This window comes from Zingiber officinale, chromosome 6B (assembly GCF_018446385.1).
Source record: "Zingiber officinale cultivar Zhangliang chromosome 6B, Zo_v1.1, whole genome shotgun sequence".
NCBI lineage: Eukaryota > Viridiplantae > Streptophyta > Magnoliopsida > Zingiberales > Zingiberaceae > Zingiber > Zingiber officinale.
This window is the reverse complement of record NC_055996.1, coordinates 9,202,446-9,269,064: the sequence shown is the minus strand read 5'-3', so window position 1 is coordinate 9,269,064 and position 66,619 is coordinate 9,202,446. Positions and strand designations below refer to the sequence as shown.

At 39.2% G+C, this 66,619-nt stretch overlaps 4 protein-coding genes across 5 annotated transcripts; 2 read left to right on the top strand and 2 right to left on the bottom strand.

The window, feature by feature from the left end:
* Nucleotides 1-411: 411 nt before the first annotated feature.
* LOC121991898 (CDPK-related kinase 3-like) lies at nucleotides 412-6,800 on the bottom strand. The gene is made up of 7 exons (XM_042545976.1): nucleotides 6,101-6,800; nucleotides 3,890-4,020; nucleotides 3,561-3,602; nucleotides 3,374-3,482; nucleotides 3,121-3,199; nucleotides 805-1,101; nucleotides 412-566 (listed from the first exon to the last, which is right to left on the bottom strand). Exons 1-7 carry the CDS (start codon nucleotides 6,647-6,649, stop codon nucleotides 436-438), a joined length of 1,338 nt encoding a protein of 445 aa, XP_042401910.1. The 5' UTR covers nucleotides 6,650-6,800; the 3' UTR covers nucleotides 412-435.
* A 16,864-nt stretch (nucleotides 6,801-23,664) lies between these two features.
* LOC121991897 (protein SHORT INTERNODES-like) lies at nucleotides 23,665-26,296 on the top strand. Of its 2 annotated transcripts, XM_042545975.1 has the most exons (3): nucleotides 23,665-25,409; nucleotides 25,525-25,865; nucleotides 26,097-26,296. In XM_042545975.1, the coding sequence occupies exons 1-2, from the start codon at nucleotides 24,815-24,817 to the stop codon at nucleotides 25,863-25,865; spliced, it is 936 nt and encodes a 311-aa protein (XP_042401909.1). In that variant the 5' UTR covers nucleotides 23,665-24,814; the 3' UTR covers nucleotides 26,097-26,296. The 2 variants fall into 2 exon arrangements, with proteins under 2 accessions (XP_042401909.1, XP_042401908.1); XM_042545974.1 differs by lacking the exon at nucleotides 26,097-26,296 and having other exon boundaries at nucleotides 23,666-25,409; nucleotides 25,525-26,031.
* Nucleotides 26,297-29,248: 2,952 nt separating this feature from the next.
* Nucleotides 29,249-29,629, top strand: LOC121990736 (oxidoreductase-like domain-containing protein 1). The gene has a single exon (XM_042544814.1). It carries the CDS (start codon nucleotides 29,249-29,251, stop codon nucleotides 29,627-29,629), a length of 381 nt encoding a protein of 126 aa, XP_042400748.1.
* A 357-nt stretch (nucleotides 29,630-29,986) lies between these two features.
* LOC121991896 (cytochrome P450 71A1-like) lies at nucleotides 29,987-31,686 on the bottom strand. Its single transcript, XM_042545973.1, has 2 exons — nucleotides 30,795-31,686; nucleotides 29,987-30,730 (listed from the first exon to the last, which is right to left on the bottom strand). Exons 1-2 carry the CDS (start codon nucleotides 31,668-31,670, stop codon nucleotides 30,110-30,112), a joined length of 1,497 nt encoding a protein of 498 aa, XP_042401907.1. The 5' UTR covers nucleotides 31,671-31,686; the 3' UTR covers nucleotides 29,987-30,109.
* Between the last annotated feature and the right edge of the window lie 34,933 nt (nucleotides 31,687-66,619).

Genomic DNA, 66,619 nt, shown 5'->3' with positions numbered 1-66,619 from the left:
TACCTGCAACTTAACGCATTGTAAATTTGATTAGAACAGTACACCATTTGCTATAGGATGTATGCCCAAATTGAATAAGATGGGCACTTTATAGACCCAAGTACCACTTTTGTGTTTGTGGTACTATTGCCTTGAGATATGGTAGAAAAGAAACATTTTCATTTTTTTAACAATCAAGTTTTAAATTATATTCCTAATTGGGAGAGACTTATAAAAAATGAAAGTCAAATTGAATCATTACCGACATGTAATAGACTAAAATGTGTTATTTGCTAACATGACTTTGTTCTGTGTTCATTCATTTCTACCACATTACTCGCGAAAGCATAGTAGCTATTGAAAATAGAGAAAGATGATAGCATAAATTCTATATAGTTACTTCCTTCACTCTATATAAAGCAAATGAACAAGCAAAGGAGAACCTTATTGAGTCATTTAGTTCTTATCAAAACATACCTTCAATGCAGCACGTCTTAAAGGTGTGGCACGGAGATATGACTTCACTAGCTTGAATATTAGTATATCCAAAGGAATTTGACAGTGCTCATCTCGCAACCAAGTGTGTGCTATCACCAGAAAAGAAGAATCAAGTTTTCAGATAGCAACTGTAGTCATATAGCCCAATCATCATGATAAGCATAAATAAGTAAATAAAAAACAGTTTAAAAGCTATAAATATAAGTTAAATAAACGATTAATTTAATATCTAAGAAAATGATAGGTGTTAAATATGGGAAGTATAAAATAGTTATTCTAGAGCTCCATATCCGAAAAGGATAAGGATACCTAGTGGTGGAAACTTACTCAAAGATTGAGCAGCTGTCATTCTTTTTCTATAATCCTTGTTCAGAAGTCTTTTAACAAAATCCTTGGCTTCTGGAGATACATCAGGCCAAGGTAAATCCGTAAAGTTTGGATCAGCTTTCAACACAGCACGGAAAATTCCTGACTCCGTCCGTGCCCAAAAAGGTCTACTGCCACATAACAAGATATATGTTATAATACCAATACTCCAAATATCTGCCTCTGTGCTATATGATCTATGTAGAACTTCAGGGGCAACATAGTATGCACTTCCCACAATATCATTTAGTCTTTCATCTGCACATTATAAAGAACTTGTACATGAGCATCAAGAGTCACGTGATGAAAAAGAATAGGGTATGGCGAAACAAGAATGTCTACTAGAGGTACAAGATTGGCTGAGGGCAAACATACTAACTACTAAGAGAAAACAAGTAGGCCAATGGATTTATTCATCATCTGGCCTGAAGAATCTTGTTGAAGATAAACTTCATAACATGTGAACATATTTATTCTACAAGATATGTGAGAAGTTTATTTATATAAAACTGATGACTGAGTTAATATCATGGGTGAACTAGTAATTGAAACATCTGACAGCATAGCATAAAAACAACTAATCAAACAACCACTGAAAAACATTTGAGTGCCAAACAAAACCACCCTGCAAGAGTGGTTAAGTGCAATACACCTAAAAAGAGTGAGTTTTTTTTAAAAGCAGGCCTGCTTTACTTGAAGGCTGATAAAACTGCAATAACGAGAAGTTTTAGACATCGCCATTCTGGCTAAAGATTGACCTTTAGATTGCATGATGTAAATATCATATGGTGGTGAATGTGGATTATTGGGAAACCTGTCTCTGTATCCTTGGTTTCAATCATAAGCACCCATTCAAATGTAGGACAACTGGAGGGATGAAATGCAAAAGAGAGAGCTGACGCGCTCAGTCACTAAACCCATTCCTAAGGTCAGTAATCTCAGATCAAACACAAACCACTCTTGAAAATGAAATCACAATGAATATGACCAAATGACTGGATGTAGCCTCCAACCACTAACATTGTGTGGAGAAAACTGAACAACCTATTACATAATCGTGAGACTACAAAGTATGCAACCACAAAGTGTGTTTGTAATAAATAAAATAGCAGTCCTAATAAAGGATAGTATGTAAAATTTGACATGACAGTTTGAAGATGCTGAGTATTTTGTAGTCAAAGTCATAACTGCAATCTGAAATGTAAGAACACAATTATCAAGTTGGAAAAAGTCTCCAAATAGTTGGGAAAAATATGGCTTGATGATGGTAATGATTTATCAGGTTGATAGAGTACCAAGTCAATACAAAACAACAACAACCAAGCTTATCCCAATAGATGAGGTAGGTTATATGGATCCTCCTACGTCATTAGGCTCTATCCCCTACTATATCATCATTTATATTTAAATAAATTTTACAAGGTCAATGAGATTCAAAATTTAAGCATGCATTTACCGGGTCGACAAGGTACTAACTGTATGTGATCCATATCGAGTTCTCTGACTGAGTAATCTATTAAAAATTGATTTTTGAAAATTAAGTGTTGCTAGTAAGGAATCATGTGTTATAGATCTTAAATTTCATGATTCTTAGCTCTTACACTTAACTGCACTGTTCATTTAGTTGAAATTTTGCTTTCCTACTGCAGAATACTTCTTATCTTGGTGTTATGATTAAACTTGAGATTTTATACTTCCCCATTATGTATTAGTGTCTCTTGAATTAAGGTTATCAATGAATGTGTATTTCAAGAAATTATCTGATCCAATGAGTTTCTTAGAGCTGATGGGTACTAGAAATTGTTACAATACAATTTGAAGTATAATTGAAGAGTGATATGATCAAATAAAAAATGAATCTTGCGAAGTAGCAAAGTTAAAATAGTAGTGTCACACCTAGAAATATGATAAAACCACATTGGAAACTGTTTACTTGAATCCAAGTCCTCAAATCATTCGTTACTCTTGATCAATCAATTTTTGCCAAACTTTAATAGATTCTTGTTAATGCAACAATTCTTACATGATCTTTACATCACATAATAAAAGCGGAAAAGGGGAAATTCTATGCTCACCACAATAAAAAATTGTAAAATCCCTTAAATAATATTAAGAAAATAGTAGGTTGAAAGCTACTTTTAGAAATCTTCAGTGAAAAGGGTAAGAAAATCACCAGGAAAGCAACAACAAAATAGCAGAATATCTTCATGTTTAATGCCACTGAGTTAATAAGAAAGTATGCCGACTCGATGAGACATGTGAGTAGACAATGCTCACCTGGTTTAACAAAATCAGAAAGGCCAAAATCAATCAACTTCATCTGAGAATTTTCATCTTTGTTGGCGAAAAGAAAATTCTGTTATTAAATACAAAGAAGAAATATTAACAGGAGTTATGAATATGTTGGAAAAGAAATAAGTAACAGTGATCTCTACAATGCTCCTGTAAAATCAGAGATGTATAATATCAAGCAGAGACGTATAATAATATCAAGTCTATATATTCAATCTAAGGTCTCTATGATACAAACCTCTGGCTTTAAATCACGATGCACAACACCTTGAAGATGGCAAAAGGCAACTACTCTCAGTATCTGAATAACTATAGCTTTTGCATCCTCCTCTGTATACCTTCCACCTCTTGAGAGCAAAAGGAAAAAGAATAAATAAGTGATACTTTCCAAATTCAAAGAATCAAATATGACCAAACATTTTTACCTCGATAAAATTCTTTCTAATAATTCGCCACCCTCACATAATCTGCAAAAAGGAGAAACCTACTGTTGAGTTCCTAAATTACAAAAATTATTTTAAAAAAATGCACTGCCCCATAACCTACATATAGTGTTCTTTTCTATTGTATGGGGAATGTTTTATTATATTTTTTAATCAGGATACAAAGTGATATATAAAGAGGCATACAAGTAGGATAACTACAGGCAAAAAGATTTGAATAAAGTGATTCCATCTAGCAACATGAAACAAATATCAAAATGTAGAAGCACTTTTATTCATTGTTCAACTAACAAAAGTTAATTGAGACATACTCCATGACTACGTAGACGTTAAGTGCATCCTCACATGCATCATGAAACTTGACAAGATTTTTATGGCTGGACAAAGCTTTTAGAATTGTGACCTCCCTACGAACATCTTCGATTGATATTGGAGTTGTCATCTGTAATAATAAAAAAAAAGTTGTTGAAGTTTTCAAAACATCCATTCCAATGTTAAAATTCAGTGCCTATAATATTGTACTGATCTGAAAATTGTAATTCAATCACCCTAATTTCAAATGCACCTAAACCTTAGTTCATAGCCAACCCATCAAATATAGAAAGTCAATATAAGGTTTGAATGCCTATAGTTATTAATCAATGTGTGAGGAACTAATGTTCCAGAATTGAAGTTTCACTGAATGAAGTAGAAACCAAAAATAAGAAGCCCCTCAAAAGAAGTATACTAGTCAACATGACAAGAATAACACTTAAATGCAAGTTAAAATCTCAAGTCATGAGTCTTTAAATGGAACAATACTATTTCAGTATTGTACCAACATTCTGATATACAACGCCAGTAGTAAATTGAAGGCGGAAGGAGGAAAGAGATGAAATTATACAGTTAAACTTTAATATTTGCTTTCCATCTGAAATGCTATGTCTTTGACATTATCTTGTATGGAGATAAATTTTAAATAAAAAAATATCATTTTCTTAATTTTGCATGTCAAGGGGTGTAGAATGTTGGGATGAAATGAAACTCATTGATATGATTAATACAACAACATAGGAGGCATTGTCTTGGCACTGAATCAAGTTTCAGTAATTTATTGGAATTATACGTTTCATCATTTTGACTAGCACAGGAAGAGATTTCAAACCATGTTAAATGTGCTCAATTCAACAAACATGAAGTGTAGGCTCTCTTGTGTTAGTTTGGTTCTAAGAGACATGTAAAATCTGATAAAAATTTGGAAACATTGCTCATAGATTCCATTTTGAGCAACCAGATTTTCGGGTGCATGTGCCTGGCAAATTAATATGTTGGCTTATCTTAGCATTCATATCGGTGGGGAAAACACAGGAATACCAGATGAAGCAGTGGTGGAGTAAAATGCACACCATGACAAGACATTAACTTCTCTGTGTTTTGTCAAGGCACAGTGCTTTACAAGTCTCATACGGTATAAGAATCTTCAGTTAAGTAATTTACAAAGAAGTGAAAATTGCAGCCAAATCCAAACCATCAGTTTCTTAAATTAGAGATTGGAACTACAACTTGAAGAGCAAGAGGCAAAGATGTCAACTGTTCCTATGTGAAAGCTAGTAATTGAGACTCAGTTCATGTAAATGTGGGTAAAAAGGCATACAATACCTTTCTATTCTTACTTGGTAACACCCTGTTTGGAAACAACTTGAGTGAAGGAATTGAATTGAATTCCATTAGGAATTGAATTCGGGCAGGAATTGAATTCAATTCCTATGTTTGGAATGGATTAGTGAATAATAGAATTGAATTGAATTCCTTAATTTGAAATCTATTTAAATTGAATTCCATTCTTATACATTTACCATTTTATCCTCATAACTAATCATTTAATAATCAAGTTAAGTATTAAAGAATAGGAAGAAGGAATTGCACAATTAAGACAGCAGTATGAAGAAGGTGGCGCACGGGAGAAACGGTGCAAGGAAAAGTTTTCGACGAGAAACGGCGCACGGGAGAAAGGCAGGAGAAAACAAGAGAGTCGGCAGATGGAAAAAAGAATTTTAAGTTAAAAGGACAATTAAGTAATTTTAGTTGTTCATGATAAATCCCTATCCAAATCTGACCATTTGAGGTCTGATTTACTATTCACGTTTTGGATGGAATTGGAATTGAATTCCATATCAAATCCATCTCAAAAATTCATTCCAAACTATGAAATTGAATTCCAATTACCATAGGAATTCAATTCCATAAGGATTCCAAACAGGGTGTAAAGGAACCCAAATGAAAGATTTATTGATAAAAATAAGAGCTTCTATGTGCCCCAAGAGCAAGCTCCTCATTCACTCTTGTCATGGAGTGCATAGTTTTAATGTCACGCAGTAAAGAAAATTTATTTACACCTTGTGTTCCACAACACATCGCCGAAGAAATTGATGTTAAAAATTAAGGTAAAACCATACCAAAAAAAAAAAAAATCAAAATGTTGAAATTTACTATTCGTGAAACGATCAACTCGTCAAAAAAACACCTTTTACATACAAACGCACCTTAGCTTTGGATATAATCTTGACGGCGACAATCTGACCCTTGATCTCCCCTCTCTTGGCCGTAGCCGAGCACGTGTGCCCAAAGTGTCCCCTTCCGACCTCCTTCCCAAGCTCATACTTCGCCCCGAAGTTCTTCCCATACCCGAAATTCTTATCCAGAGGCGCTTCCTCTTGTCCCGTCTCATCCTCTGGGATCGGCCCCTCCTTCGGCCTCCGCGGGCCCAGCCGCTTCACGAGGGCGGCCCTTATGTGCTTCGCTGGCGACGGCGGCGGGAAAGGCCGCAGGAACCTCCGCGGGGTGGACCTAGTGGGGGAAGGCGAAACACCTGCGGGAAGCGGACTGGCGGGGCCGTGCGGGTAAGGGCTGGGCCAGGCGGAAGGCGCAGTACTGGTCAAGGAGTGAGAAGGGGTGGTGGCGCCCGTCCGACTCTTTCGAGCCGGGGTCGAGTGCGCAGGACTACCAGCTACTTGTCCGCCCTTTCCATGGCTCCGGTTGCCGGCGTCGCCATCTTCGAGGACAGAGACGTTCTTGCCGTAGCATACCCCCATAGAGCTCCTCCCTCCTTGCTTCCTCTTCTTCCAACCTCCTCTTCTCGCTCGATTAAGCCTTCGACCGATCGAGGATGAAGGAGAAGAGAAAGAGAGTCAGGTCAAAGCGGCGGCACCGCGGCAGCTGAACAAGAAGAGAAAGGTCGTGGCATTAATTAAATGACCTCGCGGCGGGGACCCAAACGGTAATAGTACATCTTAAAGGTACCCAATGGTAAGAAAACGAAAAAGTTTGCGCCAAGGCGGCGAAGAAAAAGTTTCGCACCTTTTCCAAATTATTTTTACATCTGCTATCGACCGAGGATCAGGCAACAGCCTTTGAATAACACTCGAACGGTCAGAGTAACACGTGTTGAGCTACGAAGGCAACCAAATTGTCTTCGGTGAAACGAACGGAACACTGTCCACACGTGCCCGTGCCTTCGTAACGTGGGGAGAGTGAACCCCATAAAAATAATATAATTTATATTTAGGAATAGAAATGAAATTTAGAAAAAGTCAAACTAAATTTTATATTATTCAATTTATTAAAAACTAAACCAACTGGAAACTAAAATTAATTAAATTGCTAAAATAGTTATTTAAACTTACTTTTTTTTTTTTTTACTTGAGCTTATTAAAGCTTAACTTGAATTTAGTTGATTAGATATTAGTAAATAAATCGCATGTTTCAATATGGCTTCTATGACTCTGTAAACCCCCTCTACCATGAGCATGGAACATCAAGAAATGCCTTGAGCTCCAAGTGGCCATGGCCCTGATCAAACGACTCTCGGAGCAGAGGGGGTAGGAGAGGCGGAAGCAAAAGGTGGAAAGAGATAGAACAGTGGCGGTCGAGGTTGGAAAAGGTACGGAAGAGGGAGGCACAAGAGGAGGCGGCCCAACTGGGCAGCGCAGGAGAGCTTGAGAATGAGGGAATTGAGGGAGGAGGGTCGGAGGGGGGGTGTTGGTGCAGAACTTTAGAGCGCAGAACTTCTACGAATGAGACTCAAATCGATCTGAGTTAAATCGACAAGTTCATGTCTATATTATATCCACACGAGCACAGTCGTCATCATTAGCTACTGTTTAAGATGAGATTAAAAATTCTAACTTTTTGGGTTAACATGATTTTATAAGATAACATCATATTCATAATTTACTTAACCTCCCAGATTTATCTAAAATGATATGTTATCCTGTCGAGAATCTGAGTAGATAGAACTGTCTAGATGACGTGGTTGGAATGATGACCGCATCAACATGACCTAGAGTGAAGAGAAGTGATGAGCTATCTTCCATGTTGATCAAGTCATCAAAAGGTCTCTGGTCAACGCTACCTTAGCCAACGACCAGGTTGCCCAGTCCCCTGGTACCCCGATACTCGAGGCATATCCCAAGAATATATAAGCAACATGCTAAATAGCAGAATAATGGAATGGATGAAGAGGGAGTAGGTAACGTACCCTGACCCCCGGGGGGGGCATAAGTTCGACTGACTTGATAGTGTCACAAAGGATGAATCACACACGAAAACAGAGTCAAATCGTTGAACCCATCGAATAATGCCACGCGAGCGATCGCTATAATAGTGGTGTCGAGCGAGAAATGGTGGTGATACTGAGTGAAAGATGAAAAATAGTACTAAGTCAGTAACCGGGTGAATGTCGAGCGAGCTACTGCACGAATGTCAAATGAGCCACGAAAACAATGCCCAAGCAGCAAGTGGGATGCCGAGCTGATCGAGCAGGCGAGCGATGCTGGGCCCGTGACTGCGAAGATGTCGATCGGGCGATCAGAAGGACACCAATCAGGTGAAGAGACATTAGGCGAGCAGTGCAGAGCGTGCGACCGCGAAGATGCCTACCGATGGATCAAGAGAATGCCAACTGAGCCACCGAAAAATGATGACGGGATGACCGTAAAATGCTGACCAAGTGACCACAAGAATGTCGGACGATATAAGCGAGCGGCTAAGCTGACGGTCATGCAATAAGGATCAGGAGGCTATGAAAGTGACGACCGAGCGACCAAGAGAATAGCGGCTAGTCGATCGTAAAATGAAATGCCGACCAGACCATCTAGAGCATGTCAAGCGTTTGACCGAGTAGCTCAAGCGAGCGGTCGAGCAGACAGCTGAGCGATACTGGTCGGATGACTTCGAAAGTGTTGAACGAACAACCCAGAGAATGTCGAACGGGTGATCATAAAATGCTAACCCAACAATCGAATGGTACCGAGCGGGATAATGCCGCCCGGGAGAGGATTGCAAGAGATCGAAAAGCACGACGTCGGTGTCCCGAATGGGTGCGAGGCTCGTGTGATCGAAAGGCATGGTCCCCGCGGGATACCCTAGTTGGAAACTAGTGAAGATACTCTGGCCAAGACTGGTGGCGATACCCTGGTCCGAGACTAGTGGAGATACTGTGGTCTGAGACCATTGGAGATAGCTCGACCCCGAATGGGGGAGATGGATGCTCCAATATGTTGGTCCGAGACCAGTGAAAATCACTCAACCCCGAACGGAGGAGATAATGTTGGAGCAATCCCAATAGTTCGTGTAACCATGTGTTTTGGTGTTTGGGCAAAGGGTTTAAGTTAGATTTACCCTTGTTATTTGATATGTGTATGTGAGTGTGCAGGTTTGCAAGATACACATATGACTCAGCTTCATAGCTTCGGGTCCGGTGAAGGATGGAGCATCCAAGGGACGGTGGATTGTTGGTTAGTCCTAGGAAGATTGTATCGGTTCCACTGTACAAAAATTTTGTACAAGTGTCGAACCTTTCCTAAATAGCCTATTGTGTTCTTTAGAAGTTAAATTAGGAATCGCAAACGAAACTTAACATTATTGATTCCAAATTTAACTTATCTGTTCTTAATGGTTTAGACTAGGATCGCAAGCGAAACTTAACACTATTGATCTAAATCCACCTATGTTATAAATTCAATTAAATATTAATTTCCAAAATTGACTTCCAGGAATGCATGGCGAGGCACATGGCCTTCTTGGGTATGGGAGCATCCACCACCGCCTAGACAAAGCCTTTTAAGGAAAGCTAATATTTAATTTCCTTATATAACTCTAAGTTTAACAAAAAAGAACAATCGAATCACAAATTCGAAAAATAAAGAAAAACACAAACACGAATTACTAATTCGAAAAACTAGATCTAATGTCTCTTGTATTTAGAATTCATACAAAGAAAAATAACTAGCATGATGCGGAAGAAAATTACTAGTTGTACATTTTCTTTGCAAGCTAATGACCTCAAGATCTTCTGCCGTATTCCTCGCCTCGCCTTGGACGTCGTGTGGGCGACGATCCTCCAAGATGAACACCACCCAAAGACTTCTTCCTCCTCCTCTAGAATTCGACCACCAAGGAGCAAAAGAGAGCAAAGGGAAAAGAGAGGGAGAGAGGGGTCGACCACCAAGAGGAACTCCACTAAGAGAATAAGAATTGTATTCTCATAAGGCCTCCTCACCCCTTCTTTTATATTACTTGCCCAAGGCAAATAAAGGAAGAATTTTTACAAAAATTAAAATCTTCCTCTAGTTTTTTCTTTTCCCTTTTTATTTTTCATTTTCTTTCCTCTTGATTGAATCAATTACCAAATCATGGATTGATTGGATGATGATTTGGCCGGCCCCTTGCTTGGGCACCAAGCAAGGGTGGTCGGCCACTTATAGGAAGGAATAATAATTTTTTTATAAAATTTTACAAAAAGAAATCCTCTTATAAATATAATTTTACAAACTCTCTTTCCTAAAGTGGATGTTAAAAAGGAAAGTTTTAAAAAATTAAAACTATATTTTAAAATTTAAAACTTCTCTTCTAAAAATTTCTTTTTTTAACATGGTTACAAAAAATAGAAAATTTTAATTTTAAAACTTCTCTTCCTTTTTTCTAATACCATAAGGATAGTTAAAAAAGGAAAGTTTTAAAACTTTTAAAACTCTCTATTAAACCATGTGACCTAATTCAAATAAGGAAAGTTTTTTTAAAATTAAAATCTTTCTTTTAAAACTTATAGTTTTCTACAAATAAAAGATTTTAAAAATTCAAAACACCCCTCCTATTTGAATTTATTATGGCCGACCCCTACTTGCTTGGTCACCAAGCAAGAGGGCCGACCCTCTTAAGGAGATGGTGGCCGGCTATTGTTTGGTCACCAAGCAATGGGTCGGCCTCCTTTCTTGGACACCAAGAAGGGCTTTTATTTAGATGGATTATAAGACACTAATGAGGCTACGACAGGGACCTAGAGGAGAAATTGGTTTTGGCCTTCTGATGAGCTTGAGTATCCCGTGTTCGCCCCGAACACACAACTTAAGTTCATCAACAATAATTCATTCCACTAGAGAGTTATTGTTGCTGATCCGGTTGTGTAAGGGGCAGAAAAGGAGATAGGAGAAAGTAGAGGGGCATTTAGGTCTTTTAGGGGGAAGCTAGGGCTTTGAAAGGGAAAAAAAGGCTCGGGTTTGAAGGGGGAGAGGGCGGCGGCAGAGAGAGGGAGCACGAAAGGGAGAGAGGGGTTTTCTGTTCGTGATTTTGGCCGCCGCCCGCCACCAAGGAGACTCTCCCTCCTTCTCCAGCTCTCCGCCGGCGCCAATTTGATCATGTCTGGAAGCTGAGAAGACGAACCTGCCGGTATGACGTGTCTGGAAGGTTGACCGCATCCCCATGACCCGGTGGATGATCTGTCCGCTACGTTGACCGAGTCGTCTGGAGTCCTCCTCCGGTACTTACCGGCAATCCTGGTGTCGACTTTGCCTAGTGTTCCGGCCTACGCGCCGTTGTCACATTCCGGCCTGCGAGCCGATGTCGTACGCCGGTCGTGTCGCCGTTGTATTCCGATTGTGTGCCACCTTTCAGATTCATGCCACATTCGGCTCCACGCTGTCACCTCCGGACCCAGCTCCTCTTCGGTCGGTTCAGAGGCATCCACCCTTCCGGGTCACGACGACTCGGTCAGTTTCACGACCAGCTCACTCATCCATCCGAGGGCGCCCCCCTGGGCCAGGGTACGTCATTGCACTCGTTTCATACTTATTTTATTATCATGTTATTATGTGGTTACTTATATGTCTGTGGAATCCGCCTCGAGCACCGAGGTACCAGAGGCCGGGGTAACCCGGTCGATGGATACAGGTACAGTTGACCGGAGGAGGACTCCAGACGACTCGGTCAATGTAGCGGACAGATCATCCACCGGGTCATGGGGATGCGGTCAACCTTCTAGACACGTCATACCGGCAGGTTCGTCTTCTCAGCTTCCAGACAGGATCAAATTGGCGCCGTCTGTGGGAACGCGCCTGATCTAGAACGTGAAGATGGACGACGCTGGAGAGTTCTGCTATTCTCATGACCTAGGTCAGTTTTTCTGTTATTTGTTCTGTCAGTTATATGATCTGTACTAGACCCGAAAGCCCCCGAGCCGTTCGGCCGGGAGGTGTATATCCGAGCCATAGGCTCGATGACGAAGGCCCCCGTGCCGATCGGCCGGGAGGTTTATATCCGAGCCACAGGCTCGAAGACGAAGGCCCCCGTGCCGATCGGCCGGGAGGTTTATATCCGAGCCACAGGCTCGAAGACGAAGGCCCCCGTGCCGATCGGCCGGGAGGTTTATATCCGAGCCACGGGCTCGAAGACGAAGGCCCCGTGCCGATCGGCCGGGAGGTTTATATCCGAGCCACGGGCTTGAAAACGAAGGCCCGAGCCGTTCGGCCGGGTATATGGTATCCGAGCCCAGCGCTCGATGTGAAGGCCCGAGCCGTTCGGCCGGGTATATGGTATCCGAGCCCAGCGCTCGATGTGAAGGCCCGAGCCGTTCGGCCGGGTATGCCGGGTATATGGTATCCGAGCCCAGCGCTCGATGTGAAGGCCCGAGCCGTTCGGCCGGGTATGGGGTATCCGAGCCCGGCGCTCGATGTGAAGGCCCGAGCTGTTCGGCCGGGTATGGGGTATCCGAGCCCGGCGCTCGATGTGAAGGCCCGACCCGTTCGGCCGGGTATATGGTATCCGAGCCCGGCGCTCGATGTGAAGGCCCGAGCCGTTCGGCCGGGTATATGGTATCCGAGCCCAGCGCTCGATGCGAAGGCCCAAGCCGTTCGACAGCGCTCGATGTGAAGGCCCGAGCCGTTCGGCCGGGTATATGGTATCCGAGCCCAGCGCTCGATGTGAAGGCCCGAGCCGTTCGGCCGGGTATATGGTATTCGAGCCCAGCGCTCGATGTGAAGGCCCGAGCCGTTCGGCCGGGTATATGGTATCCAAGCCCAGCGCTCGATGTGAAGGCCCGAGCCGTTCGGCCGGGTATATAGTCTCACTTGAAGACTGACGAGCACCGTCGTTAAAAATCGAGAGTCGGACCGGCGACTATAAACCTCCCGGGCGACCGACCAAGAGTCGGGCCGCAGTCGGACCGGCGACTATAAACCTCCCGGGCGACCGACCAAGAGTCGGGCCGCAGTCGGACCGGTGTGAATCCCCCGGGCTGAAGACCTCTGCACGGACCAGCATATCATATATTCTATCTCCCCCGTTCGGGGTCGAGTTATCACCGAAGGCCCCCGAGCCGTTCGGCCGAAAGGTTATCATCCGAGCCAAGCGCTCGAAGCCGAAGGCCTCCGAGCCGCTCGGCCTGGAGGACCAGTATATCGAACCAGTATATCATACATCTATCTCCCCCGTTTGGGGTCGAGTAGCCGTCGCGAGCATCTATCTCCCCCGTTCGGGGTCAAGCAGTCCTCGCGGCCCAGCATCTATTTGACCGATCGACGTCACCACGGTCGCACGAGCGGCATCGTCCGCCCAGCATCTATCTTACCGATCGACGTCACCACGGTCGCACGCGCGGCATCGGCCGCCCGACATCTATTTGACCGATCGACGTCACCACTGTCGCACGAGCGGCATCGTCCGCCCAGCATCTATCTGACCGATCGACGTCACCACGGTCGCACGCGCGGCATCGGCCGCCCGACATCTATTTGACCGATCGGCGTCACCACGGTCGCACGCGCGGTATCGTCCGCCCGGCATTTATCCGATCGATCGACCTCATTCCAGTCGCACGCGCAGTATCGTCCGCCCAGCATTTATCCGACCGATCGCCATCATTCCGGTCGCACGCGCGGTATCGTCCGCTCGGCATCTATCCATCCGATCAACATCATTTCGATCGCTCGCACGACAGCGTTCGCATAGCATCTATCCATCCGATCGACAGCACTTCGATCGTCCGGTCGGTATTTTCGCGGCTGCGCACTTGGCATTGGTCCAGTTTCCGACTTAGTTTGCTCGGTATCGTGACCATCTCCTGCGACACCATTATTATCGCGACCGCTCGAGGGACATTATATTATTGGTTCAGCGTTTTGGCTTTGACATCGAGAGTGGTTCAATTCTTTGCAATAGACTGTCCAGTCAGTCGGACTCACGCCTCCTTCGACTAGACTTGAAGGGGAAGCTTGTGATCCGGTTGTGTAAGGGGCAGAAAAGGAGATAGGAGAAAGTAGAGGGGCATTTAGGTCTTTTAGGGGGAAGCTAGGGCTTTGAAAGGGAAAAAAAGGCTCGGGTTTGAAGGGGGAGAGAGCGGCGGCAGAGAGAGGGAGCACGAAAGGGAGAGAGGGGTTTTCTGTTCGTGATTTTGGCCGCCGCCCGCCACCAAGGAGACTCTCCCTCCTTCTCCAGCTCTCCGCCGGCGCCGACGAAGCCGTCGGCGCTCCCTTCTTCTCCTCCTCTCCTCCCTCGCCGGCAGCCTCCGCGCGCACAGCGCCCCCCTCGCCGGCAGCCTCCGCGCGCACAGCGCCCCCCCTCGCCGGCAGCCTCCGCGCGCACAGCGCCCCCCTCGCCGGCAGCCTCCGCGCGCACAGCAGCCCTCCTCCGGCACTTACCGGCAATCCTGGTGTCGACTTTGCCTAGTGTTCCGGCCTACGCGCCGTTGTCACATTCCGGCCTGCGAGCCGATGTCGTACGCCGGTCGTGTCGCCGTTGTATTCCGATTGTGTGTCACCTTTCAGATTCATGCCACATTCGGCTCCACGCTGTCACCTCCGGACCCAGCTCCTCTTCGGTCGGTTCAGAGGCATCCACCCTTCCGGGTCACGACGACTCGGTCAGTTTCACGACCAGCTCACTCATCCATCCGAGGGCGCCCCCCTGGGCCAGGGTACGTCATTGCACTCGTTTCATACTTATTTTATTATCATGTTATTATGTGGTTACTTATATGTCTGTGGAATCCGCCTCGAGCACCGAGGTACCAGAGGCCGGGGTAACCCGGTCGATGGATACAGGTACAGTTGACCGGAGGAGGACTCCAGACGACTCGGTCAACGTAGCGGACAGATCATCCACCGGGTCATGGGGATACGGTCAACCTTCCAGACACGTCATACCGGCAGGTTCGTCTTCTCAGCTTCCAGACAGGATCAGTTGCATTACCGCAAAAATCTCAAATTGCATTATGGGCTCCTTCTTACCATAAGTGTGTTAGTCTCCCTGTGTTTAAGATAACGAATGCCCACTAATTAAGTAAGTTACTAACAACTCACTTAATTAATATCTAGCTCCAAGAGTAGTACAACTCAACTTCATTGTCATGTCGGACTAAGTCCATCTGCAGGGTTTAACATGGCAATCCTTATGAGCTCCTATTGGAGGCATTCTCAACCTAGATAACTAGGACACAGTTTCCTTCTATAATCAACAACACACACTATAAATAATATTATTTCCCAACTTATCGGACCTATTGATTTATCAAGCTAAATCTCACCCTTTGATAAGTTAAAGAAATATATACTAAATATATATGCTTGTTATTATGTTAGGATTAAGAGTACACACTTCCATAATAACTAAGGTCTAGTTCTTTTATTAAGTCAGTATAAAAAGAACTTACCTAAAATGATCCTACTCAATGCACTTAGAGTGTACTAGTGTAATTTATTAGTCAAGATAAACTAATACCTAATTACATTATGACTATACCAATGGTTTGTTTCTTTCCATCTTAGTCGTGAGCAACTGTTTATAATTTATAAAGAGCAGATAACATGATCTTCTATGTGTGACACCACACATCATGTTATCTACTTTATAAATTAATTGAACAATTATATTTAACAAATAAATATAGACATTTGACCAATGTGGTTCTTTTATTTCAAAAATAAATGTTTACAAACCTAAGCTTTTAGTATACACTCTAACATGGACAAGGCAGCAAGGATAAGGGTCGAGGGAAGCGACTTCGAGCCATACGTGAAGGATGACATTAGGGGCGAGCCGCGGGCTTGGATACATTCGAGGGACGAGAGCTAAAGGAAGTAGGTTTGAAGGCAAGAGGTCAAGGCTGCAAAGAAGAGTCAAGTGAGTCGTGAAGGTACACGTGCATGAGAGATTGTACTCGGGGAAAAATCCCGATGGGTACTGTAGCAACCATAGCAGTCGACTGGTGTACTGTAGCAGTCGACTGGTGCAAGGATCAGTCGACTGGTAACGGTAAAACAGCAGAGTTGTTTTCTTCCAACCTCTATAAGAAGGAGCTTGGGATGGCCGACCAAGGTGATGCAATTAGACTTGGTTAAAGCCTAATTAGTAGTCACCAAAATGCTCAAGGTTCTCTTGTGTCCAAGTGTTCTTGGTTGGTGTTGTGATGAGGTTTCTCCACTCACAAGGAGTTGCTTGAGTAGACGGAGTTTGCCGGGGGCTAATCCACTGACGGATCGGGATCGTCCACCTTACGGACAGCAGTGGAGTAGGAGCAAGTTATATCCGAACCACGTTATATCGACGTGTATTGGTTTGCATTTCCTTTCTTTGTCTTTAGCTTTTGTATTCGTATTTTAGGTTTGTATTATTCCGCTGTGCAACTAACGAATACGTAGAAAGCGATCAATTTGGGGACGTCGTCCATTCAACCCCCCTTCTAGCCGGCCACCAATCCCCTACAGATAAGAGATATGATAAGATGGTCCATGACTAGTGGAGACTGTTCGACCCTGACCAAGGGAGATGGATGCTCTGATAAGCTGGTCCGTGACTAGTAAGACCGCTTAAACCCAAACGAGGGAGATAGGGGATCCGATAAGCTGGTTTGAGATTAGTGAAGACCACACAACTCCAAACGGGAGAGATAAGAGATCCGATATGCTGATCCGTGATTAGTGAAGATCGTTCAACCCCGAACGGGGGAGATAAGAGATCTAGTATGCTGGTCCGAGACTAGTGAAGACTGCTCAATCCCGAACGGGGGAGATAAGAGATCCGGTATGTTATTTCGAGACTAATGAAGACCGCTCCACCCCGAATGGGGGAGATAAAAGATTCAATATGCTGATTCGAGACCATTGAAGACCACTCGACCCCAAATGGGGGAGATAAGAGATCCGGTATGCTGGTCCGAAACTAGTGAAGACCGCTCGACTCCGAATGGGAGAGATAAGAGATCCGATATGCTAGTCCGAGACCAATAAAGACCGCTCGATTATTGGAGTAAACAAGGGTTTATAGTCACCGCTCGACCTCTAGCGTAGATAGGGGTTTATAGTTGCCGCTCGACTGTTGGCGTAGACAAGGGTTTAAAATTGTCGCTCGACTTCTAGAGCCCGTGGCTCTAATATAACTCAAACCCGGTTGATTGGCACGGGAGTCTCTGACTCAAGGGGTTATAGTCGCCGCTCGACTTCTAGAGCCCATGGCGCTAATATAACTCAAACCCGGTCGATCGTCATGGGAGTCTTTGACTTAAGGGTTTATAGTCATCGCTCGACTTCTACAGCCCGTGGTTCTAATATAACTCAAACTCGGTCGATCAACACGGGAGTCTTTGACTCAATGGTTTATAGTCACCGCTCGACTTCTAGAGCTCGTGACTATAATATAACTCAAACCCGACTGATCGACACGAGAGTCTCTGACTCAAGGGTTTATAGTCGTCGCTCGACTTCTAGAGTCACTGGCCATAATATAACTCAAACTCGGTCGATCGACACGGGGAGTCTTCTACTTTGAGCTCGTAGCTCTAATATAATTTAAACCAGACCGATTGGCACGGGAGTCTTCGACATTGAGCCGGTGACTCTAATATAACTGAAACCCGACAAATCGGCACATGAGTCTTCAATTGGGAAATTGTGACAGATCCTATGATTGAAAGAGAAAATATAACGGAAAAACTGACTTGCCGACCAACAGAGGATCTGACTTAGTTCCTCGATTCCCGAATACTCGTGGAGTGAGGAGAATATGATATTTTTGTCAAAACCCACCGAGGGGTCATGTGGATGGTAGAATTTTCCACTATCGTCCATCTTCACGTTCCAGATCAGGCGAAGTTCCCACAGACGATGCCAATATGATCCTGTCGGGAATCTGAGAAGACAAAACTATCAAAAAGGCATGGCTGGAATGATGACTGCATCTCCATAACCCAGAGTGAAGAGAAGTGATGAGATGTCTTCCATGTTGACCAAGTCGTCAAAAGGCCTCTGGTGACACTACCTGTAGTCAGCGGGCGGGTTGCCCCGGTCCCCTAGTACCCCGATGCTCGAGGCATGCCCCAAAAATATATAAGCAATAAGATAAATAGCAAAATAATGAAATGGATGAAGAGAGAGTATGGTAACGTACCCTGGGGGTGCCCTCTAGTTGACAGGTGAACTGGTCGTAACGCTCGGCCTTAGCCCGCAGTAGTGGGCAGAGATGATAAGCTATCTCAAGTTAGCCTCCTTTGATATAAAATATAATGACGAATAGAAATGTCATATGTAAAAAGGGGAGCGATAACCTCCTTGTACCTTGCCCCATGGGGACGAGACTTTCTATAGCCTGAAGGATCAAACTGAATAGAGAACTGGGTCAACGCAAAACTGGGGGTAATACAAGTCGGAGGTCCCATGGAGCCAAGGAGTGAGAACATATCAACGGCTTGAAGGCCAGAACCATATCAGCTTGTAGGCCGAACACCATATCGGCTCGAAGGTCGAAGCAGATAAATAGTATGGAGTCCAAAAACTCAAGCGGTGATTGCTCGGAGGCGAGGGTTGTGGATGAGGCAGCGACAACGGCCGCTGAAGGTGGCAGCAGTTGGAGACGACTATGACAACCGTTGGAGGCGACGGCGGCGACCGCTAGAGGTGACAGCTGCTGGAGACGACTGCGACAACCGTTGGAGGCAGCTGCGATAGCCGCTGGAGGCAGCGACGGTGGCAGCTGCTAAAGGCGGCTGCGATAGCCGCGGGAGGCGGCTGCGATATCCGCTGGCGGTGACAGCGGCCGTTGGAGATGGCAACCACTGGAGACGGCTGCGATAGCCGCTGGAGGCGGTTGCGATATCCGCTGGAGGCAGCAACGGTGATCGTTGGAGGTGGCAGCCGCGACCGTTGGCGGCTGCGGTGGCAGCCGCTGGAGACGGCTGTGGCAGCAGCCACTGGAGGTGGCAGAGGCGACGACAATGCTCCTCGGCGACATCAACGCCGGAGAAGGGAGGAGGCGACAGATGTCCCGTGCATCCTTGCCCAATGGCAGTAGTGGCTGGTGAAGGAGTAGGATGGGGCGTGCTTTGGCGACCTTGGCGACGTTGACGGCGCGAGTGCCCTCTTCTGCTGTGCGAGAGATGGCGGAGACCCAAAACATGAAGTAGTGAGAGAGAGGGAGAGGCGTATGAGATCTCCGGCCAAGTGACGTCCAGAGCCTCCGACGATGGCGCAACATCCGTGCGTCGTCCCTGTGGCAACGACATCTCTCTGGCATAGAGAAAAATGTAGACAAAAGCCCCCTCTTCTGTGTGAATAGTGTATCCTTAAAAACCCAAACCCTCAACATGTGCAAAGACCAAAATACCCTCCCACTTCTCCATAATTCTCTTTGGGTCCATAAATATATCCGTATCAATCTATTTTCTTTTCATTTTTATCCAAAATAATGCATGGGCATATAATATGAATTTAACTTAGTTTGGACCTGTTTAAAAAACCTAAATAAATATTAAATTAACTATTAATCTAATTAGCTTAAAATCTAATTAGATTAATTTAGTAATATAAGAAGTTTAAGATCTGAAATATCATACTTAAAACTTAAGTCACTTTATTTTAGTCATATTAAAATAAAACAAACTCCATAATTGGTGCGCTCTTTATATGACCTAGTAGGTTCTTGTAACATTGATAGTGACTCTAAAATCTCATTTTAAAGACACAACAATAAGTACATCTAGCAAGTCATCATGAATACCTAAGTGACAAGAATGTCGTAGATTCGATCTAATCTGTTTATGACTATTTTATTATATAACCTTGTTTGTGTCTACGACATCTAAATTGATTTATAAGACATAGATCATATCATTCTCTTATCAATATATATATTTATTGACCTTTAAGTAAACTTATTTAACCAAATAAGCTCAATATTTTAGATCATAGTCATGCATTTTAGTAGTGCTACTAAATCAAGGGACCCATAGACATTATTTCCGTTATACGAAAGGGACAAATTTTATCTACATCACTCACATCCCTCCACATAACTCATTGCATACATAATGAACGACTTTATAATCAATCTTATTATAGGTAGCATTTGTCGATACTAGAGTACACAACTTCTTATGTATGGAATCATAGTGATTTTAGGTCAAAGTCTTGTTTTTATATTAATAGTTACTATGAGAATACTTATGACATTAATATAACATTCTATGAAATATTCTCATGGTGGATAAATTTATTCTCTAATATATACTTATGTGTTAACTTGATATATCATATTCACAACTTGTGAAATTAAGATATCAATTAATTTACACACAAGTCTCAATTTATTAATATTGCTCTTATATATTAATACTTTATTAAGAATTATTAAGAATGATGTTCTATATATCTACAGTCTTTCACAATCATTTTAAAGAATTAATATGCTATATAATATAACCTACCACTTTAGGATACTATTATACTTATTTAAATTTGCACCAACATCTCCCAATTAACACTTGAGTTTGATTTAGTTATTTGATTCATAAATAAGGCAATGTAATTATTATATTGTCCCGGATAGAAAAAAGAAAATGTAGGACATATTTACTAGTGCGGAAGGCAATTTAGAAATAAGAAAAAGAGCAACAAGAATATAAAGGAGAGAAGAAGGTAATTATGTAAAAAAGTGAAATATGTCATTCTGGCAATCTTTCATGACTATCTTATATCGTTGAAAGAGAGTAAATCAAATACCGAGTAGGCCCCTCATATGAAAGGGTATTTTCATGATTTTATCATGATTTAATTTTTACTTAATTTTATAAATTTATCACATAGTTAACAACTCTATTTTAGTAGAGTTACTTGTAGGAAAGAAGACATCTAACTAATTTTCTTTGTTTAACCATATTAAACATGAAATTATTATTTATTCATATATATATATATATATATATATATAATATGACGATGGGAGTCTTTTCAAACTTTTTTTTCAATGTAGATAAATCCTAAAGTAAAATATAATTCTTCCAAAAATTTGAAAAAAGAAGAAGTTAATTTTCTATTCATGCAACAGGCAATGCCATCATCTCTTCATTACTTTTTGAAAAGGTACGTGACATTGACTCCATTGATTTGGGAGCCTAAGCTCAATGCAATTGACTCTAACCCTAATTCTAACCCTAACCCTAATTAGAATCTTTAGACGCAATAGATAGTGATGGGCAATGCACGGTCTCAAGTTTTTCCAACAAAATAGACACACACAAGGAGCCATGAATGGTAGGGTAGCATTAATTCATTAAATGAGTAATTTTGTCATTTTCAAAGGATGGGAACACTGAATAAATAAATAAAAGAAATAAATAATGGGGGTGTTTGTAAAATAAGGCAAAGTCGAGGGGTGAAATGAAATTTTTATCACTATGGTCTAATCTTGGTATATCGAGTGGAGACAAAAGCAAATCTACTGAAGATTTGAGAAGCATCCATGGATGAATAAATTACGAATGCATACCCCATCGCAATGGGTGGTGAAGGAGCCCATGCCATGTCATATCGAGCAATTATTGGTGTTGCTATGCATCATGTCAACCGTGCATGTATGTCTATGTGTTATATAATGTGATCAATGGTTCGAGTGTATCTAAATTTGTTTGATGGATCCGTTTCCATGAACGTTAGGGATGTGAATCCTTGGTAGGGCCCTAATCTGATTTTATATATCTAATACCTCTATTTGCTCATCTAATTAAGTCGGAATTCAAACATGATAAAGAATTATCAGTATATTATTTAGAAGAAAAATTAGTTAATTAATATGTTTTGATATGAAGGTTAATAGAAGCTTACATGTGGCGAGAAGGTCGAACAGAGGTAGATATCAAAGTAGACCCTTGACTTGGCCGACTCCTGAGGCTCAACTCCCTTGACTCCTATAATTTAATTCCCTGACTTCTTCAAATTGATCTGCCCAACTCTTGGGGCTTAGTTTTCATGACTTCTTCTGCGTAGCTCCCTCAAACCAACGACACTCGCTCATCTCCTATTGACTCGACCCCGTCGATTGAACGCTATTGCCACCGAACCCCGCGGCTCACTCCTTTCGGCCTCGCCAATTTGACTTAATGGGTCAGGCCCTTTGGGCCTAATTACTTCTGTATCCTGTGAACTAGCGTAGTACATGGGATAACACGTGGATCCATCTATAAATACAGCACGTGGGTGATGTGATCGTAGGATACGACGATGATATTACGACAATACGCTAATGAGATATTTTCTCTATTGTGATATGACATCCAATTAATGGAGAAAAAAAATTATTTTAACTGTGTTATAAAAGGTGTTTGTATTTGCGGACACAGGTACACTTACATCCTCACATACACATACTCATTAATCTTTTACTATTCATCTAATTTTCTCGACAAAATCGAGGAAAAAGCCCTCCCCGCACTAGCCAACTACAACTTTCTTATTTACCTTCTCACAGATGGTCATGGGATTGATCGTGTGAGTCTACTGGGGTGACGAGTTTTACTTTTTACTAGAATATTATTCATCTTCTCCACTTTTTCCGCCGGAGATCTTACTTAAAAGTCGGAGTGATTGAGCCGGAATAACCCTTGACCTAAAAGTCGGAGTGACTGAGCCGGAACAACCCTTGACCTTCATTCTAACCTTCTTCTTTCTTTCTTTCCTTCAGATGCTGTGGGCCCCGTTGGCGGCTGGTCTTCCTTTGGCGTACGAAGACTTCATAAACAAAAAAGATAGCTCACCAGTGAGTTACAATCTCAGATTAGAACATGTTTAATGAAACCCTAGAATTGCATGTTGTATCTCAACTCTCACCTTTCACACGGCTCCACACTTCAATTCTTCAACTAAAGTTGTGGTCATTAGGAACTTTAATGCTTTGGTTCGAGTGATTAAGGCTCACGCAATGAAAGTTTGACGCGGGCTCTATTAATAATGGGTGTCTATATTGGACCTAAAGTCATGAAAAGTCGCCCATCGCTATGATGATAGGCAATAGAGAGAAAAATCACTCTAAATCGCTAATTGTCTATCTATATATGTTATAACGAAGACTTTTAACGTTGTGGTTGCTAGTTAACCTAAATGTGTTTCACAAACGAATACAATCAAAGTCAATGTTTAAGGCCACATGTGGTTCAACCAATTGATATACCAATTCCTAACCCTACAGTGATTAACAATTCAAGATGTGAAAATCGACCAGTCGGATCCTTTGGACCACTTTTACAATTCAAAGAATGCTCCACCATGTATTGGTGGGGATGTATGATCTCCATTTATAAAATAGATGGGGACCATGTATTCCTATCAATGCATGAAAAGGGAGCATCCTTTGGATCGTAAAAAATGATCCAGAGAATCTCCTTTCGGAAGTCAGTTAGTTGTTATTAACATACTATCGTCACGAGCACTTTCTAATTTATCCGATAGATTAACTAAAAAAAATAATATACGAATTTATATTTATAATCACTTTGGTGAAGTAACCCTAATCCTGCAAAACCCTACTTCACATATCCTCGTATCTCTTTCTCTCTCATCGACAGAGTTCTTCCTCCTCTTCTTCTCCTTTTTCCTCCGCCGATCGAGGATCCAAAGAGAATCAGCAGCAGTTCGTTAGGTATAGGGATTGGCGCCCTCTCCTCTCCGATCCATTTCATTCCCTTCTCTTCTCTTCTGTTTACTGATCTCCCAGCGCACACCACATGTGACTCGGAGAAAGACGAGCCCCGGAAGCGGGAGGAAAAAAGCGAGTCAACTCGGAAGCAACAGCAGCAGCAGCAGCGCCAGCCGATGCATGCACACGGCTCGAGATCACGTCCTCATATGAACAACGCGACAGCACAATTATTATCCAGAATCCAACGCGCTAATAAGGAAGAAACGAATCCGAATTAATTAATTCACGTATTCAATTCTTCTTCTCCGACGTGAAGTGAAAGAGAAGGCGGAAAGTGGGGGTCGGTCACGCAAAAGCACCGGGTTTTCCGGTCAAAAGGACAGCCCAACCCACGGCCGGATCGACACCACGTAGACGCTAGCTGATGAGTTCGGAGGATCGGTGAGACTTTTTCTTCCCTTTCATTTTTTTTAAAAAAAAAACAAAAATTAATCTCAACTTTCAATTCCCCTGTTCATGCCATCGTTTTCTACATTGGGAGCAATGATGAGACAAGTGACGGACTTTACTCTCTTTCGCAATTCCATGGAGGAGTTGAGGGGAGCCGCTGGGGCTGGGCCGCAATAAATGGCGGAGTCGAGGCCGCTGCCATAGCCGTCTCCATGGCGGCGTTGCAGAAGACTCTGTTTTCGGAATTCAATACGAGCACGAGAAGTTAGAGAGAGAGAGAGAGAGAGAGAGAGAGAGAGGAGTTGCCCACTCGCCCTGCTGCTGCTTTCTTCTGCTGCTGTGCTTACTTCTGCTGCTTGCAGTTGCAGCGGCGGTGGCAGGAAGAAATCAGGAGGAGAAAAAAAAATACGGCGGAGGCAGTGGCGGAGATCATTAATTATTCCGAGGAGATGCGTTTTCAGTCGGTTTTATTTTGATCTGTTGAAGTCTCTAGAGGCGAAGATTAGCTTCGTAGGGAGCAGATTAGGAAGAGGGTTGGATGGATTGGGTGGTGTAATTAAGGCGGCGGAGTTGTAGATATGGCAGGATTTTTCCTCGGAAGCGGCAGCGACAGCGGCGGCGGCTGCCAGCCACCGCGCGGAGAGTTAGGTTCAGCCGGCGCCGCGGGGGTGCCAGCTTCTGAGGGCGGTTTCTTTCTTTATACTACCGGCCGCGGCGACCCGACCGCGTACGGCGCACGAGGATTCGAGCTGTGGCAGCAGCACCACCCCCACCCCCAGCTTTACTCTGGCGGCGCGTTCCCGCACGTCGGAGCGGCGCAGCCACAGCAGGCGGGCCGCGGAGGCGGCCTCGGCGGTGGGTTGAGCTGCCAGGACTGCGGCAACCAGGCGAAGAAGGACTGCGTGCACCTCCGGTGCCGCACCTGTTGCAAGAGCCGCGGCTTCCCCTGCCCCACCCACGTAAAGAGCACCTGGGTCCCCGCCGCCAGGCGCCGGGAGCGCCAGCAGCAGCTCGCCTCCGCCGCCGCCGCCGCCGCGGAACACCGATCGCGCCGCGGCGCCTCCGTTGCCGGCAGCGACAGCGCCACCGCCTCCGGCGAGACTTCCAAGCGGCCGCGAGAAATCGTCACCTGCCTCCGGCCCACCACCGCCACCGCCACCGCCACCACGTTTGGTTGGTACTACAATTTTTCTTCCAAACTGTTCTGGCAATCTGCAACACTATTTGCCGAATCCCACTCCCTCCATCACCTTGTCCTCTTCTCTAAATCGAACGTATATCGATGCAGCGGAAGCGGCGACCTTCCCGCCGGAAGTTTCCGCGCCGGCGGTGTTCCGCTGCGTGCGGGTGAGCCACGTTGACGACGGCGATGACGTGTTCGCCTACCAGACCGCCATCAGCATCGGCGGCCACGTCTTCAAAGGCCTCCTCTACGACCACGGTGCCTCGGCGGCGGAGCCGCAAGACTTCCCCCTCGCCTTCTCCACCTCCCCCACCGCAACCATCGCCGGCGCCGGACACCCACCCATCAACACCCCTACAACCGCGCCCTCCGATCGGCCTCTCGATCCCTACCCGACCGCCTTCATGGCCGGCGCTCAATTCTTCCCCCACCAAAACAGACCTTGAGTACGTCCCAAATCATCATCTTCTTCTTCTTGCTTCTCCAATTGTATCATCTTTAGAATTAATAATTTCATGATCTTTTCTGCAAATTATTCGATATGATCATTTTTGTTGTCAAGATTAGCTTTCGAATTCAACAGACGAGCAAATTGCAATACACTCACTTCAACTGAGCTCTCAAAATAATTTTCACTTAATTACATTTGCATGGAATCTAATTACCATCTTCTCTAGCTGCATCATCTTCTCCAATTCTAGCTAGCTCCATGGAATTAAGCTGAAGAAGAAAGAGAAGGGAGGAAGGTATATGTATCAGCACTTAATACCGAGATTAATCTTTAATTATAAATTATTATTATTTGTGTACTCAATTAATTATTTATAGACTAGCACTGTGAATGCATGCATTACAAACTGTTCAGTTTCTTTTCCAAGCAACTGCTACATTCTACCATCTTGTTGTTGTTTGTCATTCATCAATATAATATTCTTTTTCTAAAATATATTTTCATTGTTATTTATATACACATATAAGCAAGGCAGAGCTAAGTAATGGAGTTTTGATTTGATAAGTTAATTAAATCAGTTGCATTAAAACTCAAAAAATGCCTATAAATTATCTAAATGGCATGAAAATACCTTATATTGAATCTCAATAATCACCAAGAAACTATGTTTAATATTCAGATAAGGTTAATTATAATACATGCAAGAGAAATGCAATGTATTATTTGCATGTATTTTTAAGTTTATATAGTGTGTATAAGCTAAGCATGGTAAAAATACAGGAGTCTTTTTACACAAGAGAAATGAATTTCTGAAAATATTGATGTTTTTATTGTATTGAATTATTACTATTTTCTTCTTAATTTGAGTGAACTCACATTGTGATCGAGATTCAAATCCAAACTAAAGTTATTTTAATTTGTTGTTTAAGATTATATTTTGTGGATACAATCTTATAAATTAAATAATATTTTGTTTGAAGTATTAAATAATTCGAAAGAATTTTTAGTCCATCAAACTTATTTATAAAGAAACTTGATAATTAAGATTTTTCGTGTATAATTCAATATTAATATTAATATTGATTATATATCAATTGTAAAAATGCAGTAGATTCTTTTAATATTATACAATCTATTGGATTCCATAAATGAAATTTAGTTGATTGCCACTCTTTATAGAAAATATTATTAATATAAGCTTTATTTTTTATTAGTTTAGAAAAAAATCTAGAGACATACACTTTGATTTATATTTTTAATAAATCATGGAACATATTATCATTTTTATAGTAAATCTATCCTCAACGAAAATTCTTGACGAATAGTTGAGTAAAATCTCTTTTAGCTCCTTGTATTTTATATTTTTAATGATAATTTAGGTGTTTGAGCCTGGGTTCAATTAAATCTAGAGGAGGATTACCTTCCTTCCTAGTTTATCCATCGGATAAATTTAAAAATACAAATGAATCTCTCTTTCAATAAGCAACTTTTTAGATTTTTCATTCCCTATTTTATCTCTTTGTAAAAAAAACTAAATGAAGGTAACACTAAATTTGGGACGATTAGTTTGGCCATATGAAAATTTTCTGCCAATCATTAGAATAAATCGGGAAGTGCTCATATTTGATGGCTTAGAAGTTCAACATCATGTAGTTACGTACTTCATTTGGGAGAAAAAATACTATAAATATACTATAACTGAGATCGAATCATAGATATCTAAATAACAATTTGATATCCTTCCAATACTATATGGTAACTGCAGGGATCTCTTTTAAAACTTTGTAGCACCTTATCTTTGTGCTAGAAGTTCACCTCCTTATATTTGGCCTTATTGTATATGTAAATCAGTTATCGGATTAATTCATTATATATCTTCATTCATCCAATTAAAAAATAAACTTGAATAATTTAAAAACATTGCTCACAGACAAAGTTTATAAATTATATTCATTAACAAAAATTTCTGTCAAATTTATAAATAAAAAAATCTCAAATAATTAAAAAATAAATTAATCAAGTTTTTCAGGGTAAATTATTCTAAACTTTCTGCATATAAATGTTTGGTTATAATGGTAGCAAATAAAGTCTCATATTAAAAACATATGGAAAAAAAATCCTAGGCTTAATATCTTCATAGGTATAAAACCTTTAGTAGAGCCCAAAAATAAAACTATAAGAGTTTAAGCCTAAAATAGACAATATTATATCTTTGTAGAGATATCTTAATTTTTTTGGTCATAACAATTGATATTAAAGTCTGGATTGTCAGAAGGACTAATTGCCTATTGTGCACAAGAACCATGATCCAATCGAGCCATATAGGTGGCAACCAGACACTAAGTAGAAAAGTCCTGATTATGGTTGGGCGATTAATGAAGACCTAGTAAGTCGGTTGGACTAAGGAGCAAGGAAGTCCTAATAGGTCGGACAAACTGAGAGGTAAAAAAGTCCTCGTGGATCAAGGATCAAATGACATCAAGCGAATAAACTTGAGAACGAGGTCCTTCTTATGATGAAGAGATTCTTGAATTGCAAATAAAGTCATGGAAAGGATTATGAACTTATAAGGGAAAAATATTTTCATCGGTATGAGACTTTTTGAGTAGAGCCCAAAAATAAAATCACAAAAGCTTAGGTCTAAAATGGACAATATCGTACTATTGTAGATATATCTTAATTATTTTGGCCCTAATAGCAAATTCAACTTCCTCCTTAGTCCATGAGTTAGAAAAAATTCGTTCTCACTCTCTAGATGTAATTTTTTTTTCAACTCCCTAATACACACTAATTTACCTAATTATCCTTATTTTTTAAGGTAAAAATCTAAAATAAAGTATAATTTCTCTTAATTCATTACATTTAAATTAGAATTTACTATATATTTTTTTTATCAAATTGAGCATAACTCTATTTCCGCTTTTGACTAATCGATTGATATACTCGATTCTAGTTAAATGATAATGAATTTAGGAGAAATTATATTATTAATTTTTCATAAATTTAGTATTATTTAATTAAAATTGAGTATATCAATTAATTGAAATGGTGTTTAATTTTATAGAAAATATATTATATTTTAGTTTAAATATGTTTTACTCGGAAGGAATTATATTTTATTTTAAATTTTTTATATCTAAAAACAATTACGGATAATTTATTTAATTGATGGGTAGTAGGGAGGTGAAGTAAAAAAAAAACAAAAAGGGTTTACTAGCGATGTTAATTTACCGTTTAATCAAACACGTAACTCATCGACGGCCCTGCCTGCTATAAATATTTTACACGTGGCGTCAATCTATTGGGAGATTGCTATTTATGTATCTCCCATCCAAGGCTAGGCCGGCGATTGCTGACTCCTGTTCCGCGCATCGTCGCATGCTAACCGTCGTCTCTGCCTTCCCGACCGCCCCGCGGCTCGCCCTCTCCACCCTCCTCCGCCACCGCCGCAGTTATTCTCTCCGTCTTTGCCTCCCCTTCTGCCAACACCACGCCCCATCGCCCCACTCATCTTGCGCCATGGCATCCACCGAGGCCAATCGCGGAGCGAAGAAGGAGGCGGCGGCGGCGGAGGTAGAAAAGGGGGAGAAGACCCCGACGCCCACTGCAGATCCGTCGTCTCCTCCTCCACTTATGCCTCCGGAGAAGCCTCTTCCCGGCGATTGCTGCGGGAGCGGATGCGTCCGGTGCGTGTGGGACATCTACTACGAGGAGCTCGAGGCCTACAACGAAAGCCTCGCCGCCTCGACATCCAAGTAGCACCTATCCCTAATACATCGTAATCCTTGCATTCTCGATCGTGCAATTGTAGTTTATACCATTCGAATTCTTCATTTGGCTTTTGCCCTAATTTCGATTGATTCGACAGCCATATGCCGATCGATGTATCAGATCCATTGTATTTTTAGGGCATAGGGCGAACTGGTTCATTTGCGTAGATCAGAAGATCCACTGCGTTTTTGCTTAATACTTTTCGGTAAAAGTGATGTATTAAGGTCTATTTTCTTTATCTATCGTGTTTTTTCTACCGTGTTACAGGATCAAAATTTCAACATCTTTCTAGCTTCTATTTGATATCAACTGGTTCAAAAACTAGGTCTTTTCAGGCCTCGATTGTGATAAAGTTCTTTCTTTTGGTATATCTTACCTCGTTCTGTTACATGTAGTGCTGTGATCGAGCTGGAGATTTAAAACAACAGGTTGATGATTTTTATTTCTGTAATAAACTCTTTTAATTCTCTAGCGGCGACCAGATATCCATGGAGTGGCTACCAGGCAAAGCGGCACCTTCTTTGGAGTCGTGAGTCCGGGAGCTTCTTCCATGTCCAAATCCGCAGGGTTCATGCCGTCCGGCAACTCCCAGTCGAAGCGGTGCACGAGGTTGGCCAGAGCGATCTCGTTGGTGGCCATGGCAAAATTGATTCCAGGGCACATCCTGCGACCAGCTCCAAACGCCAGGAACTGGAAGTCATTGCCCCTGAAGTCCACGCCGCTGTCGAGAAATCTCTCCGGCCGGAACTCCTCCGGCGCTTCCCAGGTTTTTGGATCCCTCGCGATGGCCCAGGCGTTGATGAAGACCCTCGTCTTCGCAGGGATATGATAGCCTCGCAACGAGAAGCTGGTCGTGGTTTCCCGTGGGAGAAGCATCGGCGCTGGAATTCGCAATCGGAGGACCTCCTTCATCACCGCTTTTAGGTAGTGCATTTGGCTCAAGTCCTCCTCTGCCACATTCATCTTGCCGCCGGCGACTTGCCGCACTTCTTCCTGGAGCTTCCACATCACCGTTGGGTTGCGCATCAGCTCCGCCATCGCCCATTCCAGGGTCGTGAAGGATGTATCCGTCCCAGCGGCGATCAAATCCTGCAAAGCCAAAGACTCAAGTTTGAAAATTCTCTCTGGATTGAGGGGATGGCGAATTGCTTACGGAGGTGATGGCTTTGATATCGATTTCTTCGAGTCCGGATTCGTTGAGTGAGAGCAAAATGTCCACGAAGTGTTCTACGACGTCGGAACGATTGGCCCGTCGATCCCGGTGCTCTTCCAGAATTCCGGTAAAGAACTCGTCAAACCGCTTCCTCATCCGGTCGAGCTTGGCGTCCACGCCAGTGACGGCGCTGAACCACGCGAGCGCAGGGAACATGTCGTCCACCTGGAACCCGCTTATGAGCACCGACGCGTCCGCCACCATCTTCCGGTACGTTACCGCCGTCCTCCCCTGTTTCGTCTCTTTCCCAACCGCCGCGTGGCACACCACGCCGTTGGCGTAATCGAACAGGATTTCGCTCAGACGGACCTGGCAGCCGCCACCAGCGGCGCCGGCGGAGCAGATGCGATCGATCATGTTTTGTACTTCTTCGTCGCGGACGGCGCGGAAGGAGAGGACGCGCTTGGGACTGAGGAGGTGGACGACGGCGAGCTTTTTGGAGTGGCGCCAGTGGTCGCCGTAGGGGGCGAAGGAGATGTTGCGGGCGTCGAAGGTGAGCTTGAAGGCAGCCTTGGAGAAGGGACGGGTGGAGACGGCGAGGTCGTGGGACCGGAAGAGCTCCTGCGCGGCGTCGGCGGAGGAGACAACGAGGGTGGGGACTTGGCCCATGCGGATGAGCATGACAGGGCCGTACCGGAGTGCGAGGCGGTGGAGGGAGCGGTGGGGGAGGGAGCTCAGCTGGAGGAGGTTGCCGAGGAAGGGGAGGCCGGGAGGCGACGGCGGGAGGCTTGGCCCGTGGCTCTTCCCGGGAAGCAAGTGCTTCAAGGTGAACCAGAGGAGCAAAAGAAAGCAGGGGAAGAGGAAGACGACTGCCATGGTCGACCTTTAATTTTACTGCGAAGAAGACCATCTTTCTCCCTTCTTATCAATGTTTTGGAAGTTTTTGAAAATACCCCTCCCAGTTTCCACTCAGTTAACATCTTTTACCCTCAACGACAACGTATCAGAGTTGGCAAAACGCCATGGGGAACGAATTCTGATGTAAAATTATGGATAAATGCAAAAAAAGATAATTTGAGGGACTGCCATAAAATTGCCAATCCTTGTGGTTGTGGTGAGCTCCTCAATATTGTATTATATTATTACCGGATAAGTTTGAGATTTTTTTGAGAAGAAATTACATTTCAATACCAACAAAATAGATAGCAGATTCGTTTTTCTAATCAATTTCAACCGATGTATTATTATTATTATTATTATTATTATTATTATATGGAATTTGATATCACTTTAGAGATGCAGAAGTGAAGTGTTTAGGAGCTATAATCAAGCATATGAATCCTTTATCTCCAAAATGGTGTGTCCTTATATTTTTTCCGTCGATTGGATGGTCATGAAATATGATTTAAATTATCTAATCGGTGAGGGAACATGAGGACACACTATTTTAAGGACAGAGGATCTCAATTCATGAATCACTAAATGGGTCAAAATAATTCTATTATTACCTCTTTTCACTGGGTTTTCAAATAAAACTAGGAAATTTCTGGATTTGATCAGGTTGCATAAAGCTTACAGGATCATAATGTTCATCTGTGCGGAAAGATATCGGGGAGAGCCAGATGCAATCACAAGCAATAAACGGATCAATTCACGGTAAGAATCACCATAAGAGAAAAAAAACCCAGCAACTTACCAAAGGCTTTGAATTGATATTGATAAAAAATATGTACACTATTTTAATATTTATCAAAAGACGTACTCAATTATATATTTTCTATTTTTTTTCCATCTTTTCTCTCTTCTATACATGCAAACTCGCTTTTCTATCCTCTTTATTTTTGCATACATAAATATTCATATTAGGTTCATGTTAAAATTAATGTGAAGTTGATTTTTCAATAATATTTTAATATATCTGGATAAGTTGAAATTAGCAATGAAGGGTACCGTTAAAATCTTTGCAACTTTAAAAATCTATAAAATCTAAAATAAATTTAATCAGACCTTTATAAATCCATCAGTGACTTTTAATTTATATCATGCTTATATTGGAGTTTAAAGTCGATTCTTTCTTATTATATTTTAACACATCCGGATAAATCTAAATAAGTAAAAAAAAAAGGCACAATTGATTTCCTTGTAGTCTTAAAAAATTCATAAAACTTAAAATAAGTCCAATCAGATATGTTTAGGTTCATTAGTATATTTTGATCGAAATCCTCTGATAGAATTAAACAAGTTTGATTGGATCCATTTTAGATCTTATGGATTTTTGAAACTGCAAGGATTCTAACGGTGTCCTCTATTACTTATTTTGACGTTTTCGAAGGTGTTAAAATATTATTGGAAGAATCAGCTCTAAATTTTAATGTGAGTTTGTCTCAATGTGAATATAATATGAATATTTATGCATACATGCAAAAAGAGAGGAAAGAGAAAAGAGAAAGGAGAGAGAAGAGAGTTTGGATGTATAGAAAAGAGGAAAGAAAAAAAATAAAGAGAAAATGTTAAATTTGATAGGAGGGATAGAAAGAGAAGAGCACATATTTAGTGTGCCCTTTCGTAAATGTTAAAGTAGTGTGTCTTTTGGTTAATTCAGAAAACTATGTGCGCCCTTTGGTAAATTGCCAAAAAACCTATATTCTCCCTCTATAATCAATTGCTTCATTATATCTACCCTCTGTGATTGACTACTTGATGTGGGTTCGATAGAGTAATCTTTCGAAGGTTATAACTTTTGACTCGAGACTTGGAATCAGGCTCTATCATTACTCATATATACAAAAATCTACATTTGTTATGGGGGAATATGTAACCGCTAAGTTTCGGGACAAAAAACATCATTTAAGCTCTTTTCAACGCCTATGAATAATTTTTTTTTTATTATTTTTAGTAGTTTCTATTTTTTATGGTATTTAAGATATTTTTGATATTATTATCTTATAATTAGGGTATTAAGTCTATATAAGCGTCATGTTTGATGTTTTAAGATAATTTTTTATTAATGCTATTTTTAGTTGTCGTCTCCTTAGAACGACGAGTTTTCCTTTTTCCTGGTATTCTTGCATGAATCAACAAGGATTAGAAGGTTCTTCTGGTATTTGTACGCGAATCAATGGATTCGATAGTTATCCACTGCATTAGCTTAGTATTAGAGTCGAGTTGATCTTGTGGAGTCATGCTGCCTAGAAGACAACCACGTGTTGACGACATCAACATGTATGAAAGCAATATGTACCAGTAGGTTTGAGCTATTGGCGAACGAATGGAATTGGTTGTGGAAAGGATGACATCGATGTTTGGAAATCACAATAGAAGAAATCTTGTCCAACGTCATTATCGGGCAAACTCAGATCTGGAAATAAATGATGGAAAGGAGGATGCTTATGAAGAGGAGATTCCCCATAGGCGACGCAGAGCGATAGCTGAGGAGGATCACGACTCTGGGAGACGGGGATGAGAATTGAAATCCCTTAGTTTCATAGTAGTCTACAACTTGAGGAGTTTTTGGATTGGTTAGCCTTTGTGGAGAAAATCTTGGATTTTAAAGAGGTGTTTAAAGATAAGCATGTGCCGTTGGTTGCAACTAGATTGCATAGAAGAGCGACAACATGATGACAATAACTAAAATTGATCCAAAACATATAAGGCAAGGCTAAAATTACACTAAATGACGGATTTACCAATGGAAATATATTTTCGTCACTAATTAGCGATGACATTACAATTCTATCGCTATTATAGCGATGAAAGTATAATTTCATTGCTAAAACGATAGTTAATTAAAAAATACTAATTAATTTAGAGAGTTTAGTGTCAGAATTTAATGTCCATTGCTATTTAACGACTAAAATTAATTTCTGCTACTAAATTTAGCTACAGAAAAATAATCCCGTCTCTATAGTGATGATAATATAATTCCATCACTATTTAGCAACGATAATATAATTTCGTCGCTATTCAATGATGGTATTAAGTTTTCGTCGCTAAATAGCGACAGAAGCATAATTTTCGTCTCTAAATCTGAATCAAAATTAGGGTTTGTGATCTCTTATTCTTCCTCTCACTCTTCTCTCATGCTTTCTCCTCTTCCTCGTGCTAGCGATCTTCTCTTCAGCACCCAGGTAATCAAGCTCTTCCCTCTCCTCTCCCATTCCATATCCGGTCGCGACCCTAGAACCGAGCGATTGCTGTGCTCACGATGCCATCGCGACCAACCTTGTGATGTGCTTGAGAGGCCATCATAGCCATCCTCCCGTTGTGCTTGCGGCCTCAACATTGGTCGTGGCCAAGCTGCTCGCAGTCCTATGACCATGAGCTTGGTCTGCCGCAACCAAGCTGCTCGTGGCTCCTGGTAGTGAGCTTGGCCTGCCGGGACAAGATGCTCGTGACCCTCTGTTCGCAATCATAGCTTTCCATGGCCAAGCTGCTCGCGACCAACTTACCACAGCTAAGTAGCTCGCTACTCAATGAGGTCAGTCGTGGCCTCAGCGAGATCGGCCATGACCTTATTGAGGTCAGTCGTGACCTCAGCGAGGTTGACTGTGACCTCAACAAACTTGGCTGTAGGCTCAGTGAGCTCCTACTTGCGTCCTCAACTAGGCTTGCCCATTAGCTTGGTTGTCCGCAACTTTGGCCAACCATGAGCACAAACATGGTTGTGAGCTTGGTCGACCAAAAGCTCAGTATTTATCTGTTGGTGCAATATCTCTAGGTCAAGGTTGACCTGATTGACTAAGTTTGAGTTGGCTCAAACTTGAGTCTTGATGTTTGGGTTTTGATGTTTGACAATATATGGAGATTGCAGATGCAATCGTTTGTTTGGGGAAATTGTTGATACAATTCCCCTCTGGTCAAGGTTGACTAGTTAGATGTGAAGAAGAGTCAAGTAGGTCAAAGGGTTGACCGGATACTTGACTGGGAAAGTCCTAACTGGAGGTTAGGTAGTTGAAAGTCCTGGTGAGTGAAGCCAGACAGTTAGGAAATCCTGGTGAGTGAAGCCAGGTGAAAGACCTAGTGAGTGAAGCTAGACAGTTGAAAAATTATAGTGAGTGAAGCTAGGTGAAAGTCCTGGTAAGTGAAACTAGGTAGGTGAAAGTCCCAATGAGTGAAGCCGGGTAGTGAGAAAATCTTGGTGAGTGAAACCAGGTGAAAACCGTAGTGAGTGAAGCTAGGTGAAAGTCCTGGTGATTGAAGCCAGGCAGATGGGAAGTCCTAGTGAGTGAAGCTAGGCAGATGGAAAGACTTGGTGAGTGAAGCAGACACGCGAAAATCCAGGTGGGTCAAGGTTGATCGATCACCTGGTATTGAGAAATCCAAGTAGGTCAAAGGATTGATCAGATACTTGGCACAAGGAAATATAGATGGGTCAAGGGTAATCAGACATCTGGTGGAAGGAAGTCTAAGTGGGTCATGGAGGACCGGACACTTGGCACAAGACGGTAAATCTAAGTGGGTCAAGGAGGATCTCACTTGGTGATCAGAAGTCCAACGAGAAGTTGGCAAAGAGAAAGTCCAGATGGGTCAAAAGTTGACCGAACATTTAGCGGTCGTAAGTCCAATAGGGAGTTGGCATGGAACTAGGAAGTTTGGACATAGTAAACTTCTGAAGGCCATAACTTTTTACTCGGATATCGGAATGAGGTGATCTCGGATGCGAAACGAAGCTCATTTCAAGTTCTACACATTTTTTTGCTTGCCAATCGATTGGACAATCAATTTAGGGGGGTCAATCGATTGATTGACGTGATTTAGTGCAGAAACTATCTTGATCGATTGGGTAATCTATCAAAACTTCCCCAATCGATTGGTCAATCAATTGGAAGAGTTTCTGAGTGAACAGTGAGCTTCTGAATTGATTAATTAATCGATTGAAAGTTTCCAATAGATTAGACGATCGATTGGACTCAGTTTTCTCGTGCGATCGAGAGAAAGCCTGAATCGATCAATCGATCGATTCAAGCACTTTCTAGAGAGCACAAATGAGGGCTGAATCAATCAACTGATCGATTCAGCCTCCCTAATCGATCAGCCGATCAATTGGGAGATGACCGTTGCGCAGGTTTAAAGCTGTTGCGAGCAATTTCTTTGACATGACTTCGAGCGCTTCTTCCTCGATCTTCATGATCTATTCTCTACTGAGCTCACCGACACACCAGATCTTGGAGGCTTAGAGAGGAGTGTTGTTGTACTTCCAAGCAAGTCAAGAGGTGTATTCAAGCAAGAAGAAAAGCAAGCTAGGGTTTCTGCCGTGTAAATCTTGTAAGATTTGATATTGTATTAGATTGTATTTTGTTCTTCTTGTATATCTTTGTGTGTGAGCTTGTACAAGGCTTCTCTGCCTTCGGTAGTTACTGTAAAGGAGTATTTTTATAGTGGATGAGTGAGTGATGGCCGGATCCTTGGATTAGTCACCTCATCTTGAGGTGGATACCAAGTAAATCCTAGTATTAGCATTACTTGAGTATTTTTCGTTGTATATCATCATCAAAGAAGCAAGCGACGAGCGCGCGATGAGCTATTCACCCCCTCTAGCACGAAACAACCCTAACATTATCAAGCATGCATAAAAATGATTGTTGTTTGTAAGCACACTTTTATTTGATTGTTGTCTTCATAATGTTGTTTGTATAGACTTTGACATTTTTTTTGGAGAGACTCTAGCTTCTTTGTGCACCAGTTTTAGATATATCATGAATGGTTATTTATTAATGGTTATTTAATGATTTAATTAATATTAAATTTAAACTATATGCATACTTAATTTCTTAGTTTAACACATTTAATAACGTTAGAAATTTTTTCGATAATATCTTCAATACTGTGATGAATGTTCTTGAAAGAACTAAACATATTGCAAAATCATGTGAGGAATTAAAAGAATTAGTTAGTAAACCTAAGTTACAAATTAATTTTCAAAGACTTGTTATACATTGGACAAAGAAGGTAAGTAGGCTTTATGTAATTGGTTGAAAGAAATCAAATTTCCTAATGTGTATGCTTCGAATATAGCCCAATGTGTGTATATGAACAAGTTAAAAATGTTTGGAATGAAAAGTCATGACTGCCATATGTTCATGCAAAAACTTATTCTACTAGCTTTCCATGACCTAACTACTACCTAATAGTGTTTGGTAAGTACATATAGAATTGAGTATATTTTTCAGAGATTTGACAGTGAAGTGTATTATAATGATCGATATGCTTCTGCTAGAAATAGATATTCCTCTCATACTATGAAACCTTGAGCGCATATTTCCATATAGATTTTTTTTGATTCAATAGAACATCTACCAGTTCATTTACCTTGCGAGTTATGACTAGCTGGTCTTGTATAGTACAGACGAATGTATTTATTTGAATATTTTTTGAAGAAATTAAAGAATAACGTTCATACTAAAGTACGAGTTGAAGGGTAAATATGTAATACTTATTTGGTTGAAGAAGTAACTTCTTTCTACTCATATTATTTTACTGATAATGTGAAAATAAGACATTGCAAGTGCACTTGAAATTCTGTTGATACTCAGCCAATAGATCCAGAGATGATTTCTATTTTCAAGTTTTCTGGTAAGCCAATGAATGCATATGTTTCAAGATGATTAAATCACTAAGAATACCATGCTACTGTTGGACCCTGTGGTTATTTTGATGTGATCAACCAAGTTAGGTTGGGTCCTATTTTGTTTTGATCGTCGTGTCTAAGTGTGCAGGAGCTTAGGAGCACAGAAAGTCGAGCAGAAGACACAACTAGCGAGAAAGATGGCACGGGAAGGGATTTAATGGGCTCGGTGCATCCGAGGGACGAAGTGCTACGGAAGAGTACACCGGTGGACGAGAAGAACGTACACAACGTTCGAGGGACGAGAAGCCGGAGCAGAATCCTGCTCGAGGAGAAGACTGAAAATTAAGTTCGGGTGAGCCATATTTCGGTTGGCCGCAATCATCCAGGCGATCGGAGCAGCAAGAAAGCAAAAGGAGCTGAGCAAACCTGCTGGAGGCGCCCTCAACAAAGGTTGAAGGCGCCTCCGAGAAGCCCCATGCGCCCCCGCCATGTTCAGGCGGAGGGTGCCCTCCATAAGCAGGAAGGCGCCCTCCATGCCTATGGAGGGCGTCCTCGACCTGGCCAAAGTAGTCGTTTGTAGTGGATAAATCTTTATCCATTATGCCACGCTGGAGGCACCTTCCAAGCCCTTTGGAGGTGCCCTCAAGTTTTGGATGAGATTTCCCAGGGGCTATAAAAAAACCTCTGGATCTAGGAAATGCACAACCACTATTGTAATCATTTCCTAGAGATTTTCTGAGCTTTTCAAAGAGTGTAAGAGACTTCTCCGTCTACACGAAGGAGATATTTCTAGTAGAGCTTTGCAACCGCCTTGGATTAACAACCATCTAGATTGTAACCAAGTCAAATCTATTTCCTTCTTTTATTTCTAAATAGTTGTTCATTTCAGTTTATTATAATTATGATATTGCTACTGATCTGAGTTGGAAAAATAGAGAAAAGTTGTGTTTTTTTAACAGACATTGCACCCTCTTACCGGGCTCACTGCACCAACAAGTGGTATCAGAGTCCAACCGCCTCAGAAAGACTAACCACCGACTGAAGCATCAAGATCAAGATGATGGCCGGTACAAGCATTCACCCGCTGAAGTTCGAGGGAGACTTCACACAATGGAAATGCCGGATGGAGATATTCTTCAAAACAGATTTTGAAATTCTATTAATAATGAAATATGGTTTCACAGTTCTAAAAGACAAAGAAGAATATTAGTGGATGAAGAAGGACAAGCCAACTTCGTTGCGAACGGTAAAGCAGAATTCCATCTGCTCAACATTCTTCCGCCCTAGGAAGTCAATCGAATCGGCAGCTACGACTCCGCCAAAGATCTCTGGGAGAAGTTTCTAGAACTTCACGAAGGCATCTCGGAAGCAAAGTTAGCAAAGTGAGACATTCTCCGAACCCAGCTTATAAACCCGAGGATGAACGATGGAGAAAATGTAGCGTAACTCCAAGCATAAATCAAGGAATTGATTACTCAGTTAAACAATCTCGGAGAATCAGTAACAAACCGAGATTCAATCCGGTATGCGCTCAATGTCTTCCCGAGAACTTCAGAATGAGCGTCCTTAGTTGATGCATACTATATCTCTAAGGATCTTGAGGTAAGTATGCTAGAGAATTTGTTTTCCACTTTTGAACTTCACGAATATCGAATTGTAGATCCTAAAGAAATAGAAAAGATAAATCTCAATGTTGCCCTAAAAGCAAAGACGGAAGATCAAGACTCCGAAGCATCCATCGATGAAGTCGAAGTGACACTTATGGTAAGAAAGTTCAATAAATTTATTAAATCTAATAAATTTAAATTGCAGATGAGAAAGCATCTTCGAAATAGAAGGACTGTCCGATGCTACAATTACAACGAAGAAGGGCATATCAAAGATGACTGCCAGAAACTGAAGAACAAAGACAAGGAAAAGAATAAGAAGCCAGCTCGACCCAAACATAATCTCAAAGCCACGTGGGATGAGTCGTTATCCTATGAATATGAAATCGAAGCATACGCCGGACTAGCCCTAATGACAATCCATCAAGAAGAAGATGAGATCAGCTCAGAGATGAGCATAGATGAAGGGGAAGGATCATCGCAAGAAAGCAGCGTTGAAGGGGGAGCATCAGAAATTGAGGTAAGTGAGGTACGTGCTCTATCTCCCAAGCAGTTCTTTAATTTTATTAAAATTCTTAATAAAGATCTAGTGAAATTAGAAAAGAAAAATGTCACGTTAAAATTGAACTTAGCAAAAACATACCCTCTAGAATTGTATGATAATCTAAAATTAGAAAATAAAAAATTTAAAATAGAAATCAAAAAATTAAAAAATGACCATGCATGCTTGAAACCAAATAACTTTTAAAAATAAAAAATTAGAATTTATGGTAGACTAAATTGGTATATTAGACATCACTTGAGACAAATAAGAAGAGTTCCAAAAAATTATCTACTCCCCAAATTTTTAGTTAATCCAGTAGGAAGGAACCTATATTGGGTTACAAAATCATACTTAGATTAAAATATTTTTTTCTAAGGTTTTCAAAAAAGTTAAATATTTAAATTCTTTAAAAGGCTTTGTCTAGAAGTGGTTGATGATCTAATAATCAAGAAGGCCGAGTGCCTCGTCATAGCCTGGAAGTCGATTATTGAATTAAATATTTAATTGATAAACTGATAATCTTATGAAATTAATCAAGATAATGCTTTCAATGTTTGTCAATTTTTGAAAAACTCCATAACTTAGAAATTATTTTAAATTTCTTTTACTTGTTTTATTAAATCAAGTTTTTTCCTAAAACTTAAATTTTCATATTTTTACCCTATTTTTTTATATGATCAAAAGGGGAGAATAGGTACAAGTTTAGGGGGAGTAGGGGGAGTTAGGATTTTTTTTTTTTTCAATTTCTGAATTCGAATCAGTTTATTTTACACTACATTTGGTAGGGTGTAATCTACCTTGTAATGTAATCAAGATTACATTACAAGACTAATTATTTTGTTTGGTTTAACTTTAAACTTGTAATATCGATTATAAAAGGTAGTGAAGTTTTGTAATCTGGATTACAAAGTAAATACTATGTAATCCGATTACATTACGAGGTCACTACTTAACTAAAATTTGAATGCCAAATATACCCCTAGTCAGCCGCCACCCCCTGCCGTCGCCGGTCGCCGTTGGCCGCCCGCCGACCTGGCCAAAGCAGCTGTTTGTAGTGGATAAAGCTTTATCCACTATGCCACGCTGGAGGCGCCTTCCAAGCCCTTTGGAGGCGCCCTCAAGCTTCGGATGAGATTTTCCAGGGGCTATAAAAAGACCCCTGGAGCTAGGAAATACACAACAACTACTGTAATCATTTCTTAGAGATTTTATGAGCTTTTCAATGAGTGTAAGAGGCTTCTCCATCTACACGAAGGAGATATTTCTAGTAGAGCTTTGCAACCGCCTTGGATTAGCAACCACCTAGGTTGTAACCAAGTCAAATCTGTTTGTCTCTTTTATTTCTAAATAGTTGTTCATTTTAGTTTATTATAATTGTGATATTGCTACTGATCTGAGTTGGAAAAATAGAGAAAGGTTGTGTTTTTTTTACAGACGATCCGCTCTCTTACCGGCCCCGTTGCGCCAATAGCTACAAGAATATATATACTCCTGAATTGTGATGAGGTCAAATCCTACGTAAGGTGAGTTGGCTCATATAATCAAATACTTATCCCCTTATGTTTGTTTAGTATCCCAATTGTCTTAAACTTATCTTCCATGACAACTTCTATGAACAATAATTATAAATGTAAAATCCATTAATCGGTGTAAATAAAGAAGAGAAAAAAATTAGAACTAGAATTTGCATAATGATTTCAAATCTATGTAAGTTAGAAAATAAATTATTTTTTATACGTCTGTATCAAATTCCACATAATTTATATCATAACTACTTTTATAAGTGAAGGATTGTAGAATATCAAATGTGTAAGATGAAAGGATAATCAATCTTGTATATGTACCCCTCCGTAAGTTAAGAGTGCACTTTGGTTACTATGTTAATGTCTTCAAATTCTACATGGCACAATGTGTTGGTGCAATATCCCCTAGGTTAAGGTTGACCAGACTGAGTAATCTTGAGTTGACTCAAGCTTGAGTCTTGATGTTTGGGTTTCAATATTTGACAATATATGGAGATTGTTGGTGCAATCGTCCAATTAGAGAGATTGTTAGTGCAATTCCCCTCTGGTCAAAGTTTGACCAGTTTGATGTAAAAAAGAGTCAAGTAGATCAAGGTTGATTGGATACTTGACTGAGAAAGTCCTAACTGGAGGTTAGGCAAAGGTAGGTCCAACAGGAAGGTTGGCAAGAGAAAAATCCAAGTGGGTCAGTATTGACCGGACACTTGGTGGTGAAAGACCTGATGAGTGAAGCCAGACAAATTTAAAATCTTGGTGAGTGAAGCCAGGTACGTGAAAATCCAAGTGGGTCAAGGTTGACAGGACAACTGGTGTTGGGAAGTCCAAGTAGGTCAAAGGAATGACTGGATACTTGACACAAGAAAATCCAGATGAGTCAAGGGTGACCGAACATCTGGTGGAAGGAAGTCCAAGTGGGTCATGGAGGACTAGACACTTGGCACGAGACGATAAGTCCAAGTGGGTCAAGATTGACTGGACACTTGGCACGAGGAGAAAAGTTCAAGTGGGTCAAAAGATTGACCGACCACTTGGCGAAGAAGTCCAAGCAGGTCAAGGTTAACCAAATGTTAGGCATAAGGAGTTCCAATAGGTCACGGTTGACCGGATGTTAGATTTAGAGACCCTAGACTTGAGATAAAGCAACTCAAGGGTGGTCAATCAATCAACTGATCGATTGAACCGAAGCCTAATCGATCAGCCGATCGATTGGGCACCACCAATTGATCGGGTGATTGATTGGGGTTGGATTTCTCGCGTGGATGCGAGAAGGTTGAATCGATCGATCGATCGATCGATTCAGGCTTTTCCATTGAGAGCACAGAGGTACTCTGAATCGATTGACTGATTGATTCAATCCTCCGCAATCGATTGACCAATCAATTTGGATGTGACCGTTGCATAGGATGTAGGTTTTGGATGGTTGAGATCACTGGAATCTGACGTGACAATCGATTGGGAGAATGGCCAATCGATTGGGAGCCATAGAAGTGCAGATATAAAGGCGATGGTGAGTTCAAACGCTGTAACGCTTCTCCCGATTCTTCTCCACCAAGCTCACTACTTTTTTGCCAGTTCTTGGAAGCTCTTCGGGACAAGTGTTGTTGCACTTCCAAGTTTCAAGAGGTATCTACAAGCTACAAGGGTTCAAGCAAGAAGGTTTTTCACTTGTATTATCTTGTATTCACTTCTTGTTTTGAGTTGTATGCTTGTGTGAGTTTGTACGAGGTTTCTCCACCTTCAGTAGTTACCGAGAAGGAGTATTTTTCATAGTGAAAAATGTGTCATGTGTGGATTCCTGAATTAGTCATCTTTTCTTGAGGTGGATACCAAGTACATCTATGTGTTAGCGTTGTGAGTCTTGTTTTAAGTCTATTCTACTGTATCATCATACCGAAGCAAGCAAACGAAGCGTGATAAGCTATTCAGCTCCTTCTAGCTACAAATTGACCCTAATACAATAAGATTTTACTAGACTAACATTTAATTTTAGTATTTGTATAAAAGGATCTATCAACAACAATAATTATAAGTTTGATTATTATGGGAGATTTGAAGAAATTATAGAGCTTGAATATCCTACCTTACTCATAAAAAGGTGTGTTATTTAAATATTCTTAGTAAGATTTGACTCTAATAATAGGTACCAGAATACATTCAAATTATAATTTAGTTGAGATTAATGTAAACAAAAAGTTTAACAAGTATGAACCTTTCCTTTTTGCGGTATAAGCAGGTCAGATTTTCAATCTTGAATATTTGAAGAAGAGAAGATGAGCTAGTGAATGTTTGGCACTTTGTCAAACGAAGCATCACTCGACCATAAAAATACTGAACTCCATTACGGTCCAAAACCATGGTGTATTTCAAAATAAAAAAGCGGAGATACATTCAGTAGATTCTCAGATTCAATTCACATCTCACTTACTTATAAATGTTAATGTATCTTATGAGGAGATAGATGATGAAGAAATATCTAACAGTGAGGAGTTTGTTAAAGTAATAAAGTCTAGTGAGTAGGACCTATAAAATATTAATGTTAATTATTTAGATTGTAATGATGATTAAATATTAATATTAATGTTCACCAATTCAATACTTGTAATTGTTTATTTTTTACATATAGATCTCACTAGTTATATCATATTTGACATTATTGTTCTGATTTGATTATTATTTCTAATATGTGTGTGTTATAATGTTATTGTATAGATATAGACATATCTGATCAGACAACAACCCAATGGCCAGACTATGTTGCAGATTGTTGAGGGTTGGTAAGTATTGTAGTTATTAGTAATTTCTAATTCATCTATTTTTTTGTAATATATTCCTCATACATTCATTTTTTCATACAGTTTTACTCCAGATAGTCATCGGATAGTAGCATAGATCTCAATAAAATTTAAAGAAAGAGTGTGCTCTTCTTGTACTGCATGGGAGCATGTAGACCACGAGATGCGAGATTTTTTAGGATTTTTAGTAAGTAATTTGAATATAGTTAGTACTACATAGTAAAATCTTATTATTTATATAAATTTGTATCTTATTGTTGCAAAAAAAATACCTCTGTGTCAAGGCACAAGGTGGACTTTAAATCAACCTAGAACAATGCTTATGTCAAACTCTACAAGGATATGCTATACAAATGTAGAAGAAAGGGAACAAGGTTATCCTCTGGGTACTAAATGGGGGCATGCAGATAAAGCGATGCAAGATTTTTTACTATTAGGCTTTTTTAGTAAATAATTTGAATATGGTTGGTACTATATAACAAAATATTATTTTTTATATAAATGTGTAACTTATTGTTGTAGAAAAAATATACTTGAGTGCTAGGGCATGAGGTACGTTGGAGTGTATACTGAAAGCCTAAGCTTTTGTAAACATTTGTTTTGAATAAAGAATCACATTTGGTCAAATTATCTACATTTGTTTGTAGTTGTTCAATTAATTTATATTGTAGATAACATAGTATGTGGTGTCACATACAAAAGATGATGTTATCAGTACCTTACAAATTATAAACAGTAGCTCATGACCAGAATGGAAAGGAACAAACCATTAGAAGGTTGTAGTGTAATTAGGTATTAGTTTATCTTGACTATATAATTACACTAGTACACTCAGAGTGTATTGAGTAGGACCATTTGAGGTCGTTTCTTTTATACTGACTTTATAAAGGAACAAATACCTCAGTTATTATGGAAGTATGTGCTCTTAATCCTAATATAATAACAAGCACATATATTTGATATTTATTTCTTTAATTTATCAATGGGTGAGATTTAGTTCGATGAATCAATAAGCCCGATAAGTTGGGAAATGATATCACTTATAGTGTGTGTTGTTGATTATAGAAGGAAACTGTGTCCTAGAGATACTAGGTTGATAATGTCCCCAAGAGGAGCTCATAAGGATTGTCATGTTAAACCCTGCAGGTGGACTTAGTCCGACATGACGATAAGGTTGAGTGGTACTACTCTTGGACTAAGATATTAATTAAATGAGTTGTCAGTAACTCACTTAATTAGTGGACATTCGATATCTTAAACACAGGGAGACTAACACACTCATAATAAGAAGGAGCCCAAAAAATATAATTTGGGATTGGTGCGGTAGTTCAATAATAGTTCTCTAGTGGAATGAATTATTATTGATAAAATTAAGTTATGTTTTCGGGGCGAACACGGGATGCTTAATTTTATCGGGAGACCAAAACTAATTCCTCATCTCGGTCCCTATCGTAACCTCTTATTTATAGAGTACTATACCCACCTTCTATACCCACCTAAAGGGGGCCGGCCAAGCTAGCTTGGAATCAAGCTAGGGCCGGCCTAAGCATGGTTTAGGGTGGCCGGCCCTAGCTTGAACCCAAGCTAGAGGGGGCCGGCCATTATGAAATTAAAAGAATTTTAATTTTAATTTTTATTATGTGGAAGATATAATTTATTAAAGAGAATTAAAATTAAAATATCTCTTTTAAAAAGGATCTACAAAAGATTAAAGAAAGAGATTAGATCTCTTTTCTTATTTGTAGATTGGAGAGATATTTTATTTTCTCTTTGAAAATTATTCACATGTTGAAAAATTAAAATTATAGAAATTTCTTTTTATCAACCATGAAGGGATTTTTGAAGAGAAATTTTATTTTTAAAATTTCCGGAAACAAATTAGGAAGTTTTAATTTGTTGATTGAAACTTGTCTAATTTGCCTCTCTATGATGTGGCCGGCCATTAAGAGTTTAATTGAGAAATTTTATTTTATTTTTCTCAATTAAATCATGTCAAGGAAATTAAGGAAATTTTATTGTAATTAAATTTCCTAATTTACCAAGGCTAAGGAATATAAAAGAAGGGGTGGAAGTGCCTTCATGGTGACAACCTCTATTATTTTTCTCCCTCTCTTATTCTTTGGTGTGGCCGGCCAACCTCTCTTCCCCTCTTCTTCTTTGTGGTGGCTGAACCTTTCTCTTGGCTTGGAGCTCTTGTGGTGGCCGGATACTACTTGGAGAAGAAGAAGAAGAAGGAGAGAAAGTTTGCATCCCTTGGAGCTTGCTTGGTGTTTTTTTTCTTCTTCCTTGGTGAAGCTTTCTTGTTTTGGCCGAACCTAGCTAGGAGGAGAAGAAGGTGTTTGGTGGTTTCTCATCTTGGAAGATTGTTGCCCACACAACGTCCGAGGTTAGAAGAGGAATACGGTAGAAGATCAAGAGGTCTTTCTAAAAGGTATAACTAGTAATTTTTCTTTCCGCATCATACTAGTTATTTTTGGAAATAATCCAAATACAAGAGGCTTACGATTCTAGTATTTCGAATATGTTTTTTCGATGTTGTGTTCTTTTATCTTTTCTTTTCCTTGTGATTTGATTGTTCCTTTCGGTTAACCTAAAGTTATTTTAGGAAATTAAATATTAGCTTTCCATAAAAGGTTTTGTCTAGTCGGTGGTGGTTGCTCCCATATCCAAGAAGGCCATGTGCCTCGCCACGTCAGTACTGGGAACCAATTATGGAAATTAATATTTAATAGAATTAATAACTTAAGGTGATTTGGATCGAACGTGTTAAGTTCCGCAGGAGATCCAAGTCTAAACCTAAAAGAACAAATAAATTAAGTTTTGGATCAAACGTGTTAAGTTCTGCAGGCGATCCAAAATTTAATTTAAAAAGAACACATGGTAGCTAGGAAAAGGTTCAGACCTTTGTACAAAATTTTTGTACAGTGGAACCTCTAGGTTTTCCGAGTAACAACCAACAAGGTGGACTTTAAATCAACCTAGAACAATGTTTGTGCCAAACTCTACACAGATATGCTATACAAATATAGAAGAAAGGAAACAAGATCATCCTTTGTACGAGAGGATATTTGGGCTATATGACAAGCCATCTGGGTCGTAGAAAGATGATAGTCAAATTTAGAGACAGCTTGAGCCAATAGAAACACTAAGCTAGCTGACCCTAGCATCTACTTCACAAAGAATACAAATGGATCTCAATTGATCGTAGAGCATGCCATAGACTTGGTGAGTTTACAATTAATAAATTTATATAAAATTTTTAATTATCAATGTTTTTTTTGATATAATTGTTTTGTTAATATTCAGGAGGATGAACTATAGCGAGCTCCTACTTGTTGGGAGGTATTTAGCAAGACACATAAGAAAAATGATGACACATTTATCGATACTTGATTGAAGATAATAGACGTATGAATATAAACTTGAATATATTTAACCATTAACAATGAATAGATTTTCTAATTGTATTTCTGCTATGAATTTTTTATTTAAATATTATGAAATAATTTCTAGAGTTGCACGTGTGTCTCAGCCTACTATAGTGGGAGATGAGGTACAGACTCTATCCACCAACCAGTTAAATGAGATTTATTATGATGTGGTCATGGAAGGAAAAAGACCTCCCTCTATGGTCTTGGCTCCCAGGAGAGAATCGTTTATGATCGAGTGATGGCTCCTAGGGCCAGAGGTCATCCAACAGATCATTTACATCATCTATTAGAGTAGAAGACTTAGAGGAACAAACCCAAGATGTGAAGAATCAACTCTTGACATTAGAGTAACAATTTGAAGAGTCTCAGCAAACCCAAGTGAGATATGAGCAAATTGGATAGGAAATGAGAGAATTCATGGCTCGAATGAGTCAAACGCCGTATGATTTTGACTCTCCGGAGACTCAAGACCCTCATGATACTGATCAGTAATTGACTGAGAGATGTGTTGACCTTTAACTTTTTTTATCACTCATGAAATAAGCAAAATATATTTATTAATTTTCATATTAGCTTTTTAGGAACATTGTAGATAATGATATATCTATATATCACCATCAGCAGATATCCAAATTAGCATTCATGTGTGTAAAACTATTATCTAGCTAACAAATTTTTATTATAATGTTCCTCTTATTTAGTTTAAATTCGATTTGTTAGTCATAATTATAATGATGTATGATTAGTTTTGTCCTTATTTTATTAATAACATATTGTATTATACTTTCTGCAGGATTAAATACTACTAACTAGTTTTGGAGTGAGATTGGATATGTTTGCTAGGAGATTTTTATTATCGTTGGTAAAGTATTTAGATTTATTAGATTCAATTGTATATTACTTAAATTTGAGATATTCATCTTTGTTGGATTGAATTTGATATGTTGTTGGATTGAATTTGAAAACTTATTGGATTGTATTTGATATGTATTGTTTGTTATATTGTTTGTGTGTATAACATGAATATATGGATTTGTAAATGAGTTGTGATGTTTGTATTGTTTGTGTTAGTGTGTGCACTTATGTGCCAAGACACTCCTTATGTATTTTATGGATAATTATTTAATAAAGGCAAATATTTATCATTAATTATTTACTTTTCTGTACATATATAATTAATGATAAAGTCCCACAGATTAATGGGTATACTAATATGAAAATAGTCCTTGATCGGACATATATCTAGAGGGGACATGAATATCTAGATCAACGCTGAGTATGACTAGGTCGAGATAGACCAAAGAGATGGATATCCAAGTTGTACTTGGGGGTGCCTTGAGTTTAGAGGTACACTGGACACGACCCGTTCAAGAGGATACCACATATTAAGCATCATTGGTTATTCCTCTTATGAACGAGTGTAACTGATCTTTTGACTTGAGACATTCATTTATTCTATGCGTGGAGTTATATTCTTTGACGCCGTTAAAAGCAGCCTTTAATCGGATTGTGATTAATATGGTAGTTGGGTGTATGACAAAGCGTAGAGAGAATAGTGTTGAGTCAATAGAGGATTCATCGCTCTCTTGGATTAGGAGTTAACATCCTGGCCGCTTGATAGAGATATTAGTGACTCAAAATCCATGGCCATAGGAGGAATGATTTATCATTCAAGAGGAGTCTATTATATCTTGGAAATCAAGTAAAACAATTAATTTGGTAATGATGCATAATGTATCGAATTAATTGGGATGTAGACTTAGATGAAGAGATTGAATTACACAGTAATCAGTTCATAGTGGTTTACAGTTTATGACTGATATTAATTTTATCGCGTTGGGTGGCTAAAAACTATTGCTAGACCTTAGTCTGTGTATGGATTTACACTGCCTTCGTGTATAAAACCTAGAGGGTCACACGCATAGCACGTAGACATGAACAATGGTATCGGAAGCTAGTCGAGATAAAGATCAAATATGGATTTATTTGATACAAAGAAGAGAAAATTCGAATAGCCATAATCATAATAATTAATGGAGAATTCGAAGAGTCATCATAATGATAATTAATGAAGAATTTGAAGAGTTATCATAATGAAGGTTATAAATGAAGAATTTATGGAGCCTATAACTCTTCATCTTCCTAATTAATGAAGATCATAAATGATGAATTTATTGAGAACTTAACTCTTCGTATTCCTTGGAGGCTATAAGTAGCCATCCTCGGAAAGATGCGAGAGAAGAATTGATTCTCTCCGATTTTCCCTCGACAACTTCTTCTTCGTTCGGAAGAGATCGTAGTGCTTCCAAGGTTTTGTTGATCCAAGAGACTAGCACCTAATGGATCGTGTCAAGTTCGTGATCTAGTGCGCGTGGATACCGCTAGAGGAGTCACACGTGGAGCTCTTATCTGTCTTATCTGTCTGTGATATTATTCACACCTATCGAGGACTCGCGGTATGTTTTATATTATTTTATGTAAAACTATATGTACCACGAAAGATCCATGATTCAATATATATCCTCCGCTACGCTCCGAACCCAACAGTTTGTGTTGTGAATGTGTTGGATTGGATGTTGTGTTGTTTGGTTCTATAATGTGAATGTGTTGTGAAACTATCATTTGTGATAGCATGTTGTTTAGCTTATATATATGTAAATAGGAAAAATACAAAAACAGGGAGGTACTGTCAAGTTTTTCATGAAATTGAGCACAGAATATTAAATATTTGTCGAAAATTAATGATAGATATTTAATAGTTTATCACTAATAAGAGATGGATATTTAATGTTTCATCTCTAATTAGCGACATACTATTAAATATTTTTGCTAATTAGTTACAAAGTTAAATTTTCCATCGCTAAGGTTAGCGACGAAATTAAAATTTTGTCGCTAGAGCTATGACGGAATAGTAAATTCTGTTTACAAATTTAGCGACGGAAGTTTAGTTCTATCACTAATTAGCAACAGAAGTTAATATCTGTCACTGAGTTTAGCTATAATGTTTCATCCCTAAAATTAGTGACAGGAGGTTAAATATCTATCTCTAATATTAACAATGGAACTAAAATTTCTTTGCTAAATTACGTCAGTGATATTTTTTAGCGATGGAAATAATCAGTCACTAATCGATTGCTATTTAGGAATAACAACTGATTAATGATAAAATTATTTGTTGCTAACGGGTTTTTTTTCTTGTAGTGTTACTAACTAGGAGAAGATGAAGAAACTCATGCGTGAGGCCTTTTTGGTATACAATTTCTAGCTATTGATGTATCAAAAGTTACAGAGTCTGAAGTAAGGTACCGGTCAGTGAAAGGAACAACACATCGTCAATTGGGGGCATAGTATATTGGGGGTTTGAAATATTAGATCCAACACATCGTCAATATGTTTACCCTGTTTTTGTATCTAAGACATACCAGAGGGTATTGATTGTGGAAAAATATGCACACTAAAATAGAAGAATTTTTCCTATGAGCACTACTAGTGAGGGTCCAAGGATAGGGACTATTGAAAGTGGTAGCTATGTGGGAGTCAATAAAGGTAGTGGGCAATTTAATAGAGATAATGGTAGAATTGGCGGCCTAAAATATTTCAATTATGGAGAGATTGGACATAGACAGTTAGAGTGTAAGAAGGTGCTAGAAAAGAAAGCACTACTTATTGACAATGAAGTTTGTGAAGATGAAGAAGAAGAGATCATGGGAGACCTAGTGTTTGATGAAGAAGCCGTAAACAAAATACTAGTGGAGTGAGATGTCAAGACGACATTGGTGGTACAACACTCATGTTTGACGTTGAAGATGGTAACATACAATGATTGATTATGGAGTAATATTTTTTAGTCAACTTGTACCATCTTGGGTAAGGTTTCTCTCTTTGTGATCGATGTAGGAAGCTGTGAAAATATTGTGTCCACTGAAGCTGTACAAAAATTGAATATTCAGATTGAGAGTCATCCTAAACCCTATAAATCAGTGTGGCTTAAGAAGGAGGGGGTGAAGTGTTGGTATCTAAGAGGGTACTTGTTCCATTTTCTGTTAGTCCAAAATATAAGGATGTTATTTGGTGTGATGTCGTAGCTATGAATGCTTGCCATTTGTTGTTAGGCAGACCGTGACTGTATGATAGAGGTGTGCATCATGATAGGTAGGTGAATACTTGTAGTTTTATGTTCGAGGGAAATAAAATTATGCACCTACCTTGTAGACAGTAGGTGGAATAACCCAAACCTACAAGCGAAGCTGTGGCCTTATTTTCTCGGGCTCAATTTAATGAGGAACTTCTGGAAGTAGAAAAAGGTTATGTGTTAATAGGAAAGGAAATGTCGAAGTCCAGCATTATTTTAGAATCTGTGACTCCACTCATTGACGAATTTAGTGATCTTTTTTCTTAAAGAGCTACCAAGTGAATTGTCTCCTTTGCATGATATTTAACATCATATTGATTTGGAGCCTAGAGTGACATTATTGAAAAGAGCATATTATAGGATGAGTCTACGTGAGCATGATGAGCTGAGATGACTAGTTGAAGAATTGTTGGGTTAAGGGTCACATAAGAGAGAGCATGAACCCTTTGTTGTACCTTCTCTTTTAAGATCAAAGAAGGATGACTCTTGACATCCGTGTGTGGACAATAGAGTCATCAATAAAATCATTATTAGGTATCATTTTTTCATTCCTCGAGAAGATGATTTGCTTGACCAGATTAGTGGATATGACATGTATACTAAATTAGATTTGAGAAGGGGGTACTATTAGATTCGTATCAGGCATGTGGTTGAGTGGAAGATGACTTTTAAGACTAGGGAAGGATTGTATGAATGACTAGTGATGTTTTTTTGGGTTGTCTATGTTGGTTGCTACTCGGAAAGCCTAGAGGTTCCACTGTACAAAAATTTTGTACAAAGGTCTGAACCTTTTCCTAGCTACCATGTGTTCTTTTAAATTAAATTTTGGATCGTCTGCGGAACTTAACACGTTTGATCCAAAACTTAATCTATTTGTTCTTTTAGGTTTTGACTTGGATCTCCTGCGGAACTTAACACGTTCGACCCAAATCACCTTAAGTTATTAATTCCATTAAATATTAATTTCCATAATTAGTTCCCAGTACTGACGTGGCGAGGCACATGGCCTTCTTGGATATGGGAGCAACCACCACCGACTAGACAAAACCTTTTATAGAAATCTAATATTTCATTTCCTAAAATAACTTTAGGTTAACCGAAAAGAACAATCAAATCACAAGGAAAAATAAAACAAAAGAACACAACTTTGAAAAACATATTCGAAATACTAGAATCGTAAGCCTCTTGTATTTGGTATTATTTCCAAAAATAACTAGTATGATGCGGAAAGAAAAAATACTAGTTATACCTTTTAGAAAGACCTCTTGATCTTCTACCGTATTCCTCTTCTAACCTCGGACGTTGTGTGGGCAACGATCTTCCGAGATGAGAATCCACCAAAGCACCTTCTTCTCCTTTCTTCAAGTTTCGGCCAAGCACAAAGCTTCCAAAAGATGAAGATCTTTTTCCACCAACCAAGCTCCAAGGGATGCAAGCTTTCGTTCATTCTTCTTCTTCTTCTCCAAGTAGTATCCGGCCACCACAAGAGCTCCAAGCAAATAGAGAAGGTTCGGCCACCACCAAGAGGAAGAGAGGTTGGCCGGCCACAACACCAAGGAAAAGAGGGAGAGAAATAATAGAGGTTGTTCACCATGAAGCCTTCTCTACCCCCTCTTTTATAATCCTTGGTCTTGGCAAATAAGGAAATTTAATTAAAAACTTCCTTAATTCTTTTGCCATGAAAAGGAAAATTTTATTTAATTAAAAACAATTTTCCTTTTCTCAATTTACATGGCCGGCCACACCAAAGCTACAAACAAGGAGAGTTTTAATTAATTAAAACTTCCTAATTTGTCTCCAGAAATTTATAAAATTTCTCCAATAATTTAATCCCTTCATGATTGGTTTATAAAAAGGAAATTTAATAAATTAAAATCTTTCTTTTAAACATGTGGATAAAAATAAAGTTATCTCTAAAAATTAAAATCTCTTTTAATCTACAAATAAGGAAAGATATCAAATCTTTTCTCAATCTTTTGTAGAAACTAATAAAAGAGAATTATTAATTTTTAAACTTTCTTTTAAATCATAAACATGGTTAAAAGGAAAGTTTTCTTAAAATTTAAAATCCTCCTTTAATCAACAAATAAGGAAAGATTTCAAATTTTAAACTCTCTTTTAAACATGTAGATGATTTACAAATAAGGAAAGTTTTAACCAAAAATTAAAACAATCCTTTTAATCTACAAATAAGGAAAGAGATTAATCTCTTCTCTTAATATTTTGTAGAAAGTTATAAAAGGAAATTTTTAATTTTTAAACTCTCTTTTAAAATCATGATATCCACATAAGAAATAATTTTAATAAAAATCCTTTTAATATTCTAGTGGCCGGCCACCTAAGCTTGGGACCCAAGCTTTGGCCGGCCACCTACATGACTCATCCACTTGATCTTGGCCGGCCCTAGCTTGGGTTCCAAGCTAGCTTGGCCGACCCCATTGGATGGGTAAGAAGGTGGGTATGCGGTGGGTATAAATCTCTATATACTAGAGGCTACGATAGGGACCGAGAGGAGGAATTGGTTTTGGTCTCCCGATGAAATTAAGCATCCCGTGTTCGCCCCGAACACACAACTTAATTTCATCAATAATAATTCATTCCACTAAAGAACTATTATTGAACTACCGCACCAATCCCAAATTACATTTTGGGCTCCTTCTTATTATGAGCGTGTTAGTCTCCCTGTGTTTAAGATATCGAATGTCCACTAATTAAGTGAGTTACTGACAACTCATTTAATTAATATCTAAGTCCAAGAGTAGTACCACTCAACCTTATTATCATGTCGGACTAAGTCCACCTGCAGGGTTTAACATGACAATCCTTATGAGCTTCTCTTGAGGACATTATCAACCTAGTATCTCTAGGACACAATTTCCTTCTATAATCAACAACACACACTATAAGTGATACCATTTCCCAACTTATCGGGTTTATTGATTTATCGAACTAAATCTCACCCATTGATAAATTAAAGAAATAAATATCAAATATATGTGCTTGTTATTATATTAGGATTAAGAGCACACACTTCCATAATAACTGAGGTCTTTATTCTTTTATAAAGTCAGTATAAAAGGAACGACCTCAAATGGTCCTACTCAATACACTCTAAATGTACTAGTGTAATCATATAGTTAAGATAAACTAATACCTAATTACACTACGACCTTCCAATGGTTTGTTCCTTTCCATCTTGGTCGTGAGCTACTGTTTATAATTTATAAGGAACCGATAACATGATCTTCTGTATGTGACACCACACACCATGTTATCTACAATATAAATTAATTGAGCAACTACATTTATTATAAATGTAGACATTTGACCAATGCGATTCTTATTTCTAGATTAATGTTTATACCAAAAGCTAGGCTTTTAGTATACACTCTAACAATCTCCCACTTATACTAAAAGACTAAGCTGCCATATCTGCTGCCATACATCTGATTCCCAACCCTTCAACATGTCCATCAAAAGCTCTTGCCTTAAGGACCTGAGTGAAAAGATCTATAGGTCATCACCTGATGCAATCTAGGCAGCAACAACTTCTCCTTGTTTATATGTTTTCTCGTATTGGGTGGTACTTGCGCTCTATTGTGTTTACTTGCCTTATAGACTTATGGTTTCTTCGAGTTTGATACTGCACCAACATTATTACATTAAATTGTAACAATCTTTGGACAAACCAGAAATCATATCTAAGTCTATCTTGAGGCTATTGAGTCATTCAGCTTTTATGGCTACCTCAGAGGCTTGCCATATACTAAGCTTCTATGGTGGAGTCCAGAAAAACACCTATGCTTATCACTCTTCCATAGTTATGACTATACCTCCTAAAGTAATCACAAAACCCCGAGGTTGACTTATTATTATCCCTATCCGATTGGAAGCCAAAATCCATGCAACCCACTAGGACCAAATTAACTGCCTTGTAAGCTAGCATATAATCTCTAGCGCCTCTAAGGTACTTTAATATATGCTTTACTGCAGTCCAATGTCCTTGTCAAGGGTTACTTTGATATCTGCTAACTATGCCCTTGGCAAAACAAATTTCAGATCTCGTGCATAGCATACATTAAGTTGTCGAAGCATAAAGAACTGCCTACATGTCCTCAATCTCCTTTAATGTCATCGGAGACATCTCTTTAGATAAAGACACTCCATGCTTAAAAGGTAAGAAACCTTTTGAGGAGTTTTGCATGCTTAAAACGAGCAAGGATTTTTCCGATGTATCAAGCTTGGAATAAATATATTTTTTCTTGTGATCCCTTATTACTTTGATCTTAAAAATATATACATTCTCCCAAGTCCTTTATATCGAATTATTTGGGAAACCATACCCCTACTTCTGACAACATTTTGATATTGTTTCCAACTACCAAAAATGTTATCTACGTATAGTACAAGAAATACCACCACGTTTCCATCACATCTTTTGTATACACAAAACTTTATCCGTTTACTCAATAAATCCATAGGTGTGGATTACTTTGATAAACTGGATGTTCCAAGACCTTGAAGCTTTGTATCAGTCCATAGACTGATTGAGCTTGCACACAAGATGCTCTTAGCACTTTGCAATGAACCCTTCTGGTTGCTTTATATGGATGCTTTCTTCAAGACTTCCATTAAGGAATGCTGTCTTGACATCCACTTGCCAAATAGATAAAAGAATCCGGATAGACTTAAGCATGGCTACCAGTGAAAAAGGTTTCCTTTTTCATCAAGCCTTGCTTTGAAGGTTTCTACCTTCCTGTCTATCCCTCTTTTTCTATTATAGACCTTTTACACCCAAAGGCTTTTACACCACTTGGTGGTTCTACAAGCTTCCAGATTTTATTAGAATACATATATTCTAATTCTATTATTCATTACTCTTTGCCAAGATGCTTCATATTTATCTTGGAGTGCTTCATATGTCCGGAGATCAGGTTCATGTCCTTCAGGGATCGAGTTCAAAAACTCTCCCAAAACATGAATCTTTTAAGGTTGCTTAACAACCCTCCCACTACGACAAGGCATTTTCTGCAATTGTGTATCATTTGTGATACGTGTTGCAGTTTTCTTGTGGTATCTCATCTTGTACAGTTGGTACTAGATTAGACATGTCTTTTATTATTTTCTTAAGAACAAATTTACTTATGAGCACGTGGTTCATTATATAGTCCTTTTCTAAAAATCAGTCATTGATGTTATCAATGACCTTCTGATTTTTAAGACTATAAACCTACTTTTGTTTATCTAGGATAACTTACAAACAAGTGAACTCCTATCCAACTTATCATTATCTCTCTTTAACATATATGCTGGATTACCTGAATCCGAATATGCTTCAAAATAGGCTTACGCCTATTCAGCAATTCTATGAGTAGAGAGTTATGACTTGGAAGACACTATGTTTACTTTCATTTTCAGAGTTTATCCTTAAAACAAATTTGGTAATTTTCTTAATAACTCATCATCTATCTAATTATTCCATAAGAGTTCTTTTCCTTATTTCTACTACACCATTCTGTTGGGGTGTACCAGATGCAGTTAGTTAGGATTGAAATCCAACTTCTGATAAGTGACTCCTAAAATCTCTCAAGAGGTACTTGCCACTACGATCTTCCATAGTGACTTTATACTTTATTCCTCCGCATCAACCTTGTACTCTTTGAACTAATCAAAGTACTTAGTCTTGCGGTACATTAAGTAAATTTATTTGTATCTTGAATAGTTGTCTATAAAATAGACGAAACATTCAATACTACCTCTTGTCTGGATAGTCATAGGATCACACGAATCAGAATGAACCGATTTCAACATATCTTTGGCTTTATACCCCTTAGACTTAAAAGCTTCTTGGTTATTTTTCCTTCCAAGTAAGACTCGTAGGTTGGAAAGATTTCCACTACTAATGAACCCAAAAGTTCATCAGCAACCAATGAATCCTACTTAAGTTAATTATAACCTAGCTTTAGATGCCAAAGATATAATTGGTTCAATTCCGAAGGTTGCTTTCTCTTAAAATTAGAAGATGTGTTACTAATTTCCATTTGTTGCATCGTGGGAGTTATTGGATTATAAATTGTCAACCATCATACCAGAATAGATAACTTCCCTATTTTTCTTGATAACAACTTTGTTATCAAAATAGACACAATATCTATAATAGTTTAGAAACTGAAATCAGGTTCTTTCTAAACTTGGTACGTAAAGACAATTACTTAAAATCCATATTTTATTCTTATCAAAGGATAAACATCTCCCACTGCAACAGCTACCACTTTTACAGTAGTACCCATGTGGACGGTGATTTACCTTTCATTTAGTTGTCGGGTTTCCTGGAACCCTGCAATGAATTGCAGACATGATTAATGACATCTTGTATCTACACTCCAGGTTCTGGTAGATAACACCACTAGACATGTTTCAACTAATGAATTAAATACACCTAAATTGTTCTTAGTTCTTAGAAGACAGTCTACCTTAATGTCCAAGTCCTATTTCCAATCATTACAATTGGGACTACTAAGTCTTTTCTATAGTATGACTACTGGGGATTGACAAACATCCTAAGAATCACAAAAATATTTGGTCAAGATCAACTCCTTAAAATCTCCATGAATTTTGTGTATACAAAATCGAAGAGGAGATTTTATTCATTAATTTTATTATCTCGTCAACTTTACTTTATGACGAATAAAATTAATAGTTGATCTGTCTTTGATCAAATATTTGGTCAAAACTCTTTGAATTTAAAATAACATTGATTCCTCAAACAATATTATTTAAATTCACCAACACCTCAAACACCGTGAATTTTGCATGCCACGTTAGTGTGGACGTATACAAATTCATCATTTGTAAGAGAAGGGTTTTACCCATTGACTATCTTGTCAATATAACTTTTTGACAAATAAAATTACCTCAAACACCATGAATCTTGTATGCCACGTTAGTGTGGACGTATACAAATTCAAACATTTGTAAGATGGGTTTATTAATTTTATTATATTGCCAATCTAATTTTATGACAAATCAATAGTTGGTTTCCCTTTGGTCACACAAGTGATAGTAGTGACTCCGTTGGGGAGGATACTATTAAATGTGTCTAAGTGTATACCATTATTTGACACTAAGTCCATTAATAAGATTATGCCCCTTCCGTTGGGGAAGATCACACGCTCTTAATTAACTTCCTATAGTCATCCAAAAATGGAAGTCTGCTCTAGTGATCCGCAAACAAGCTCATCCGTTATGGAGGAAGGCACTCATAGCCAACGCGCAAGCTTGTTTGCATCACTTACAAACTAGTAATGGAGACCATGGGATTTACTTAAAAATCCCTCTCCCACTTAGTTATTTATAAATGAGGAATTTTAACTATGCTAGCCTACTAAATATGTAAACCAACATGCACACACAGCACAATATAAAAGCAATAAATAGAAAATCTAATTTTCAACTATTATGGCTTTTATCTCTAGTTGTCCTCCGTGTGTTGTCATCCCAAGCTGCTGCCATATTTGGCCACCGCCACCAGTCGCATCCATCTTGCTCCTAGTTCCACTGCGCCTCTGGTCCTTAGAAGGTTCCACGCTTTGCAAGATTCGATCCATGACATAAATAGAATTTTACATTTTGATCCTATATTCCATAAAAGGAATGTACATGTATCTAGATCAAAATAAAATCCTAATAAAACTAAATACACCTGCTGTATTTTATAATACAATCATGCACACACATATAAATGCCCTTGACATGTCCAAGGGTCCAATCACACACATAATAACTATAAGCCATAATAGTTGGATCCTGCATCCACAAAGTTAGCACATCCTACTATTAACCTGCCTAAATTATGTATGACATGTGCATAATTAAACTAATACCAAATACACAGAGGCAAAACCCTAGCTCTGATACCAATTGTTGGTTGCTACTCGGAAAGCCTAGAGGTTCCACAAAAATTTTGTACAAAGGTCTGAACCTTTTCCTAGCTACCATGTGTTCTTTTAAATTAAATTTTGGATCGCCTGCGGAACTTAACACGTTTGATCCAAAACTTAATCTATTTGTTCTTTTAGGTTTTGACTTGGATCTCCTGCGGAACTTAACACGTTCGACCCAAATCACCTTAAGTTATTAATTCCATTAAATATTAATTTCCATAATTGGTTCCCAGATCGACGTGGCGAGGCACATGGCCTTCTTGGATATGGGAGCAACCACCACCGACTAGACAAAACCTTTATAGAAATCTAATATTTAATTTCCTAAAATAACTTTAGGTTAACCGAAAAGAACAATCAAATCACAAGGAAAAATAAAACAAAAGAACACAACTTCGAAAAACATATTCGAAATACTAGAATCGTAAGCCTCTTGTATTTGGTATTATTTCCAAAAATAACTAGTATGATGCGGAAAGAAAAAATACTAGTTATACCTTTTAGAAAGACCTCTTGATCTTCTACCGTATTCCTCTTCTAACCTCGGACGTTGTGTGGGCAACGATCTTCCGAGATGAGAATCCACCAAAGCACCTTCTTCTCCTTTCTTCAAGTTTCGGCCAAGCACAAAGCTTCCAAAAGATGAAGATCTTTTTCCACCAACCAAGCTCCAAGGGATACAAGCTTTCTCTCCTCCTTCTTCTTCTTCTCCAAGTAGTATCCGGCCACCACAAGAGCTCCAAGCAAATAGAGAAGGTTCGGCCACCACCAAGAGGAAGAGAGGTTGGCTGGCCACAACACCAAGGAAAAGAGGGAGAGAAATAATAGAGGTTGTTCACCATGAAGCCTTCTCTACCCCCTCTTTTATAATCCTTGGTCTTGGCAAATAAGGAAATTTAATTAAAAACTTCCTTAATTCTTTTGCCATGAAAAGGAAAATTTTATTTAATTAAAAACAATTTTCCTTTTCTCAATTTACATGGCCGGCCACACCAAAGCTACAAACAAGGAGAGTTTTAATTAATTAAAACTTCCTAATTTGTCTCCAGAAATTTATAAAATTTCTCCAATAATTTAATCCCTTCATGATTGGTTTATAAAAAGGAAATTTAATAAATTAAAATCTTTCTTTTAAACATGTGGATAAAAATAAAGTTATCTCTAAAAATTAAAATCTCTTTTAATCTACAAATAAGGAAAGATATCAAATCTTTTCTCAATCTTTGGTAGAAACTAATAAAAGAGAATTATTAATTTTTAAACTTTCTTTTAAATCATAAACATGGTTAAAAGGAAAGTTTTCTTAAAATTTAAAATCCTCCTTTAATCAACAAATAAGGAAAGATTTCAAATTTTAAACTCTCTTTTAAACATGTAGATGATTTACAAATAAGGAAAGTTTTAACCAAAAATTAAAATAATCCTTTTAATCTACAAATAAGGAAAGAGATTAATCTCTTCTCTTAATCTTTTGTAGAAAGTTATAAAAGGAAATTTTTAATTTTTAAACTCTCTTTTAAAATCATGATATCCACATAAGAAATAATTTTAATAAAAATCCTTTTAATATTCTAGTGGCCGGCCACCTAAGCTTGGGACCCAAGCTTTGGCCGGCCACCTACATGACTCATCCACTTGATCTTGGCCGGCCCTAGCTTGGGTTCCAAGCTAGCTTGGCCGGCCCCATTGGATGGGTAAGAAGGTGGGTATGCGGTGGGTATAAATCTCTATATACTAGAGGCTACGATAGGGACCGAGAGGAGGAATTGGTTTTGGTCTCCCGATGAAATTAAGCATCCCGTGTTCGCCCCGAACACACAACTTAATTTCATCAATAATAATTCATTCCACTAAAGAACTATTATTGAACTACTGCTCCAATCCCAAATTACATTTTGGGCTCCTTCTTATTATGAGCGTGTTAGTCTCCCTGTGTTTAAGATATCGAATGTCCACTAATTAAGTGAGTTACTAACAACTCATTTAATTAATATCTAAGTCCAAGAGTAGTACCACTCAACCTTATTATCATGTCGGACTAAGTCCACCTGCAGGGTTTAACATGACAATCCTTATGAGCTCCTCTTGAGGACATTATCAACCTAGTATCTCTAGGACACAGTTTCCTTCTATAATCAACAACACACACTATAAGTGATACCATTTCCCAACTTATCGGGTTTATTGATTTATCGAACTAAATCTCACCCATTGATAAATTAAAGAAATAAATATCAAATATATGTGCTTGTTATTATATTAGGATTAAGAGCACACACTTCCATAATAACTGAGGTCTTTATTCTTTTATAAAGTCAGTATAAAAGGAACGACCTCAAATGGTCCTACTCAATACACTCTAAATGTACTAGTGTAATCATATAGTTAAGATAAACTAATACCTAATTACACTACGACCTTCCAATGGTTTGTTCCTTTCCATCTTGGTCGTGAGCTACTGTTTATAATTTATAAGGAACCGATAACATGATCTTCTGTATGTGACACCACACACCATGTTATCTACAATATAAATTAATTGAGCAACTACATTTATCATAAATGTAGACATTTGACCAATGCGATTCTTATTTCTAGATTAATGTTTATACCAAAAGCTAGGCTTTTAGTATACACTCTAACAGTCTAATGTCTCTAGCACTTTCATGCAGGTGATGAATCAATTGCTGCGGCCGATTATTGATAGGTTTGTTGTGATGTACTTTGATGATATTTTGATATATAGTGCAATCCCAAACAACGTCTTCAGCATGTGAGGGAGATTTTTAATGTTTGCGTAGGGATAAGTTTTATATTGCAATGAAAAAGTGTGTGTTTATGGCCCCTAAAGTATTGTTTTTGGGTTATGGGATCACAGGAGTAGATTTGGAAGTCAATGAATCTAAGGTACAAGCAGTGAAAGACTGGCCTATACCGATGACCTTAACATAAGCAAGGAGTTTTCATGGTTTGTCCTCTTTTTATAAACATTTCAATATTGCTTCTTTCAGCACACTATCATGGCTCCTATAACAGATTGCATGAAGGGTGACCGGTTTGAATGGACTGTAGAGACAGAATCGACTTTTCAATTGATTAAAGAACGACTCACAACATCACCAATCTTAGTGCTCTAGGATTTTTCTCAACCATTTTAGTTACATACAGATGCCTCTAAAGTTGCTTTAGTGTAGTACTCAGTCAGAATACTTAACCTATAATATTTTTCAGTGAAAAGTTATCTGGAGCAAAATTGAACTATAGTACTTATGACACTGCGTTTTATGCAATTGTGCAAGCAATGAAACATTGGTGTCATTATCTGTTTCAAAGGGAATTTATCTTGTACATGGACCATGATTCATTAAAACACCTACACCGGAAAAACAAAGTGTTGCCCCAACATGTGAGGTGGGCTGCTTATGTTGGGGCCCTAATCATTGGGTAGAGGGGGTGAATAGACTGTCACCCACTTCATTCACTTTCTTATACTTGTTATCACAATGGAAATACACACAACCAAATATGAAAGCTAACCCTAGAGATAAGAAGAAAGAAAGCAAATCCTAACATGTTTGTTTATGTGGTTCAGAGATGATGCTCCTATTCCATGGCTATTCGTAAGGTGGACGATCCCTCAATCCGTCAGTGGATTAGTCTCCGAAACTTTGGCTAGCTCAATCCTCCTTATTAGTGGAGAAATGTCACCATAAACTCAATCAAGAACTCTTAGATTGCTTTAAGCTTTGGATATTCTATTAAGGGTTAACCACCTTTAATTTTGTCACCAAAGCCAGCCAATCTGAGTTCCATAGAGTTTGGGAGGAAACACCCAAGTTATGTTTCCACCACTAGTTGATTGACATACTTACCAGTTGACTGACTTCTGTGGAAGTCAACCGTTATAAATTAACAACCCAATCGACTGCTCACCATGGATCAGTTAACTAGTCTTCAATCGACTGGACCAGTTGACTGGTAATTTTACCAGTCAGTTGGTAATCCTAGAACTATAAATCCTAAAATTTCATTCCCGCTTTACTGGTTCTTAACCACAAGTCACTTAGACATATACCAGTTGACTAGTAAATCCTAACTTAGGGTTTACTCCTAAATACAATCACTCATGCACTCATTCTCGCTCGCACAACCTTGACCTTTCCTTTTAGCCTTCTCCATCAGCCTTGCGTCCCTCAGATGTTTCCTCATCCTTCACGTGTTGCTTTCAAGAGCTTCCTTCGGCCTTGTCCTTGTTATCAGGTCTTCTTTTGCCAAGAGGCTCCTTACCTCCGTGTCTTCATCCTTGCTAAGAAGCTCCTCGCTCTCGGGACTTCACTTGCCAAGAGCTTCTCATTTTAGGACTTCATCATTGCCAAGAGCTCCTTGCTCAAGGTCTTCACCTTGCTAAGTCACACTTGGACTTAGATGACAAAGCCTCAAGCTTGGAATTTACCTTTGCTAAGATCACACTTGGTCTTTCCTTGCACCTGTTACCTGCACACTTAATAACGTATATCAAATACAAATGTAAACCCTAACTTAAACTCTTTGCCCAAATATCAAAACCTAAGGTACACCAATTGCTCCAACAATCTCCCCCTTTTTCATGTTTGACAACTGTTTAAGTTAGGAAAATAAATAATGTAATGTATATGTAAATAAATATGCAATCTACTCATGCAGATGCAATGAAACCTAATCCTTGACTCCTCCTTTACCTAAGCTCCCCCTTGAGCTACGATTCCTTGTAAAGGTATTTAAGTTTCCTACTTAAATTTAAAATTCTCTCCCTTTACCATACATTCAAAGAGCTCCAACAATATCCCAATTATTGGACTCTTATACTTCTAGTAACCATAATCATCATGTATTAATCATCCATATGATTGCATATATGCATATTATCATTTTGGTCATTTCTTATTGTTGAAAGAAAATTTCAGATAGTCTCAGTCAACTAACATAGTACCCAGTCGACTACCCTTTATCAAATCAAACTCATAAAAATATTATATTTTCGATGAACAGTGTTACTAGTCTACTGGTTTCTGATAGCAATTTACTGGTACACAATTTTAACTCCAAATGTATTTCTGAACTCAATTTTAGAAATACACTAGAAATTTGACATACCTCCAAAAATTCCTAAATTTAGTGGAGAAGTTTGTTTTACCATTATCTACTTGGGGAAAAAATATATTTAACAACATATATATCTCGGATCCCAAGATAGATAAAATCCAAAACTATCTAAATGGTTCAATTGAATCTTGACTTAAAGTCCTAATTTTGGCTTCCTCTTGATGTATCAGCCCATACTAAACTATAATGCATCTCTAGCATTAGTTTATATGACATCTATACATCTAAAACTAATTTTTATGCAATATGAATCCTATTTCATATTTTCATATATGAATCTCATCCCAATTGTGCCAACCAACTAGGTTAGAGACTCAAGTCCACCTCTAAACCCTTTGGTACATTTTATAACCCATCTTGAATCCCAAACAAGTCCATTTGAGATTCATTGACCATGAGTCTCAAATTGACTCTTTGAGCTTTCTCTAGAACTCTTAACGCTAGCCACTTTCCTAGGTGACTCATTTATTATGGCTAGACCACTATGATGCACCTCGGGTGACAATTGACCCAACCACTTTACTCTCTTAGCCTTAGACACCTTATCTTTAGTTAATTTCTCCTTATCCTTAACCTTGGATGATTTATCCTTGGTTGACTTATCCTTGGATAACTTCTCTTTGCCAAAGTTATATGCAACCCTTGTATACGACTTTTCCTTGGCTTTGGTTGACTTTGCTATTGTATTTCCACCAAAGCGCTCCATGGATAATTTTCCTTTACTCTTATTTGATGAAAACTCATATCCCAAACCAAATCTATCACCATTGGATCTTTGACTATCCAATACTAAACCTAAACTCTTAGATCCAATATTGAATTTTTCTAGAGTTTTTTCTGAGTCCTCAAGCCTTGACTAGTTGACTTCAAGACTTGATTTTATTAGTCTATAGAATCAACTTGTCCATCATAGACATTCCTAGACCTACCCTTCCTAGGCATGTGTCTCTCATTTTTGGGATTAATGTCTAGATTTTCCACCACTTTTCTCTCCTTAGGCAAAGTAGGTTATTTTTTATTAGGTCTAATCTTTGAATTTGATTTCCTAGGGTTATCAACCAAGTTAACCCTATTTCTATCGTTATATCTAAAACTATAATTATGCATGGACAAATAAACAACATTATTTCTAACATGCATGAAG

Coding starts and splice junctions, on each gene's coding strand:
- LOC121991898 (XM_042545976.1), bottom strand. CDS start 6,649: ATGGGGGTATGCTACGGCAAGAACGTCTCTGTCCTCGAAGATGGCGAC. Junction 3,603..3,889: donor AACGTCTACGTAGTCATGGA/GTATGTCTCAAT, acceptor TCCTTTTTGCAG/ATTATGTGAGGGTGGCGAAT. Junction 3,200..3,373: donor ATCGTGATTTAAAGCCAGAG/GTTTGTATCATA, acceptor ATTTAATAACAG/AATTTTCTTTTCGCCAACAA.
- LOC121991897 (XM_042545975.1), top strand. CDS start 24,815: ATGGCAGGATTTTTCCTCGGAAGCGGCAGCGACAGCGGCGGCGGCTGC. Junction 25,410..25,524: donor CGCCACCGCCACCACGTTTG/GTTGGTACTACA, acceptor ATATCGATGCAG/CGGAAGCGGCGACCTTCCCG.
- LOC121990736 (XM_042544814.1), top strand. CDS start 29,249: ATGCTAACCGTCGTCTCTGCCTTCCCGACCGCCCCGCGGCTCGCCCTC.
- LOC121991896 (XM_042545973.1), bottom strand. CDS start 31,670: ATGGCAGTCGTCTTCCTCTTCCCCTGCTTTCTTTTGCTCCTCTGGTTC. Junction 30,731..30,794: donor ATATCAAAGCCATCACCTCC/GTAAGCAATTCG, acceptor TTGGCTTTGCAG/GATTTGATCGCCGCTGGGAC.